Source organism: Petaurus breviceps, unplaced genomic scaffold, assembly GCF_028583685.1.
Source record: "Petaurus breviceps papuanus isolate PSGF00001 unplaced genomic scaffold, PetGlider_PUasm1.0 90731, whole genome shotgun sequence".
Lineage (NCBI taxonomy): Eukaryota > Metazoa > Chordata > Mammalia > Diprotodontia > Petauridae > Petaurus > Petaurus breviceps.
The window spans coordinates 11,477,405-11,549,493 of NW_027187325.1; the positions used below are offsets into that span (position 1 = coordinate 11,477,405).

General features: G+C 38.7%; 1 pseudogene; it reads right to left on the bottom strand.

The window, feature by feature from the left end:
- Positions 1 to 37,413: 37,413 nt before the first annotated feature.
- On the bottom strand, positions 37,414 to 38,740 carry LOC138145229 (glyceraldehyde-3-phosphate dehydrogenase-like; annotated as a pseudogene).
- Positions 38,741 to 72,089: the final 33,349 nt, after the last annotated feature.

Sequence of the window (72,089 nt, forward strand, 5' to 3'; positions counted from 1 at the left end):
CGCAGTTTCTGTTTCTGGGAAGACAAAGCTTAACAGAGCCAAAACAACATTCATCCACATTGCCGGCACCATCATCAATTGACTATCTGCCTGTGAAATCATCACAGACCCACAAACAAGGTCTGAGAACTCAACACAAATCATCTTTTATAGTTCCAGGACCTCTAAAACACTCCTCCAGAACTTCTGTAAAAGACAAGAAAATCCTCTTTCAGGGCTTCCAGTAAGGTCCCAGGGCTTCTGTGCAAAGTATCACAAACACAAATCAACACAGACAGAACAGACAAACAGGGTGCTGGCCACCACAAGTGTTCTCCTCAGTTCTGCTCTGTCCCAGTTTGTACTCCTGCTTTTATATGGTCAGTTCTTTCCTGTTGTGCCCCTTCCTGTTGCATCAGCAAATTCTTCCCACCTTCAAATCACAAGGGGCTCAAACAAGGTGCTAAATACTTAAGTAGATGAAACAAGGTGCTAAGTATTCATTTGTTTGCCAAGACAATGCCAGAATACAAATACAGAATAGAGAAAAGAAACAAAAACATATCATAAACTTAAATATTGGAACTTAAATATAAAGTTAGAAAAAAAAGCATGTCATGTGCATTGTAGAACATAAGACAGGATTCAAAATATGTAACAATAGATTTTTATTTCAAGAAAGTCTATATGATAAGTAATACTCATTGTGTTGAGAATTGTCCATCTTTTCTTTGCTTCCTTGTGAGTTTTGTTCTCTGTTGCACTTTTTTATTTTGTTCTTTTTTTCCCTTCTTCCAAATCCCCCAGAATGGTTTTATATATGTTTATATAGATATAAAATAAAGCTTATATATGTTTCTCTATAACTATAGGTATATACATACACATATACATACATAATAAATGTAGAGACATATACTTGCCCAAAACTACTCTATTCCTGACCTTTGTTTTTTATGTATGATTGTATCTCTTGTTTCCTATTGCTTCTGCTTCCTCTACTTTACTTCTAGCCACTACCATGCCCTTCTATGACTTGTCTACCCCTCTCCAAGAATCCCTTCCCTACCCTACCATTCTCATAAATCTAAACACCCTTCTATACCCCTATTTACCTATTCCTTCACTCTCCCCTCTAAAGATCCCTCCCTTGTCCTCTCCCTTCTCCCTATGCCCCTACCATTTTATTTCTTCTGAATTTAGAAGATAATATTTTGTAATATTAGATAAGATTAGATATTATATAATTAATATTAAGTTTGTATATAATATTAATATTAGAAAATGTTTTGTAAAACGCTTAGAACAGTGCCTGGTACATAAGTGCATAATAAATAAATGCTTGTTTCCTTCTTCCTTCCTTCCCATATGACTTCAGAGAAAATAGTCTGAAGCATTAAAAATGATGATCACCCAGAACAATGGAGAGGTGCATGGTGGGTATGAGCAAACTCAAACATATAACCAATCAGAAACTCCAGAGAAGTAGAGAGGGAAAAGATGTCATTAAGAAATTATGCAATAGGAAGAGAAGGTGGGCTGGCCACATGGCAAGAATGGGAAATGGCACATGTACGACCAGAGTTCTCTTACAGGACTCCCTTGAGATCATGTTATAAAGCACTTTTTACAATTATCTCATTTGCTTACTGTTCTCTTTTGATCAGTTCCCATTTATCCAAGCTCTCATGATTATCTCTGATGATCATGCTTGCTTAAATCATGAGATTATGGAGATCCATGCCTATCCATGCTTATAGTCTTAAATAAGCATTAGTCAAAGTATCATTTGGCATCTAAAAGTTATACTGGTCACTTAACCTTGAGGCCTTACCTAATTATATCTACCTCCATCTACTGCTAAAATTTCAGAGTTCTGTTTGCAGGGTTTTGTTTCTTTTTTTTTCCTAAGAAAATTAACTAATTCCCATAAAGAAAAAAAAATGGAAAAGTCAAATGTATTCAATTTGTCATTAATTCCACTGTCTGATTTTCATTAGGAACTAGTCAAATGTACTTGAGCATATTTTCATTGATAGGCAGATAGGTCTGAATCAGACTAATGGAGTTCTCATTCCAATTCCATTACTAATATTTTGTGTAACCTTGCACTTGGCCTGAAATCACCATGGACTTCAATTCTATGCCATGTTCAATTTTTCTACACATTCTTGAGTAAGAAAACAATGCCACTAACTCATCTTCAGTAGAGCATGTCTTTCAATTTGCTTTTGCACAAGTAGTGATAGATAGGCACTAATTTATCCATATATTTTCAAATAGTTGACCTTGAGTCAAGGAAATAACATTTGCAAATTGACTGACTGAAGTTAGAGAGGGTATATGCAGCCTGGAGCCAGTGGGTGTGCTGAGAAATATTTAAAAACTATTTGGGGGTGAAGGGGACAGGGGGAAATACTACTTTTGACTCTAATCCAAATTATTAATATTTTCTTAAATCTTAACCAACAAAAAAAATAAAATAAACCTTGAAATGTAGCATTTGCTTATTTCCTAGGTGGGAACGCTCATATTGAAAATATAATAATTCAAGTTAGATTCAACACAGTCTCTGCCTGGAGCCAAGAAATGGGGCAGAGGAAAGTGGCCTCATCAGAATCTGAGTCTATGACCTTTGACAATATAATTCACCAAGCATTCATTAAGTGCTCACTATTATCAAGGTGATGTACTAAGGCCCAGGGGTGGTAAACCTGCAGCCTGGAGGCTGGCTGCTTGAGGTTACTGTACTATATCTTTACTATACCATGTCTCAAAAGATATAATATCTTAACAAAAATATTTAAAACCCTTTCCCACCATTATTATAAAGCAGGTGCTATCAAAATGAAAACAAAAAGATAATTGGATGAATATTAAATTAATATTAATTTTAAAATTAAAGGAAATTATTAAAAGAAAAAAGGTTGTTTTCTGGGAGGAAAGTAAGGTGATTTGATTTAATTAAAATCAATTCAAATAGTTATTAAGCACCAACTAGGTATAAGGTTTTTGTGCAAGGGACGAGGGATAGAAATACAAAAGCCTTCAAGGATATTACAGTTCTAAGAAAAGGGACAAAATAAGTATATGGATGCATCTCAAACAAGGTAGAATGTGATTTATAGAAAGGAGAAGTCCAAACAAAGCAAAATGTGAAATTTCAGCAGTTCAGTTGTTTTTCAGTCATGTCAGACTCTTCTTGACCCCATTTGGGGTTTTCTTGGCAAAGGGACTGAGTGATTTGCCATTTCCTTCTCCAGTTCATTTTACAGATGAGGAAACTGAGGTGAACAGGGTTTAGTGACTTGCCCAGTGTCACACAGGTAGTAATGGTCTGAGGTCAGATCTGAATTCGTGAAGATAAGTCTTCCTGACCCCAGGCCCAGCACTCTACCCACTGTGTCCCCCTAGCTGTTCCAATAATTTCAGCACTAGGAGATAATTTTCATCTGAGGGGAAAGCAGGGAAAATTTCATAAAGGAAGAATATAAATAGACTCTAGAAGGAAAATTAAAATTTCAACAAATTGTTCTAGACCTCTACTCACTGTCACATCTAGTCCTTTAGGCCACCTTGTGATCACTAGGTAAAAGTCCCCAAGGTCTAATCCCATTATCAATTCCACACTACTTTTGTATTCTGAAGGTCAGGCCCTTCCTGCACACTACTCATAAGGGCATCACCAGAAACTCCAGAGATAGAAGGTTGGAGTTAGCAGCAGCTGTGGTGGTAAATCTACCAGGGGGTAGGGGGATAGCAAATACTATGGGAGAAAGATAATCCTAGCATAAACTTCCAGAATTCAGCATTAACCGTGACCAAAACCCCCTGAAGTAAAGGAATGGCATAGCTACAAGTTCTCCAAAAATTGTTAGAAATAAAAGAATTAAAAGAAAAAAAATAAGAAGTATAGAATAGAAGATTTAGAACAGAAGCTAGGAATTTTGGCAAAGTGGCTGATACTTTGAGAAAAAGAATAGAGGAAATAGAACTTAAAAATCAGTAATATGACAAATATAAAATACAGCTAAAGTCTAGGGAACTAGAATAACTAATGAGAAAACTCTGGAAAATAGGACAGAGATAAAATCTAAAACACTATATGCTGCCAGAAAGCATAATGAAAAAAAAAATCTCAAATAATATGTTTCAAAAAATCATTAAAGACAATTTCCAGGAATATTGGAAATAGAAAGCAAAATGTAAATAACTAAAATCTGCAGAACACCACTAACAAGAAGCCTCAGATTTAATGCACCCAGAAATGCTATTGCAAAACTCTGGGACACCCAGGTAAAGGAGAAAATATTGCAAACAGCCAAGGGAAAGATAAATTATGTACCAATAAACCTCAGTAAGAATTATGCAGGAATACTTATTAGCTATAAGAAAAGAAGGCAAATTTATGATGTTATAAACTAAAAATAAAAGAAAACATACAAGAATATCATACATTGTCAAATATATGGGGATAGTTTTGGGGATGAGGGAGAATGAAATTTTAACAGAATTTATGACTTCCAAGCATTTGTTTTGAGGAAATTATATCTGAACTGTCATCAAAAGGCTTTTAATTTGGGAAAAATAAACTTAAGGAAGATTAATGAGTTTTTATATTTCAAAAAAGCGAAGTGATTGTCAAGTGCCTTCATTGTGAAAAGCAGAGAAGAGACTGTTGCCCCTTCAGAGTCTCATCATATTTAGGGGTCATTGAGTGGAGGGGAAAGAGATGAACTAAAAGCTTAGGTGTCCAAAAAGGTAGAAGAGGAGAAAAAGATAAGTTCATGAGAAATAAAGAACTTGTGATATACTATCATTGGAGCATGAGTAGGATATTACCATACTTACAGATCTGGAGAACATCTTTGAGGTCATCTAGTCTAACATCTTCATTTTACAAATAAGAAACTGGGACTCAAAAAGATAAAGTGGCTTGTCCAAAGTTATAAAAGAAACAAGTAGCAGAAGCCAGATCCAAATCCAGTTCTTCTGACTCCAAATTCAGAGTGGGATCTACTGTATTTGCCTCCTGAGCTTATCGCATTGTAGAGGTAGACAGTAGAGGGAGTAGATAATTGTATAAAAGGCACTTTTATTTTGATTAGACAAGGAAAGTTTTTAAAAAATTAGCAATGGAAATAATTAAACATGAGGTTAGGCTGAGGTGGTTTAGAGTAGGGTTGAATCAAGGGAAGTATTGCTTCAAGCTAATTAGACTATAGCTGTAGAGCTCTAGTCACAAAAGGAAAAAAACGAAAAGAAAAAGTACAAGATGCGCCATTTTGGTTCTGGGCTGGAATAGAAGGAAAGAAAAAAATGGGATTGCTTCCAATAATATAACTCTAGATACCGAGCACTAATTTCATTCTTTTTATCCTTTCTTTTTTTTCTCACGGGGTGGGGGTGGGGGAGTTATTTTTTAAATTAATTTTTTCAATCAATGAAAATCTATTTTATTTTTATTTTCCTCCTACCTACCTCACTCCATGAGAAAGAAAAACAATATCCCTGTTACAAATTTTTTATAGTCATGCAAAATTAATTCTTCCATTACCCATGCCTAAAAATATGTGTATATGTATATGCAGATATATATACATATGTGTGTGCATGTGTATATATACATGTATACACAGAGAATGTACCTTTGTGTATGTATGTCTCAATATATATGTGTGTATATGCATTTTGAGCCTATCACCTGTCAAGAGTTAGGTAGCATGTTTTGTCATGAGTTTTCTGGAATCATAACTGGTCATTGTGCTGATCAGTAATCTAAAGTCTTCTAAAGTTATTTGTTCTTTATAATAATGTTGTTAGGATATAAATTGTTCTAGTCTTCTCACTTTACCCTACATCCGTTTATAAGTCTTTCCAGGTTTCTCTGAAACCATCCCCTTTGTCAGTTCTTATAGCACAATATGATTATATCATGTTCATATACTGTAACTTGCTCTGCTGCCCCCCACTTGGTGGGCATATCCTCAGTTTCCAATTCTTTTTTCTCCCCTCACCCCCACCAAAAAAAAAAAACTGCTGTGAATATTTTTATATTAATAGCACTAGGTGGTACAATGGATAGAGCACTGGGCCTGAAGTCAGGAAGATTAATCTTCATGAATTATGAATGAACTAGCTGTGTGACTGTGGGCGAGTCACTTAACTCTCTTTTCCTTAGTTTCCTCATCTGTAAAATGAGCTGGAGAAGGAAATGTTAAACTACTTCAATATCTTTGCCAAGAAAATCCCAAATAGGGTCATGAAGAGTCAGGCATCACTGAAATAGTTGTACAAATGAAAATTCTGGTACATCTAAATCCTTTTCTTTTTTCTTAAAAAAATTTTTGTTTGGTGAATCTAGACCTAGTAGTGGTATTGCTGGATGGAGTATGTACAGTTTAATAACTCTGTAGACATAGATCCAAAAATCTTTCCAAAATGACTGAACCAGTTCATAGTTTCACCAAAAACACATTAATATATTTGTTTTTCCACAGGGAGACCTATATTACAATAGGATTTGATACAGCAAAAAACAAAGATAACAATTATAATTCTGAATACAAATGAAATGAACTCACTCATAAAATAGAGGCATGTGATATAATGGTTTAGAAAACAAAAGCCAACAATTTTCCATATAAAAGCCCATTTAAACATAAACATTTATGTAAAATTAACATGGTATTTTGGAAGAAAATTTATTATGCCTTCAAATGAATAAAAAATATCAAGGATGGCATTCATTATCTCAGGCAAGGCAACAATAAAAACAGATACAGTTCAGAGAGATAAGCAAGGAGAATTCAATCCATATAAGCCCTTTTGAAAGAGTAGTTGAACTGGACAGAGGAGAGAAACAAGAAAATGGATGAAATCTAAATATCATGCTTTGAAATAGAAGTTTCCTAGATTTATTTGGTGTTTAATTTTACTTTTAAGACAATACTTTGTGACTGTTTGGGGGCTTTGCTGTGCATACCAAGATCACCTAAGATGGAGTCAACTTTGTGGGAGATGGAAGAATCTGCTTCTGGGAAAAGACATCCTGTAATCTCCTACCTCATGGGTGGGAAGAGTCTCTTTCCCTCTGCGGCAGAGCTAGAACAGGCTGTACTTATAAAAATGGGCTTTTCTAGACTGCTTTTTGGTAGCATCCAGGGAGTGAAGGTCTTTGACCACCTTTGTTACATCTTTGAAATCAATATCCTTTGCAAAAGCTAATCTAACTTTTAAGTGGTTAAATAGAACTGTAATTCAGAGGACTCCCTAAAATTAGGGGAAAACAATCAGTTTCCTCATCTGCAAAATGGACTGGAAAAGGAAATGGCAATCCATTCCAGTATCTTTGCCAAGAGGGTCACAAAGAGTCAGACACAGTTGAATAACAATTATGTAGCAGACACCGTGCTAAAGACTTTTACCAATATTATTTCATTCAACCGTCACAATAACCTTGGGAGGTAGGTCCTATTCTTATCTCCATTTGACAGTTGAGTAACTTTAAGCAATCAGTAGTTAATGACTTGCCCAGGATCACACAGTTAATAAATGTCTAAGATCAGATTTGAAATTATCTTCCTGATTCCAAGCCCAGTACTCCAACCAGCTGCCTCTTCTTCAGCGGAATCATAAAGAAAGTAAGAAATCCTGTGAAGCAAAGGTGAGGAGGGAGATTATTCTAGGAATGAAGAATGATGTGGAGTGCAAGATGTGGAGGCAAGAGATGGTTAGTAATGGATGGATGGCAATGTATAATGAGTCTGGAAAGGTAGATTGGGTCCAGATTGTACAGAACTTTTAAAATCCAAGGAGTTTGTAAATTATCCTAAAAGTGATAAGGAACCACTGATGTTTATTGAGTAGAAGAATGACATGGTCAAACCAATGTTTAAGGAAAATCATTTGGCAGCTGGGTGGAGGATGGATTGGAGTAGGGAGAGACTTGAGTCCAAAAGGAAGCTAGTTTGGAGGCCACTGAAATAGTCCAAGCTAGAGATGATGAGAACTTTGACAACAAAGGCAGCTGTGTAAATAAAGAAGAGATGGATACAAGAGGTGATGAAAAGATAGAAATGGCAAGATTTGTCAACTGACCTGACAAGTAAGAAAACTTAGAACAGAGAAAAGAACCCTGGATTTGAAATCAATATAGCTTGATTTAACCTTGGCTCTTGTTTCTTACTAGCTGTATGATTCTGGCCAAGTTATTTTACTTCTTTGGATCCCAATTTCCTCTCATCTTTAAAATGAGAAACTTAAACCAGATGACCTCTAAGCAAAGATATTATCCCCAGCAATTTTTGCACCTGGAACAAGTAGTATAAGTGACAGGTATGAGTTTATGCATGTGGTGATAGTATGATAGGGGTTTGGTAGGCTTACTAAAACAGGATACCATTGAGAAAAACAAGCGGTTTCTAAGCTATTGAGTGTAATGTTAATGGAACAGGAAGATCTTCTCCACCCATTAATAGGCCTCTGTGACCTCCTTGGGGCCCAGCTCACAGCTATGATACAGCCTGAGTAACTTGGGGTCCAGTGTGGGAGGAGCTGGCCCAAGGGAAAGAGTGAGAGCAAGGAAGAACAGAAGGAGGAGTTTGCCCAGGGGCACCTGTTTGTGGGGTGGCCTGACAGAAAGAATGCTTGAGGTGTCGGTGCTTCCTGGACTAGTGATGAGTACCTTACTGAATCTTACCTCCTGGCTTCCTAATAGTGATGCTCCAAATAAATAATTTGGTTTGGCCTTTGAGGAAGAGAGTTCATTATATTTTGCACATCTACACCGGAAATACATATGCATATTCATAGCGGTTGCTATGGATATCGCATTGGCATTACACTGAGGGAGGAAGAAAACTGTCCTGTTACTAACATGGCTGTTATTATAACCATCAAGGGAGCAAGGTAAGAAGAGGAGGAAGCATGTTCAAAGATGGTGCTATAGAGCCTGTCTAAATGGATCACCCAATTGATCATCTCAATGGATCACCCAATTGATCATCTCAATGGATCAAGTCCCTTTCACCTTATCCCAATTACTGCTCTCTTTCAAGGCCCTTCCCAGCTCTAACTTTACAATCCAATTATAACATGCAAAACCCAGTTCAATTTCCTTAATTACTTCCCTTTCTGGAGCCTCTTAATGTATCAGAGAAGCAAGAATAAGGTGACAGTGAAAAGCTGATGTTGAAGACTGCTCCTTCAGTCTCGTTTCTCTGCTTCCATCAAAGAAGACACAGCACTTCCATGGGAATGAGAGCAATTAAAGTTGACTTCTGAAATGTGCTTTTCTTCCTACCCAGGAAAATGGTCTCCCAATAAAGACAGCATGTGCCTCAAAGGCACAATTAGTTAGTTTTTATAGATAGAACTTAAGAAAAATGTCCCGGGAACATCCATTGGTCGTCTGTGTTTAGGCCTCCCATGTTTTCTTTTAAAAGTAAGGAAATAAAACCATGAATAAATTTCAAAACAGATCCAGTCTGGGAATGGAATGATCTTACATTTGATATACATATTAAAACTATCAAAATTAAGCATGTCGTAAAGTTAATGAGAATCTTTCCCTTCCCCACCCCAAGAAATTTCCTTGGGCTTAAAAAAATGGACTTTGGTAAACCATTCCCTAAACCTGGGCAGCTTCCTAACTGAAGTCTTAGAGTCAGCTTGATGCTATGGAAATGACTCAGGACTGGGAGATAAGACAAAGACCCTGGGTCTGAATCTCACCTCTGACTCTTCCTACTCTCTTATCATATCTGAATTTCTGTTTCTTATTCTGTAAAAATAGTGATAATGATACCTTATCGTACCTACCTGTAATGTTAATGGGATAACAAGATCTCCCCCCCCCATTAATAGGCTTCATGTGGAGCCCATTGGGGGAAAGACTTGTCTAAGGAGAAGCGTGCTTAGGGGGAGGCTTACTTGTAGGAAGGCTTCCACGCTTTTTGGTACTAAGTTGATTATGCCCTGAGTCACAAGGGTTGTGATGCCTTCTGGCTCTGAGAAGTGTATATACCCTCTGAGTTGGTATTTTGTTTGGGGCTCATTCATGAGAAGGAACTTTTGATCTCCAGGTCCAGACTCTGAGAAGTAGTATGTTCAAAGCCATCCTCCCACACACACTACTCAAATGTCATATGAGCTCCCTTGATCCAGTGATGTATGTAAAGTAAATAGCAATATTGCTTTACTCAGACAGTTGGAGCCCTGTCTGTTGGTCTTTGTGCTAATTTCTCTGCTTGTTTTTTTCTCTGTATTTATTCTGCTTGTATTTTCTCCATGTTCAGAGTGCTGACCTTTCCCCTGAACTAGTGAATATAATTAAAGTAAGATTACTGACACTTTTAATTAAGTTGCCTTTCCTTTAAGAAAAGCAGACCAAAGAACCTGTGCTAGTGTGCAGTCCTGGGTGTGCTAGGATGCTTGCTACCACAATATCTCAAAGAGGTTTTTTGAGTCCTAAGCAAGATAATGTCAGTAGTGCCTTTTGCAAAGTCAATAGAGCTGTTTGCCAACCTGAAAGCAGTGGTTCTTAATTTTTTTGGACTTAGGACTCCATTTACATTCTTAAAAATTATGGAGGATCTCAAAGAACTTTTGTTTATGTAGGTTAACTCAATATTTACCCTATTAGAAATTTAAACTGATGAAATATTAAATGAATTTAAAAATAAGCCCATATATATTGACACAAGTAACATATTTTATGAAAAATATTTATTTCAAAACAAAAAAATCAGTGATGAAGGTGGCATTTTTTTACATATTTTTTCAAATTTCTGTAATGTCCTGATTAATAGTAGACAGCTGTATTCCATATTGGTTTCTACATACAATCTGTTAAAAATATGTTGTTTTGGTTAGAGTACATGAAGAAAATCTGGCCTCACACAGATATGTAGTTGGAAAAAGGAGTATTTAATAGGTAGGTAACCTCTTAGTATTATTATGAAAAAAGTTTTGACCCTAAAGCCCTCTTGAAAGTGTCTCAGGGATTCAGGCGGCTACCTTGAAGCAGTTCATGTGTGTGTGTGTGTGTGCATGTGTGCATGCATGGGGTAGGGGAGCATAAACTGAATCTGTGATTTCATTGGCGTTAGGGAAATTCTAGTGAGGAATTTCCCCTACAAATTTAGATTGGCACCTTAAACATTTGCCTGAGCCACTAAGAGGTAAGGTCTTTGGTGCAGTGTATCTCTCTCTCTCTCTCTCTCTCTCTCTCTCTCTCTCTCTCTGTCACACACACACACACACACACACACACACGTAAACACAGTATGTGTCAGATATAGAAACTGATCTCAACCCTTCCTGACTCAGTTTATCTTTCTACCCTTATACATGGCTGCTTCTCTACTATGTAAATAGAAGCTATTATTTTTTCCCTATTAACAGACAAGTTAAGTAGCAAAATGTCTACGAATAACAAAGGCTATAATTCCTTTGATTCTCTTGGACAGAGGTAACAAATTCTGGCCTACAAGCAGCCTTGAAAACTTCCAAATGAGGCAAGAAGCAAATTAAGATGTAATCAAGAAAGTTTAACAAAATAAATAAAAATACAAGACAACAAAGATAATGTTCACTTGTGATGTTCTAAGTAAATACGCAGACATAGAGAGATCTATGTCCATTTGACTCTGACACAGCTGTGAGAACCATATCATTCCTGGAGTGCCTGAGAAGAAATGAGATCAGAGGCACTTCTCTGATATGGGCCAGAGCTTTAAGAGGTCTCAAGTCCTGGAGAACATACATTCCTAAGTTCACAGGAGTGCAAAGTTCAAAGGATGAAAAACTCAAAATATTCACTTTAGTAAAACTCCAGGACAGAGGCAGACCCTTCAGTGAATTAATAATCCCTAGATGACATCAGATGAGGCCTTTCAAAGACATTCTGCACTCCCATCCCCACCCCACCATGGATATAGACTTTATTCACTAAAAAAACAGAGTAAAGCCTCACATCATCATTCCTATTAAACCTTGGACTGCCTTCCTTGACAAGTACCCAAGACCCTTTCAGAGCATCAGAAGATCAATTTTTCACCAAGTATTTTTTCTTAACAAATCTTCATTATAAAAGGTGAACATCTTGATGCCTTAAATTCTGGCATAGCTCATGTTAAAGAAGTGTTCCTTGCATTTCTAATAAAGAAGAGAGAAAAGACACAAAACAACTCAGGAATGAATTTGTGCCTTCACTGGTTTGGTTTGGTTTTGGGGTTTTTTTGCTCAATCAAAAGAATTTCAAAAGAACAATCCAAAATTAACATAAATGGCTCTTTAAAAGTTTTTCTTTGCAGGAAAATCTAATATTGTCGTAGTGACTCATCCAAAGAAAAGTACAGAAACCATAGTTTGCAAAGCACTTTGCCTAAGCCTTAGGGTGGAGTGGGGAACAAGAGGCCTTCTAGGTTCTTGGGTGCAGGCTTTTGTTTTACAGAACAAATCCTTTTATTAAGGGGATTTGTTCTGTGAGCTTTGGATTCAGCCAAAGGGCTACACTTGAGGACCTAGAGGATCACATGTAGCCTTGAGGCTGCAGATTCCCCATCCCTGGAAGGTAACTAATTATTGTTGTAGTATGTCCTTTGTATTTGAAAAGTAACAATGATCTTGCAGAGTGACTTGACTTTCAAGTGAACTGGATTTAAGTGAGGCAAAATTGCATAGTAATCAGTCTCACTCTCTCTTCCAGAGTCATCAATGTTCAGTGACAAGACTATAGTCAGGATGACTGGTGGTGGCCCTCAATGCAATGGCTGACCTTGGCACCTTAGATCATCTAACCAAACTCTAAGTGTTCCATAGCACTGAGAGATTAAGTGAATTGCCTTGGGTCACACAGTATCCAGGTCTTCTCAGTTCTGAGATTGAGAATCTGAAATCCGGGACCTGCCGATTGAATTCAACTCAAGTTTTCTCTCAGCCAAAGAAAAGCAAAGTTTCTTAGAAGTTTACCATAGAGGGGCAGTCAAGATGGCAGAGTAGAAACAGGACTTCCACAGAGCTCTGGCTTCCACCTTCCCCAATTCATGTAAAAGGGGACCTCTGAACAAACTTTGGAGCTACAGAACCCACAAAATGACACAGAGAAGCTAACCTCCCACTGAGGACAGCCCAGCAGGCCAGCAGGAGTCAGCCAGCCCAGCGCTCTGGGAGTTGACTCCAGCCCCACAAGCTGGAGTTTTTAGCCCCAGGGTGGGCCTGACCAACCACCAGATGGAGGGACTTCAGATCACCAGCAGCTGTGGTGGTTTCCAGAATTATAAACACATAGATGCTAAGGACAAAGTGAGAGGTCAGTGCAGTGTGGATTTGGGATCTAGTAGTTGGGAGTGCCTGGGCTTTTGCCCTGGGGCAAGAAGCAGCTAAGACACCATGGCCCTGCAGCCACAGCCACACATGGCTGCTTCAGCTCCTGGTCTGCAGAGCATAGGGGGACCAAGCGCCAGTCTGAGGGATAATCGCTTTTGCTTTAACCTGCCTGGATCTGGATTGCAGTCTAGGGTGGAGGTCCTGGGGTTTTGTGTGACCAGCTTGCCAGAGTGTGTGGGGCCTCAGAGAGGGCACCCAACTAATAATTCAGCAGCTAAAAAAACCCTAGCATTTGGAACAAAGCTCCCCTGTCTGGTGTCAGAGTCCTATTGTGGCAAAAATCCCAAGGGTCAAGTGATTGAGTGGCAACATGAGCAGGCAAAGGAAACAAAACAAACAAAAGAATCCAACATTAGACTCCTGTTTTGCCGATAAAAAGGATCAAAGCATGGAACAGGAGGAAGACAGGGAAGTCAGAACTCCTGCACTAAAAGCTTCAAAGGAAAATACAAGCTGGTTACAGGCCATAGAGGACCTTAAGAAGCAGATAAGAGAAGTGGAGGAAAAATTGGAAAGAGAAATGAGAACAATGCAAGAAAATTATGAAAGGAGAGTCAACAGCCTGACTGAGGAAAATAAAACTTTAAAAAATAGACCCAAAAGAGGCTCAAAAAGGCATTGAGGAGAAGAATGCCTTAAAAAGCCCAATTTGCCAGGTGGAAGAAGAATCTCAAAAGCTCACTGAGGAGAATCATTGCTTCAGAATTAGATTGGAGAAAATGGAAGCTAGTGACTTTATGAGAAATCAAGATGCTGTTAAACAGATCCAAACAAATGAAAGAGTAGAAGGCAATGTGAAATATCTCATGGGAAAAACCACTGACCTGGAAAATAGATCCAGGAAAGATAATTTTAAAATTATTGGATGACCTGAAAGCCATGATCAAAGAAAGAACCTAGAAATCATCCTCCAAGAAATTCTCAAGGAAAACTGCCCTGATGTTTTAGAACCAGAGGGCAAAATAAAGGTTGAAAGAATCCACTGATCACCTCCTGAAAAAGATCCCAAAAAGAAAACTCCTAGGAATATTATAGCCAGGTTCCAAAATTTCCAGATCAAGGAGAGAATATTACAAGCAGCCAGGAAGAAATAATTTGAATATTGTGGAACAATAATGATAACACAGGATCTGGCAGCTTCTACACTAAGGGATCGAAGGGCTTGGAATATGATATTCTGGAGGGCAAAGGAGCTGGGATTAAAACCAAGAATCACCTACCCAGCAAAACTGAGTATCATGTCTCAGGGGAAAATATGGTAATTCAGTGGAATAGAGGATTTTCAAGCATTCTTGATGAAAAAAAACAGAGTTGAATAAAAAATTTAACATTCAGGTACAAGAAGCAAGAGAAGCATGAGAAGGTAAACAAGGAAAAGAAATCATAAGGAACTTATCAAAGTTGAACTATTTACATTCCTACATGGAAAAACTATTGTAAGTGATGAAACTTTTTTCAGTATGAAAATAGTTGAAGGGAATAGAAATATACATACATACATATATGTCTATATAGGAGGGTATATGGGCATATGAATACATATGTGAATGTGTGTATATGTGTTTACAGGTATACATAGATAGATGGCACAGGACCAATTTAATAGGAAGGGATGATACTTAAAAGGTGAAATTAAGAGGTGAGAGAGAAATATAATGAGAAGAGATGGGGAGAGACAGAATGGGATAAACTATCTCATATAGAAGAGGCAAGGGAAATGGTTACAATAGAGGGGAAGAACAGGAAGGTAAAAAGGCAAAACCTTATTCTCATTGAATACATACACACTAAATAGGGTATCTGACCCTATAGGAGAGTAGGGGGAAAGGGGATAAGAAGGGGGATGATGGAAGGGAGGGCAGGCTGGAGGGGAGGGAAGTTGGAAGCACCCACTTTTGAAAAGGCACAGGATCAAAGTAGAGAATAGAATGAGTGGGAGGTGGGATAGGAGGGAGGGAAATATAGTCAGTCTTTTACAATATATTTACTCTGGTAATGTTTTGCATAGCTACACATGTACAAAGTATACTGAATTGCTTATCTTCCCAGTAAGGGTGGGTGACAAGGGAGGAAAGGAATCAATCTGGAATTCAAAGTTTTAAAATCAAATGTTTAAAATTATATGTACATACATACTATTATTAATACTATTTTACATGTAATTGGGAAATAAGATATGCAGGCACTGGGGCACAGAGATCCCCCAAGCCCTACTGGAAAAGTCAAAGGGGTTATGGGAGAAGATATGGGGAGAGTAGATTGGAGGAGGGGATATCCTGTGGGACTGCTATTTTGGAGTGGTGGGTAGGGGAAAAAAGGGGAAAATTTTGTAACTCAAAATCTGGCGGAAATGAATGATGTAAACCAGAAGTTAATAAAGCATTTGGAAAAAAAAAAAGTTCATCATATTGGATAGACTCTTAAGGGCCCTCGGTATCTATGATGCTTGCATTGGGCAAGTAGGCCAGAATCATCTGACAAAGAGTAAATCTGTGCTAGAATTCATTCTCAGGCCTTCCCCCTCTCATGGAGGCCAGATGGGTCTGATATATAGAAAGGTTGAGGTAGGAATCTAGGGGTGGTCTAGAGGAGGAGTTTTGGGAGAGTCTTCAGGAGGAGTCAGATGAGGTCAGACTCCAGTAAATGAGTGATTAAGGGTGGGAAGCTACTGGACAAAGGAGGGCTAAAGATTTAGACAGAGCCAAGATGAAAGGCTTATGGCCTCAGGAAAATGTCTCAGTGGGAAGATTCAAGGAGACTTCAAGGGGGTTCCCATAGTCTGTACCTCATCATTACTAGAGGCATTCAAGAAAAATCTAGAAACCACTTTTCGTTATTTTTTAAGAGATTCTTGACCAGGTAAAGTTTGGATTAACTGGTCTCTGAGGTTGAGATTCTGTGCAGCTAAGGTCCAGAGTGACTTACCCAAAGGCATACAACAAATAAATGACTGAGGAGGCCTTCCCACCCAGGACTCAAGACTCAATCCAGCCACATTCCACCATACCCAGCTGCTCTCTGTCATAAACAGATGAGAATTCCACCTATTTCCAAATAACTCCATTGAAGGGGATTTCACAACATTCCTCAATAATCCAATAATAGAGAAACGGTGCCAACATGAGATATACTTTATCCCACAAACTATACCCTCATGGTGAGGGAAGCTCATTACATTCTGTCCTGTCCTCAGTAAAGAATATATCCCTTTTAAAAAAATCAAATAGCCAAATACATCCATTACTTAGACACTTTTTTTTCAGATTCAGTAATTTTTTTTTATTTAGTAAACAGTATTCTCAACAGCCTAAAAGCACCTTCATTTTTTTTCTCTAGGAAGTGTATGTGTTTACCAGAGAACAACCCAACTGAAAATGGTTCTTCTTTGAACACATTCTGATTGAGATGTAAATGAATACATTATATCTGATTTGAATATATATTCTTTATATGTGTGTGCCTGTGTATATATACATATATGTACCTATAAATGAATATATGTATGTATAGTGCGTATATATAGGGTGTGTATATGTGTGTGTGTGTGTATACGCATTAAAAAGTCATTCAGAGCTGACTGAACACTTGGCACATTTTCTCATCAATGCGAGCCTCCCTTGAATAACAGAGCAAAGTGGATCACTGATTGTTACCTACACCACTGAGCTTGTCACTTTCCTCAGAACTAAATAGCTCCTCAGCTTTCTTCTTGCTCAGAGCTTGCAAATCCTGAAATGGAAAATACCCAGCCATATGTTTCTCCTTTGAAATTGCTCTGTATTATAATATACAATCACATGTGATAAAAGCAAATGTAGGAAACATATGGTGTGAGGGTCCAGAGGTATTTGGATGATTGAACTAAGCATGGCTGTTAGCTGGTTCCATACAAGGACACTGGAAAAGCCTCCTGAAAAGACATTTTCAGGGTAATATTCACATGATTGTATTTGTAATCCATTCTTTTGATGTTGAAGCAGAAAGTGACAGTCTAGCAGACCTACCCATAAATCAACAGCTTGCTCTGGGGCTGTCTGGCACCCTCTTCTAGGCTGTTGATCCTTTGCACTAAGAATGCCCTGTCAATTTGCACATGTTGGGACAAGCCTATAAATCTGGTTATCTTTGAGGGAGGGTGATGGAAAGGACAATCAGGAAGAATGGGTAAGAGGGGAGAGTTGGGAGTAAATATAACATGGTGAATTAGGAAAACTCTAACATTCTGAGGAAGGTTCAAAAATCTTTGCTAAAACCACTGGTTTAACTCCACCGACATGGGCACCATCTTTCTCTTTGCCCTAGCCCTGCCCCATGCATGGAAGTATTCCCTCCTCACCTCTGCCTCATAGAATCCCACTCTTCGTTCAAAGTATAAACTTCAATATCACCCACCATACAAAGCCTTTTCTGATCTGCCCAACCAACAATATTCCCCTTCAACTAGCTTGTATTTAACTACTTGGTATGTATTTGTATTCATTCTCTTCCTGTTGGGTTCTGATTATTTTCTCCCCATTTAAAATGCAACATTCTTGCAAGTAGAGCTTGTTTCATTCATTTTCTTTGTATCTTTGGTGTTTGGCACAGGGACTGGCATACAGTAAATGCTTAATAAATGCTTACTGGTTGATTTTTAATTTGTTTGTTTCAGTCGTGTTCAACTCTTCTTGATCCCATTTGGGGGTTTCTTGGTAAAGACACTGGAGTGATTTGCCATTTCTTTCTCCAGTTCATTTTACAGATGAGGAAACTGAGGCAAACAGAGTTAAATGACTTGTCCAGAGTCTCAAAGTGTCAGAGGCCAGATTTGAACTCAGGTCTTCCTGACTCCAGGCCCAACACTACCCACTGCCGTCTAGCTGTCTAATCATTGACTGATTGATTGACCTATGTTTAAAAACTTAGTTCTAGGGCATGACTTGAGATTCTTGTAAGATCATAGAATTTGGGAGCAGAGAGACCTTAAAAGTCACTTAGTAGTCCCATGTAAACAATGATAGATAACTCCCTAAATCCAACAAATAAGTGAACTGAGGCCCAGAAGGATAAAGTGACTGGCCTGAGGGCATGCAAGTAGTAATACTTTCTGACATTTATATAATACCATATGCATTGAAAGAATAGCTGAGTCCATAGAATTTTAAGGTTTGCAAATTCCTCTATACATATTATCTCATTTGAACGTCAGAACAATTATTACAGGTATTATTATCATATAGCAAAACCAAGATTTGAATCCAGGTCCTCTCAGTACCATCCAGTGCTCTTTCTGTTTTATTACATGAAAACCAAAATCAGGCTTCCTGATTTCCAATCTAGCAGCTTTGAATGGAATCATCATCATCATCATTATTATCATCAATGAGGTTTACAAAGCTATCTGATTTGAGATTTACAACAATCCTGTGATGGAGGTAATATAATTATTATCAACCCCATTTTACAGATAAGAAAACTGAGGCTCAGAGTAGTCCAATTATATGGTCAATTAGCTAGTAAAGGATTAGAGGGAGGATTTGAACCCAGCTTTTCTTAATTCTGAGTCCAGTACTCTTTTCACACTATGATACCTTCCTATTGTAGAAATAGAATGGATAATTTCTTTTTGGAGGGAGGAAGGATCAGAACTATGATTTCGTATGAGGAACTTCTCACGAGGAAATTCCTTCTATCAATGCAAACTACATAACTCATAGTGTTAGATTAGACTGAGAGCTGAATAAAAGACCCCATATTTCAGTAAGACCTTCCTAGCTGCTCACTTCTGTTCTGCCCTTTTCCCCTAAAGAGATTCAAGTCAGTAGCTATCCCTTACCCTGATCCACCACCCCTAAGCAGTCTCCTCCCCAACCCGCAATGGATCCTTGTAACCCAACTCCAGGATACAAGCGACAGAGTTAATGGCTGCCTCCTCTTCCTCATATAAACACAGCATCAGCCCCCAAATGCTGGATCTAGGAACTCTTCTTGCCTAGTGCACAGCTGCAGGCCCACTTTGGTCCCTTCCAGAAGCCTCTGCTCAACACCCTCTTGGATAGATCTTGTCCACAATACCCACAGACCTCTCTCTCTCTCTCTCTGTAACCTAGGCTAGAAAAATATCTCACTGTGATTTTTCCTTGGTTACCTGATCAGGACTTGCTCTGGAGCTCTTCGTAGTAGGTCTTTTTTGGAGTAGTTGTGGAAGGGGAGAGCCAGGCTTCACTATTCCCTTCTCCTCTGCATTTTGCTTGTTGTCTCCAATATGTAGCCTTAGAGAGTTGGAGTAGGGGGTGATTCAGTGACTTATCCAGGGTATCATGGTCACAATATGCCAAAAGGGGCATTTAAATCTAATCTATAAGCACTCTGATGCCAGCTCTCTAGTCACTATTCCACATTTTGCCCTAAAAATGTATAAAATGACAAAGAAATGAATATCAAATTCAAGACTGACTGTTTTATATGACAGAAAGCATGATTTCTGTCAGACAATGAATTAGATGCCCCATTGAGCTGGCATTCTTGTTGTTGTTCAATCATTTCAGTCTGTCCAACTCTTCATGATCTTATTTGTGGTTTTCTTGGTAAAAATAGTGGAGTTAGGGGCAGCTAGGTGGCACAGTGAATAGAGCACCGGCCCCGGAGTCAGGAGGACCTGAGTTCACATGCAGCCTCAGACACTTAACACAAAAACTAGCCATGTGACCTTGAGAAAGTCCCTTAACCCCAATTGCCCTACCTTCCCCCCTCCACAAAGCAAAAAAAAAATTTTTTTAAATACTGGAGTTGTTTGCCATTTCCTTCTCCAGCTTATTTTCATAGATGAGGAAACTGAGGCAAACAAGGTTAAGTGACTTGCCCAGAGTCACACAGATAACAAGTGTCTGAGGCCAGTTTTAAAACTCAGGTCTTCCTGACTCTAGGCCCAGAACTCAATCCACCTCACCACTTAGCTGCTTCTGCTAGGAATTAGCCATTTAATTATTAGCTATTAGAAGTATGGCTAATTTTGTTCATCCAGTGAGGTTTCTCCTTTCTGACTCATCTGAGAAATCTGGCCATTCTTTGTAAAGAGATCATTGATATTAACACTTTGTTACCACATTAAAACCTCTGTGATCACCCTTTGACCCAGCAATACCACTTCTAGGGCTGTTCCCAAAGAGATCATAGAAGTGGGAGGAAGACCCATATGTACACAAATATTTATAACAGCTCTTTTTGTGGTGGCAAAGAATTGGAAATCAAGGGGATGCCCATCAATTGGGGAATGGCTGAACAAGTTGTGGTATATGAATGTAATGGAATACCATTGTGCTATAAGAAATGAGGGGCAGACAGACTTCATAATAACCTGGAGAGACTTATATAAACTGATGCTGAGTGAGAAGAGTAGAACCAGGAGAAATTGGTTCACAATTACAGACACAATGTACATGTGATGACCACCTTTGATAGACTGGGCTCCTCTCAGCAATATAAGGTTATAAGACAACTCCAAAAGACTCATGGTAGAGAGGGCTATCCACATCCAGAGAAAGAGCTACAGAGTCTGAATGTAGATTGAAGCAAACTACCTGCTCTCTTTCTTTTTCTTGCTTTGTTTTGATTCCTCTTTCCCATTGTTCATTCCATTGGCTACAATCCTTTACAACCTGACTAATGTTTAATGTAAGGTATTTGTAGATCCTATATTTGATTGCACATGGGGCGCGGGGTGAGCGGGGGAGAGGGAGGAGGAGAAAATTTGAAACTCAAGGGATTGTGGAACTGAATGTTGAAAAAAAATTAAATAAATTGATTCTTTTTTAAAGAAAAGCCTCTGTGATCACATTCTTTGACAACATGGACTGCGGATAGTGGGAAATCAAATTCCTCTCATAGAACAGAAAAGCACATGATCCAGTCAAAAAGTAAAAGTGAAGGGTAACAGATGGATAGTACGTGTATGAGGCAAGAAACAGCTACCTACCCCACTATGTGCCAGTGGAGACTAGAGGCTTCTTTCCCTTCACAACTTTTCTGACAGCCATACCGCTGCTTTCATTTAATTAGTTAGACTAAATGCTAATTTACCTAACCTTAATCATAAAATGGGTATTGTCTCAGACAAACTAAGAACTGCAAAAGACCTTATTTAAAAAGCCAATGTCTCCCTCTGCAACTGGGGCCATCTCCAGTTATCATGATGTATATCTTGCCAATGAACACAGATGGCTGTGGAGGAGAAAGTGAGGCTGGTAACTTTGCACGGTCCTGCCTCACTTAAATCCAATTCACTTGCAAGTCATGGCATCACTTTCCTGAAGTCATGGTCCTTTTCAAGAACAAAGGCCAAACAACAGTCATTAATATCAATCCTCCTGTTGAGACCCATAGATAGATGGACATAAAAACTACAGAAATGGCGACTATGACCAGCTGACCTTACTGGCTACCATTACCATAGAAGCCCCCAAATGCACTTTGTTCCTTCTCCTTTCTCTCCTTTCCCTCCAATATCACTTTAAAAACCAACTCTTAGTCTTGTTCTTAGAGTTCCTTAACAGCCTCAGGTCATTCTGAGCTATAACATTCCACACATTATTCTCTCAGAAATATGCCACATTTTTACATTCATACCCTGTTCCTTGCCATTGTTTCGAACTTTTGTACCCATCTTTTAAAAAAATCTAAGTTGGTTTTCACTAGTTGGTTCCCTGTACGTCCACAAGGGTCTCATTAAGTAACCTTCCCTTTTCTTTCTCACTGGAATTGTTCTCTTTGTGTCTTGAGAACTCCTTTCTTAAGCTTCCCATTCTTTCTGAGATGGATGAATAAAAATGATGAGAGTTTTGAACTGTAGAATAAGGGAAATCAGGAAGTTCACCAGGGATGCTCTTCATTTTCTCAGTGAAATAAAAGTAAGGCAAACTGCTGAAAGAGAGAGAGTGTTGCAGAGGTATCATTGGGAACCTGAGGAGAAAGACAAGAGATTCTTTGTTCCAAATATGCAAATTCTGCCCTTCTCACTCAACATCAGTTTATATTCTCTTCCATTCCATTTTTGTCCTTTCTACTCTCATATTCCTCTACCTTCCAACCTTTCGACAGGGGTCAGGATTCCCCTTTACTTCATGTAATCCCTTTTATTCTCTGTTTTCGGGACCTTCTTCTCCCCTTCTCAAAAAAAAAGGAATACTACCATCTCCTTGGTAACCTGAATGTGGATAACAAGTCATTTGGTACTAGCATACATACAACACCAACATCATTATAATTTATGAAAGCCATTGTAAATCCTTCTCTACTCTCTATTTTGCTGGAAATTAAATCCTTAGTCTCTTGTCATTTTTCAGATTAGCTCCATTGGAGAAATGCTTGTCAAACTGCTTGTAGGGGTCTTGAACTTGTCCCTCTCCTCACCTCTAAGTATCTTCTCATCCTGTTAATACTTCATCTTGTTAGAACTTTGACATACACAACTTTCTTTTCTTCATCTTACTAACCTCTGATTTTGTCTTACCAAGTTGTATTATTTATCTCATTTCACCAATTTTTCTCAATTATTCAATTATCGTCAAGTCCTTTTTCTATTTGAGGGTATCATGTTTGGGGTGTATGGAATGTTCAGGCAGATTGAGCACTTCTGGTGTGAAGACTTGCTGAGCCCTTTTCAGGATTGTTCATGCACCTTTGGTGTCCACCTGTCACCCAACTCTCACCTGTGACTCCAAGAAGCTGGAACATGCATAGCAGCCGCACCTCAGTGAAACTGTCTTGGCAGATGTGCTAAACCTGACTGAGGGTAACTTACAGGTGTCAAACCCATTGGCGAGTTGGGGAAATGTCTACCCCAAGCATGTGGAGACTTTCCCTGTGGAACAGGTGGATAGAACAACTTGCTCCAGTGGCCATGGAGGTGGTTAAAACAAACTATGGGGCATGCAGAGCTTGGTCAGACATGGAAGATGCTAAGGTTATCCAGTGCATCCTGGAAAACATACGACAAACAATGGCCATCCTTGATTCTCCCCTCCCCCTCATCCACTATATTCCATTAGTTGTCAGGTCTGCTTCCATTATTCTACTCACATCAGCCTCGTGCTGTCTATTCACTTGGCCACCACCTTAATTCAGGATCTTATCCCCTCTCATCTGGACTATGTAATAATGACCTACTTGGTCTTCCAGCTTCCAATTTCTCCTCTCTTCAAAATTCCATTTTCACCTGCTCCAAAACCTTCAGTCATTCCATAAGTGCCACTAGGAAACAATATAAATTCTTTTTGGGGGAGGGGTATCATCATCCATATCACACTCCCTAACTGTGGGTGCTCTTCATTTCTGTGTCCCAGGCCCCTTACTCTTATCTCTCTACCCTTCTCTCTCATCAACTTCCATGGGTTTAGTTATCATTTCTATGCCCATGACTCCCAGGTCTGAATATGCAGTCCCAGCTTCTCTCCTCATCTTCACTCCTCTATCACTAATTGTCTATTGGAGATTTCTAACTCAATATTGGTTTGGTTCCATCTCCCTTTGAAATAATTGATATTTGAGAAGGACAAGGTGCTGTGGGTCTCGTGTCCCCTCTCACCCAGTAATGCCTTGGAAGATGAGTGCATAGCCCTACTGTGTTTTCTTGTTATGGGTGAAAGAGATTGGAGAGGGCTGTAATCTTGTATTCTTTAAAAGGTCAGAGGAGCAAGCCAATAAGAGGTGGGATGGGGGAAGGGAAGGGGATAATACATCCCCAAATGTGGCAATAAACCCAAATGTCACCTTGTAGTTATAAAATAATATAAATTAAATATGCATATTGTTAAAAAAAATATTCAAAGTTATAATCACAAAGCTAACTTCCTTAAAAGGTCAAAACAGTAGGTGAGTATCCTCCTTCCCCCCCCCACTTCTGCAAAAAATATTTTAAAGGTCCTAAGTGATGATGAAAACATGAAAAAGTTGAAGAACAGCCATATCAATGGGGTAAACCACTAAAATGATGCTGAATGACTGACTGCAAGTTTGGGAATCAGATATTAAGCATGGAGATAGAAAGATCTTCTGATCCTAAGTCAGATGTTCCAGAGAGAGAAAGTATTCTTGGTAATCAGGGAGCTGAAGCTAAAATATAAAAAATTCTGAAAATATAACTTCGTAGGTTGCCTGTTGTATTCCAGAAGCCTTCATTGACCCTAAAGCATGAGATAAACCCCGTACATATACATGTTACATGTGTTCCTTACAAGTGTACAATCTTACCAATGATGTGTGTGTTTGTGTGAGAGCGTGCCTAAGATTTATGAGGGAAATGTTTTATTTCTACTTTTCTGATCATGCTATTTAATGAAGTACCTTTGATTGGAACTATTGTTTGACTAACTAGAAAAAAAGAAAATTACATCGTCAGGAGCATGTGACGTGGTTGAGGAGCTAAGAACCCACAGACTACCTTGAACTTGTCATGGGAACCTATATTAGATGTCTGGGGAAAGGAGACTGGAGGAGAGGCCCCTGATGTGCCACAGGAGACTAGTCCTATGCAAGGGCAGAGTAGACATCAATTTAGGTGGTGTGATTTTTTATTATATTCTTAGTTAGGACATTACAATGGGGTGTCCTTCCAAGGCAGGGGTTCCCTTTTAGAACTCTGGAGGAAGAGGGAGGATGGGGCAGGTATGAGTCAGGAATCAGTTAGAAATGGGAGACAAGGATACTGAAAAATGAAGTAAGACTGTGGAGATGACAAAAACAGCTTTTACACACTTCACAACATAGAGCAGGTCAGTTCAGTGCTACATGGGAATGTGCTATATACATGGTAGGCACAAAAAGTTTGACTGAAAAGGAAGATCTGTATGTGGACTCAGCATACCTGGGTTCAATTTCTAGTTGTGCCACCAACTGGATGACCAATGGGTTTCAATTTCCTCATCTGTGAAATGGAGGTGGAAGGCAGCGTGTCACAGTGGACAGAGCTCCAGCCTGAAATTCAGGAAGACTACATTCAAAGCCTACTTGTGTCACATAGCTTTCTAAGGCTGTAAGTTGCGGATGAGTTTGCTGATATATATCAGTTGAGGGGGTTTCCATATCACAAGTCTAGTGGACCAATAAACAAACAATGAGAATGTTAATATCTCCTCTATTTTGTAAAGCTGTTGCAAAGCAAGTCCAGCAAAAAATATAAAATACTATGTCAATATGTTAATGAAAGATTGGAATCTATGCACCCCAGTTAATATACTCAACAATTTATTTCTTTAAAAACTCACTAAATAAAAAGACAGCTAACACTTGATCTAGGTCGGGGGTGGAGAACCTGTAGCCTCAAGGCCACATGTGACCCTCTAGGTCCTCAAGTGTGGCCCTTTGAATCCAAACTTCACAGAATCAGTCAAAGGGTTTCACTTGAGCACCTAGAGGGCTACATGTGGCCTCGAGGCCACAGGTTCCCTACCCCTGGTCTAGGTCCCCAATTCTTTCCATCCTTTCTCCTTCATGTTGAAGGCCTTTTGGTCATTTTATTGACACCAAAAGAAGATACAAAATAAGTGAAATGCAAATAAGTCACTCCTGCCACTTAGCAGCTCTGACAGGAGTTTGATATAGAAAGATGTTGATAATTTCAGTCAAAATGAGAGACTCAAGGGAAAATATTTCCTGACTTTCCCCTTCTCCATTGCCAAAGATAATCAGACTTGGCTGTACAAATTCCAGTTGAGGTTGGAACACTGAGGGCTGACATCATAGACTAGGAAATCGTGCTTTGCTCAGATCATTAAACAGTGGACTTCTCTAACAATTGTGTTTAATTTACCCTGATGAAAAGAATGTCTGCCTCCCATAGGGGTGGTTGCTGAAAATAAGACCTAAAAAAATAGGTGCACATATCTCTGTCTTTGAATGTCAAATTGTAGACAGCAACTTGACATAAAATGATGCCTGAGGCCAGATGGACAGGAAAGAACCAGCATCCACACAATGGAAGACACTGCCATTAGGAGCAGATGTTTATAGAATATAAGCCTGTTAGAATGAAGAAGAGGGCATTGGCTGTGAGCTTGATGGGTTTAATCCTCTTCCCAGGAGAAATGTATGCAGGGTATCAGTAAGAGGAAAGGAATTACCATTCTTTTTCTTCCCCTTAAACAATAAAATTCTGGAAGGCATGAATTCCATATCCATGATGGCCCTTGGGTCTTTTCTTTTCCAGCCTTTCTAAAGTGTGAAAGTTCACTGTACTGTATTAGGAATGGAGGAGAGGGAAAATCCATGAATGGAAAAATGAACAGATGGCAATCATCAGTATTTTCCCTAGCCTTCAAAATGGAAAATATTTTAACACAGCTGACAGTAATGGAAAATTATAACTGCAGATTCAATCAGTGACTGATGTAGGAAGAACACTGTATAGAAACCTGAAGAGGCCAAGATCAAGGCAGCATCAAGAAAGACATGCCCACATGAGACAGAAAATCATGAAGACACAGCATTTGCAACTATCAAGTCAGTCTTGGTAGAGATAGGTCTATTTATTTCATGTCTCTTCCTTCTTTGACAATCTCCAGTGATTCCCTATTGCCTCAAGAATAAAACAGAAATTTCTCAGCCTAACATTTAATATCCTTGACAACCTCCTAATTCTCACATACTTTTCCAAATTTATTTCATATTACTCCCCTCATGATCTCTATTGTTCCAGCCAAACTGTCCTTATGAACTATTCCTTAAACTCAAGAAATTCCATTGCCTCTTTCCATGTCTTTGCACACAATTTCTCCCATGCCTCAAATGCACTCCCTCCTCACCTCCTCATTTTAGAACACTTGGCTTCTTTGAAGGGTCACCTTGGGTTCCACCTTCTCTAAGAATTTATTTCAGTTCAAACCTACTATGTGCCAGTAACTATGCTAAGAGTCAGGGAAACAAATAAAAAAGAGAGGGCTTTAGAGTCTAAGGGGGGAAGAAAACACACAAAAGGAGAGGGGGGAGGCGAGAGGGAGGAACCAGAGACTACCTGAAGGGAGCATCACATTCCTTGGAGTACAAATGAAGCAGAGCTTGGAAAGTGGAAGGTTAATAGTGAGTCCAGATTACAGTCAAAGAGAAACCTTTGAGAGAAATTTGGTGTTCCACCCTCTAGCCTTCCAATCAGAGGGGAGAGGAAGCTGGGGAAATTGAGAACGTACTGAATGTCCAAAGCCCAGTTAACCAATATGATGATCATTCTATTCTGGGTAGGGCATCATAGAGTTCAAACCAGCAGATCTTAATTCCCCCTTCTGATGGTTAAGAACTCTCTCTCTTACAATTACTTTTTATTTATATTTATGTACATGGTATAGTCTCCCAGTAGAAAGAAAGTACCTTAAAGATAAAAACAATTTCTTTTATATTTTTGTATCCCCAGTGCTTAACATCATGTGTTGTATATATTAGGTGTCTAATAAATGTTTGTTGAATTTAACAGAATTATTCTTAATTGCTGTTTTAGGAACAGATAGAAAGTCAGAAAAGAATAGCAACCTTATATGTTTTGTATTACTAAAGAACAGTCATAACTAAAAATTGTTCGCTCTACCGTACACAGCACTCGAGACAATCGCCATAAATTCTATATTCAGTGGATATGAAGGTAGAGACCCAAGACAAAGACCTCTTGATACTTAGGTGAAGCTACTTCAGAGGAGGCCAATTCACAGGGTGGAGGAATGTTGGGGGAGCAAGAGAGAATACGGGAAGAACTTACTCTACTCCACCATCTGGAAGCTCCCTATTTTAAGTAATCATGGTTTGTAACTAGGTACTAAGCTCTTTCGTTCCTGTGCTGCTGGACTGTTAGTTCTGCCAACACCCTATAAATTAAATAAGCAACCTTTAAATTTGGTATCCTGAGACAAAGTACCATTAACTCCCACCCTATTTACTTCTCTGCTATATACAGAATGTACTATAACAAGAACCTTAGGCAGGAAGGAAGAAAACTGGAAAAGTTTCTTAAATTATTTCAAAAGGAAAAAAAAGAAGCAGAAGCCTCAAACTAATATGTTTTCACTTCGAAATTTAAGATAAGCAGGAGGAACTCAAAGTTTGTCATCCCAAATGGTAGAGGCAACACATTAGATGCTAATAATCCAAAGATCACTTTCTCCCTCCTCTCCAAAAAAGGATCAAATCTTATAGAAATAGAGTCCAATCAGTAATTATGCTTTGACTAATAGCTTTTTATATACACTAAAACCATAATTACATAATCCGTCAGCTTTCACTTCTCAAGGTACAAAAATCCCGAATTCTTTGTCCTTCTCTCACGGATCTTATTTTCCCATATTTTAGTTATCTTTGCAATTTCTCATGCATACTTTTGCAAGTGTTTAATGTTCTTCCTAACGCAGTGCATGGTAGTCTTCAATATAAATTATTTCAATGTGTGTCATTTTCACAGATTGAATAAGACTTTCAAAAATAATACTTAATATCTAATACTGGAAAAATTAATTTGGAATAATATGTTTCAAACCCAAAGTAGAGGGGATGGGTGATTTCATAAGTTCTGTAGATGAGGCATCTATTTGTCCAGAAAATATAAATTTAAGTGAGATTTTTTAAACACCATTTTCATTTTTACTTTTAGGTTTTCTTTTAACAAAAACTGTCCTTCTTATGTCAACATGGATGAAGAAAAATAGTGCACTTACCCCAAATGAATAAGAATGTGTGAATTCTCTAAAAATGTTCATCCATTCATTCAAAATCCATTTGCTAAATAAGGATGCCTACTATGTGCAAAGTACTGTGCCAGATGAAAAATGATCCAATCCTTAAGTTTAGGGTCATCCTTTGCTGCATGCTCTTGCTTTAATATTTTCTTCATGATTCTCCAGCAAGCTCTTTGTAGGCATCTACATTGGTATCTTTAGGCAAATCCATCTTTTTCTCCTCCTTAGAAATGTTTCTATTTCTGTTTAGGGAGGTAATTGATATTTGACTGATTGATTTTCATGTCTACCCTCAGGTGAGGAAGTTAGAGAAAGCAGATGAGAGGTAATGATATATTCCTTTGTTAACAAGATATTAATATTGTCTAATCCCTTTCAAGGGCAGCTAGGTGGGCAGTTGATTGAGTGACCAACCAGAAGTCAGGAAGACCTAAGTTCAAATTTGTCCTCAGACATTTATTAGCTGTATCACCCTGGGCAAGTCATTTAACCCTGTTTGTCTCATTTCCTCATCTGCAAAATGAGCTGGAGGAGGAAATGGCAACCACTGCAGTATCCTTGCCAAGAAAACCCCAAAGAAGGTCAAGGAGATTTGGACACAACTGAAACAAGTCAACAATAGCAACAAATACTCCCCAAGATGTACTGGCACATCTGATCCTCCCTTTATGTGTGTCTATGCTCTAATGCTTCAAAGTCTATGGTGTTTGAAGTAGTAGTCAAGAAATCCAAATCTCATTCTCAAACACCACTTTATCAAACATTTCTCTGGGAATTGAAATTTGTACACGTTTGCATCATATTATAAAACTGATTAATCTTGTTCATTCTTATGAGTCCTGGTATGAAGAAAAGAAAATCAAGTCTTCATCAATATCAGTAGGGGATATTTATTGAAGAACCACAAAATGAATATTAATCACTTAGATATAATTATATATCAAATGCCCTTTGCCCATAGGGAGCTTTTATTCAAGCTATGAAGAGTGAAAGAGAAAAAGTCAAAGATGATTTTGAGTCTTCAAGTCTGATGAAATGGTGGTACCATTAAGGAAAAAAAAAATAACATGGAGGAGAAACTAGTTCAGGTAGAGGGAAGAGAAAGATGATGAGTTCAGTTTGAGAAATATTGAGGCAGAGGTAGAGGGTTGAGGTAGGTATGTGAAATTAGAGCTTGAGAAAAAATATCACAGTTGAAGATACACTTCCTGGAAATATTCTAATACAAATTAAAACCATGGGAGTCGATGAGAATCACAAAGGAAAGAGATGAGAGAAAACAAAAAAGGTCCAAAGTCAGAACTTTGAACTTTGGGGAGTATCTAGATTTGGGGGAGGGAGAAGGAAACAAAAAAAGAGTGATCAAAAATATAGCAGAGGAACAACGATACTCCATAATCACTACATCCAAAAGAAGAAAGATTTTTCAAGCAGTAGGGTAGTCAAAGACAACAAATCGTAGAGAAAGGTCAGCAAGGATGACCAAAAAAAGGTCATTCATTTTAGCAATTAGAAAAGGAATAGCAATACTCATGAGCAAGGGCTCTTAATTTGGGATCTTAGGGGTCTGTTGTAGATTTCATGGAGCCCAGGGACTTGAATGGGGGGAAAAATTAAATCTTTATTTTCAACATACTTGGTTTCCTTTGTAATCCTGTGTATTTTATTTTATGTATTTTAAAACATTATTCTGAGGAGGGGTCCATAGGCTTCACTAGAATGCCAAAGGGTCCCCGACACAAAAAAAGTCTAAAACCCCTGGTAAGTCAGATGAAAGAAGGTGAGGGAACCAGTGGATGATCAGGGAAGTGATCATGGGTTCCTAAAGGGTATTTATTCTAAGAGCACAGCCTCTAAAGTTCCCCCTAAGCTGGAAAGCCTTCAAATAGGGGCCTATCAATGGATGTTATGTCCATTGTTCAAAGACTAACCTAGCTAAAGTCAGAAAAGTTCATTTTCATGTTGGTCACAAGGCAATGAATTTTTTTTGCCACAGTCTTAAAAACTCATCGACTAAATTATAGAGGGTTGTGACCTGCCTTAATGGAGGAACTACCCAAACCAAAGAAATAATAGATTCTTGAAATAAGGAACAAGTTTGGGGTGGTATGGAAGTGGAGGCAGCAATTATAGGCTACTCTTTTTTACAATTTAGGGTCACATAATTATAGAGCCATAGAATTTGAGGTTTGATATGATCTCATCCACTTCCCTGGATGTAACTTGCTTGAGAAAAAAAATTCATTTTCTATTTCAGCTTTTATATGAAGCACAAATCATCTCTAAAATTTCCCTAACAAGTAGTTATACAGCCTTTGTTCAAAGACCTTTATTGACAGGATCTCACTATTTCACAAAGTAGGTCATTTCACTTATGGACATCTCTGACTGATAGGAAATTCTGCCCCAAATTGAGCTAAAACTTGCTTCCCAGTATTTTCTACCTATCAATTCTAGCTCTTCCCTCTTAGGTCAAGTACCATTGATCTAATCTTGTTTCCCACCCCCTAACCCCCCCCCCCCAAATGACAGCCTTTCAAATATTTAAAGGCATCTACTGTATTGCCCTTTCTCCACCCCACCCTAAACCAACTCTTTTCTTTTCCAGGTGGAACATTCCATCTTCTTTTAAGCAGTTATTTTATGGAATGGTCTTCAGCCCACTGACTGTGTTCTCTGACCTCTGAGAGTCATGTTAAGAAAGAATACAGAGGGTCCATAAGCTCCCTTATTCTGAACAGTATACATTTCTTTTTTTTTTTTTTAAGCAACCGGGTCTAAGTAACTTGCTCAAGGTTACACGGCCAGTTATTTCTGGGTATGGTGCTGAGTATCTGAGCCCAGATTTGATCCAGGTCATCCCAACACTGGAGACGGTGCTCTTACTCACTGAGCCACCTGGCCACCCCAACAGTATACATTTCTTAAAGCACTGTCAGGTAGCTTTAGCTTTTTTGACTTTCAGGTCACACTGTTGACTCATATTAATCTTTCATTCCACCCAAATGACCTAGCTAGGTTTCTTTTATTTTATTTGTGTGATATTTTTAACATTAAATTTTATCCTGATTAATTTGACATATCACTCCAGCCTATCAAGATATTTGTGGATCCTAATTCTGTTATCTAACACATGAGTGAATTAGCAGCATTTAAGGAAGAGGGTTGTTTTTTGTTGCTGTTGTTTTGTTGTGTTTTTTTTGGGGGGGTGCCTGTATTTTTGGTTCTTCACAGTTTGCTTTTTAAGCTCAAGAACATCTGAGAGTGTTTGTAGTCAGTAACAGAAGAAATAAGAAAATGCAAAAAAGAAAGAGCATGATTGATGAACCAAAGTCCCAGAAGAAGCAGAAGGGAATAAATCTAAGAGCGAAGGTGGAGGGGGTCGCCTTGGAAAAGAAGAGAGCTGCTCTTTCCCTTGAATGGGAGGAGTGGAGAACATAGGCAAAGATACAGACGAATTCAGAAATAGAGAGGAAGAAAATTAAAGGCATTTGTGTCATACAGCTTCAGTCTCAAATAAGTAGAAGTCCTCTTTTTAGAAGAAGAAAAAAATTGCCACCGGGGAAAAATAGGAAGGATTCTTAATTACATGTTCCTCCCCTTTCATCGTCAAAACACAAGGCATCTACAACCAGTCTTTAATGAAGAGCAGTGGGAATTTACAGTGTAAATCAGCTGAAGGCTAGTGCCCACCTCCTCCCTCACATGTCTTAGGCATGTATAATGGTAATATAAAAGGAATTAAGAAGCAATGTCTGTAGGAACTTAGAATTCATATTGTTGATTGCCAATATACAGATAAAAATTTTCTAAGTTTTGTTTGATGTCATTGGGTTGGAGTGTTAGTCCAGTTTCATATTAATGTTTTACTTGTAATCAGTAAAAATTTCCTTTGTTCAGTTTCCCTTTCTGTGAAATGAGAAGTTTGGATTATTGCTAAGTTACTCCCAACTCTGACATTCTATAATTCCAGAGGTTCAAGATATTCTTCTCACTAGAGGATAGATCCTAATGCAATAGTCTCATATTAGAGGGGACATCAAGTGATAGGATCATACACTTATAACTAGAAGGGTCTTTAGGGTTTATAAAATCCAAGATGTCATTTTACAGATAAAGAAATAGAGGCCCAAGCATTGTGTCCAAGGTCATACATTAAGTGGAAGAGATTAGATTTCAACCCAGGTCCCTTGACTTCAAATCCCATGCCCTTCCCATTCTACCATATATAATGTCAATGGGATTTAAGATCTCCCCCACCCCCACCCCATCCAAAGGCCTCATGTGGAATCCATTAAGGAAAGCTTACTTAGGACAGGCTTGCTTGTAGGAAAGCTTTAACGCCTTTTGCTAATTTCTAATTAGGTGCTGAGTCATGAGGGTTAAGATGTCTTCTGGCTCTGAGAAGTATATATACTCTGAGTTGGTATTTTGATTTGGGGGCTCCCTTATGAGAAGGACCTTGTGATTCTCTGGTTGAGACTCTGAGTGGCCATAGTTCCCTGACTACACAGATGTAAAGAGACTACTCTCAATCTAGGGATGTATGTAAAGGGTATAGTTGATTTAGGCAGTCAGAGCCCTGTCTGTTGGTCTTCATTTCTCTGCTTGTATTTTTTCTGGTTGTATTTTCTCTGAAGTTCAGGGTGCTGACTTTTCCCCTGAACTAGTGAATGTAATTACAAAAAAATTGTTGACCCATTAAACAGTTATCTTTCATAGCAAAGCAGATTTAAGAAGCTGTTCTAGCAGTCATCCTGAGTATGTGTATCAGCAAGCACCGTAGCATATCCAGGATAGCTGCTAGTACAGGCTCTTTGATCTGCTTTTGTAAAGGAAAACTCAAAAGGGGTTAACAATCTTACTTTAATCAAACATATAAATTCACTTAGTTCAGGAGAAAAAGTCAGCACCCTGAACTTCAGAAAATACAAACAGAAATTACAAGCAGACAAAAAATACAGAGAAAATAACACAATTCAACAGACCAACAGACAGGGCTTCTAGCTGTCTGACCATTACATATATATAGTTTTAGTTACCAGAGAGAGAAGCACCAACATTTGGGTTTTCAAAGCCAGGGGGCTCAACAGCTGCTGAGAATCTCATCTATCCAAATCACACAATTCTTCCCATGAATGAGCCCCAAAGCAAAATCTCACCTCTCACTTATAGACACTCAGAATATATATATATCCTTCTCCAGGGTCAGAGAACATTGCCCACTGCCTAATTACAAAGTAACAAAAGGTGCGCCTTCCTGAAAAACCAGCCTCCCCTAAGCAAGCTTCTCTTGTTGGGCTCCAAGTGAGTCCCATTAAGGTGCACAGGGTATATCTTCAAATTCCCTTACCATTTCAGTATACCAGTGTGGTCGCCACTACATCATACTGGGTATGTGAGTAGAGAGGTGACAAGGTTGCTGAAGACCCTCTCTAGGCAGTCTATGAAAGCTGGTTGCCAGTGATGATGAAATGTTATAAGATCAGACTCTATTTTGTTACAAGTTTCACAGATTTTTAACTCTTGATTTCAGTTTGGGAAGGAGGAAATGACTCTGAAAAGGACCCAAATGTGTGTTCTTCTCTCTTTCCAGGAAGGATAAATCTAATAGCAAAGGGCAATTTTAGTCTATCTTGAGAGGAAATAGTTGCCCCCAATATAGAAAAGATAAAGTGGGCAGTTCTCACATTTCATTATTTTAAGTGGATGCTTTTCCAGCAAGGATTGATAACTAGGACGAGATAACTAAAGTAGCAGAGAGCTTTGTTGCTGTTTTGTCCTTCATTTTCAAAGAGGATGATTGTGAGTAAATTGGATTTAAGTGAGGCAGAGTTGTACAAAGCTGTCAGCCTCACTCTCTCTTCTGGAGTCATTAAAGTCCAATGGCAGGACAAAAATCAAGGAAATAGCCCAGAATGGAAGAGATGATCTTAGCATCTTTGAAGCTTGACTAAGTACTCTACCTCATCTAGTTTACCCACCTTCCTGGCCGATGAAGCAATTGTTCTCATCTGGCACTCACCTGAATTAAGTAATTATCCCAAAGAGTCACGACATCACCAAACTCAAGATTTTCATGGCCATTAGCTACTTGGCTACATGTGTTAGGCCTAATCCAAGTTTCTACTGTTTCCTCATAAGGAGAGGACTGAGGATTATAGTGAAAGCAAACTGCTTACCTTTTCAGATATGGAAACAACTACATGCATTCTGCCCATAAAGTTGCCTTAATCCATCTTATTTTCCAATAATGCCACCAATACATTTTAACCAAATCCCAAACTATAGGCTATATTCATCCTAGAGATGGCATCAGATCACAGAAGACCTTAGAGTTCATCAGATATAACCATTTACAAGTCATCAGCTCAAATCCATTCACAGTTGAGAAAATTGAGCCCAAAGAAGAGAAATGACTTGTCACAAGCAGTAAGTTGCAGAACCAAAATTTGAACCCAAATCCTTTGAGCACTTGCCACTATAATATTCTTTGGTCAATCCCTAGAAGTCATACTAGCCCAACCCAGTCATCCAGTTTGAATCTTTGCTCTTTCTGCAAGCTTGCCCACTAATAAAGGGGGTATCTTTATTAGTAGTAGTGCCTTTACAACAAAGAGCTGTCAAGTTAATCGATCACCCCCTAACAGTGTTTGAAATACAAAGGAAGAGAAAAATAAAAGCGGGGGGGGGGGGGGGAACCTTACATTAACAAAAAGCATTCAATATTCACAAATATCTTAAATACCCACTCAGGGTGGAGGGCAAGGTCAAGATGGCAGATGAAAAGCAATTCAGCTGAACTCTCTCAATATTCCCCTCCAATTAACTTGAAAATAATGCTTCAAATCAAACACTGAAGCAGCAGTGCAGAGGGGAGGTCCAGGAGTCATTCACAAGGAAGCTGGGGGCCTGGTCTAAGTTCCAAGGCAAAGAGAGCTCTCATGCTTGTGGCTACAGGGAACCAAAGGCCTTTCTTGGGTAAAGACCAGAGCACAGACCAGGAGAGCAGTGACCATGCCACTGTCCAGATCACACCACTTCAAAAACACCAAAAACATGCAGACCCCCAGAACTAGCTCTGAAAACAGCAGCAGGAAATAGCCTGAAGCTTGTCACAATGCTTCCCCCACTTCCAGGTGAGAAGAATTCAACTTCAATATAAAATTCAAAGTCAAGAAATAGATTGGAAAAATGAGCAAACAAAAAAAATTGACCATAAAAAGCTGGTATGGTGGCAGGAAAATCCAAGACATAAAATCAGAAGAAAACAACCATTTGAAAATAGCCACAAAGCCTCAGAGCAAAATGTTAATTGAACCCAAGCCCAACAAGAATTCATAGAAGAGTTAAAGAAGGAGATAATAATGGTAGAGGAAAAATTGGGAAAAGAAATGAGTGATGCAAGAAAATTATGAAAAGAAAATTAATAACTTGGTAAAAGAAGCACAAAAAATACTGAAAAAAATAACACCTTACAAAACAGAATTGGCATAATGGTAAAAGAGGCACAAAAATTCACTGAGGCAAACAAAGAACTCCTTAAAAAGCAAAATAAGCCAAATGGAAAAAGGTACAAAACCTCACTGAAGAAAATAATTCCTAAAAAATTGGAATTAGGCAAGTGGGAGCTAATGACTCCATGAAACATCAAAAGAAAAGCAACAAACAAAGTCAAAAGAATTTTAAACATAGAAGAAAATGTGAGATTTTTCATAAGAAAAACAATTGATCTGAGAAATTAATAATAAGAGATAATTTAAGAATTATTGGACTACCTGAAAGCCATGATCAAAAAAAAAAAAAAAGCTTTGACAGCCTATTTCAAGAAATTATCAAGGAAAACTACCCTGATATCTTAGATCTAGAGGGCAAACTAGACATTGAAAGAATCCACTGATTATCTCCCCAAAGATATCCCAAAATTAAAACTCCCAGGAATATTGTAGCCAAATTCCAGGTCAAAGAAAAAATACTTCAAGCAACCAGAAAGAAACAATTCAAATATTATGGAGCCACAATCAGGATCACACAAGATTTAGCAGCTTCCACATTAAAAGAGCAGAAGGCTTAGAATATGATATTCTGGAAGGCAAAGGAATTAGGATTACAACCAAGAATAATCTTCCCAGCAAAATCGAGTACAATCCTTCGGGGCAAAAAATGGATATTTAATGAAATAGAGAACGTCCAAGCATTCCTGATGAGAAGAGCAGAGCTGAATAGAAAATTTGACATTTAAAGAAAAGACTCAAAAAGCATAAAAATATAAACATGAAAGAATAATCATAAGGGTATTTTTAAAATTTATTTTATTTTATTTTTTTGCACTGAATATGGTGATTTTATTGATGGTACACAATACAGGACTCTAGGCTTCTTCTCCCTGCTACAGGGGTGCTTTGGAACAAGGATGTGAATGGGGAATGGGATCCCCAGAATAGGAACATAGGTTAGGAATGTGGCTCCCCAGTGGTGGATCTCCTCTTTTTGGCTGGGGATGAAGATCCATGGCTTTCTACTTTACTCCTTGGAGGCCATGTAGACCACAAGGTCTACTACATGGTTGCTATAACCATACTCATTGTCATCCCAGGAAATGAGCTTGACAAAATGGTCATTGAGGGCAACACCAGTGCTAGCATCAAAGGTAGAAGAGTGAGTGTTGCTGTTGAAGTCACAGGATACAGCCTGGTTCTCTGTGTAGCCCAAGATGCCCTTCAAAGGTCCCTCTGAGGCTTGCTTCACCACTTTCTTTTCTTTTTTTTTCACTTTCTTGATATCACCATATTTGCAGGTTTCTCAAGGTGGCAGGTCAGATCCACAACAGATACATTGAGAGTAGGAACATGGAAGGCCATGCCTGTGAGCTTCCCATTCAGCTCAGGTAAAACCTTGCCTACAGCCTTAGCAGCACCAGTGGAAGCAGAGATGATGTTTTGGGCAGCACCACGCCCATCACACCACAGCTTGCCAGAGGGGCCATCTACTGTCTTCTGGGTAGCAGTAATGGCATGGACTATAGCCATGAGTCCTTCTACAATGCCAAAGTTGTCATGAATGACCTTGGCCAAGGGGGCCAAGCAGTTGGTGGTGCAGGAAGCATTACTGACAATCTTAAGGGAATTATCATATTTCTCATGGTTCACTCCCATCACAAACACTGGGGCATCAGCAGAAGGGGCAGAGATGATGACCCTCTTGGCTCCACCCTTCAAGTGAGCCCCAGATTTTTCCATGGTGGTAAAGACTCCAGTGCACTCTATAACATACTTGGGTCCAGCATCTCCCCACTTAATATTGGTGGGATCCCGTTCCTGGAAGATGGTAAGGGCTTTTCCATTGATCACTAGCTTCCCATTCTCGTCTTGACAGTGCCCTTGAATTTGCCATGAATGGAATCATATTGAAACATGTAAACCATGTAGTTGAGGTCAATGAAGGGGTCATTGATGGCCACAATGTCTACTCCACCTGAGGTGAATGCAGCCCTGGCTGGTCACCAGGCACCCAATATGGCCAAATCCGTTGACTGCAACTTTCACCATCTTGTTTCAGGGATGTGACTTAAGCAGCAGAACCTGGCACCAAGCTTGGAAGAAAAGCCGAAAGCCCATAAGGGTCTTAACAGAGTTAAACTGTTTACATTCCTATATGGGAAGATGATACATGTAACTCCTAAGAACTTTATCATTATTAGAGTAGTTAAAAGGAGTTTACATAGACAGAGAACATGGATGTGAATCAATTATGTTGTAATGATCTCAAAAAAAAATGAAGGGGTGAGAAAGAGGGATGTACTGGGAGAAGAAGAGGAGGTAGAATGGGGAAAATGTCCTCATGTAAAAGAGGCATGCAATGAAAAGCTTTACAGCAAAGAAGGAAATGGTTGGGGGCAGGGGGATGACAGGTAATTCTTGAATCTCACTCTAATCAGAATTTCAAATTCAAAGAAGAAAGAATATATATACATACTCAGTTGCGTATAGAAATGTAACTTACTCAATAGGGAAATAGGAAGGAAAGGGGACAAGGGAAAGTAGAGAAGGGATGATACAAAGGAGGAACCATTAAGGGAGGCAGTGGTTAGAAGTGAAACAGACTAGGGGTGGCTAGGTGGCACAGTGAATAGAGCACTGGCCCTGGAGTCAGGAGGACCTGAGTTCAAATTTGGCATCAGACACTTAACACAAAAATTCGCCGTGTGACCTTGGGCAAGTCACTTAACCCCAATTGCCCTCCAAAAAGAAGGAAGAAGAGAAACAGACTTTTGAGGAGGGACAGGATAAAAAAAGAGAGAAGAAATAGAAGAAAGTGGGATGGAGGGGAAACACAACTAGTAATCACAACTGTGAATACAAATGGAATGAGTTCACTCAAAAAACAGAAGTAGATAACAGAATGAATTTAGAAACTAGAATCCAACAATATGTTTACAAATGACACACTTGAAACAGAAAAAAAGATACACACAGTTAAAATAAAAGGCTAGAGCAGAATCAAATATGCTTTAGCTGAACTAAAAAAAAAAAAGGCAGAGGTAGCAATCATGATCTCAGACAAAAGGAAAGCATAAATAGACCTAATTAAAAGGGATTATCAGGATAACAACATTGTGCTAAAAAGGTACCATAGACAGTGATGTAATATTTTACAGCAAGTTTCTCTGATAAAGTCCTATAAACTGAACATAGAAGTGAGTCAATTATAAAAATATGTCATTCCCCAATTGATAAATGGTCAAAATCTATAAACATGTGGTTTTCAGAAGAAAAAAATTTACAGTTATCTATAGTCATATGAAAAAAATTCTCTAAGTCACAATTGATTAGAAAAATACAGATTTTTAAAAACTCTAAGGTACTACCTCAAACCTATCAGAAATGACAAATGCTGGAGGGAATGAGAAAAAATAGGTACCCTAATGAACTGTTGATGGAGTGAATAGTGAACTGGTCCAACCATTCTGGAAGAATAATTTGGAACTACACCCAAAGGCCTGTTTTTGATCCAGCAATACCTATAGTATACTGCTAGGTCTGTATCCAAAAGAGATCAAAGGAAAAGAACCCATAAGTACAAAAATATTTATAGCAGCTCTTTATGGTGGCAAAGAATTGGAAATTGAGGGGATGCTCATCAATTTGGGAAATCAAGTTGTGACATATGATCATGATGGAGTGGTGTATTGTACAAAACAAGGAGGGGGGTGTTTCAGAAAAACATGGCAAGAGCCATATGAACTGATGCAAAGCAAAGTGCAAAAAACTGCGAGATCTTTGTATATAATAACAGCAATGTTTTAACGATGATCGATCATGAAAGACTCTAGGCTTCTCTAATCAATACAATAATCCAAAACAATTGCAAAAGAGTCATGATGAAAAATGCTTTCCACCTCCAGAAAGAGGACTGATGAACTCTGAACACAAATAGAAGTATAATTTTCTCACTTTTTTTTTGCTTTTAAAAAATATGGCTAATATGGAAATATGTTTTGCATGATTTCATATGAATAATTGATTTCATATTGCTTGCCTTCTTAGTGGGCGGGAGCAAGGGAGAGAATTCGGAACTCAAAATTTAAAAATAAAATAATGTTTAAAATAAATAATTTTTAAAAAAAAGAAGTACCCATTCAAGTTTGCTTTTCATTCTTAAGCCAGCTGTCACACTCCTCACCTCATCCTCTGTATTCAAGGTAAACCTTCTATTCTTTATTGACAGATGACCAAATAAAAACTTCTGGGTTTCTTTTGTGCCTTGTAGTATCAAATCTCCAAACCTTAGATCTATTAGCACATCTAAACAGCCATATTATAACCAGTGCTTAGCACAATGTCTGGAACACAGTAGGCACTCAATATATATGTTGACTGATTGATGTTCTGCACAGTCTAGGAAAGTTCAAGTCTCATGATGCTCTGGTATGGCTCTCTATCTCTGTAGACACCAAATTGTGTCTGCCCAGGAAATAGCACCCATTCATGATATTGTTACCAAGGAAATAACTGCCCCTTACAATGTTGTTTCCCCTAAAGTTATGTTTTCATGGAACCAAAAGATGACAATAGTTGAGGTATGCCTGGGAACTCAATATAGTCTGAGAAAAAAAATGGTGATCCATTGGGAACTCATGTTCTATCTAAGAGAAAAGGAAAAAAAAAAACCAACTTCCCACTGGATCCTAAGCCACATTTTCCCCCCAAGTGAAATCTCAATCAAGTCAAGTGTATCACTTTTGTACATAATTAAAGTGATATACTTTCCAAAGTCAATGAATAAAACATACAAAGATGGACAAAAGTTGGTTCTGCCCAGAGGCAGATATGAAAACGCAGTCAGTCAGTTTCTTCTGGCAGTAATGACTTTCTCCAAATGTTTGTGGAATGCCTGAAAGGGAAAATAGATTACATTCAAGAACAGGCCTGGGCAAAAATGAGAGGCAACTTAAGTTTGCCTTAAAGTTTCTGCCCCTCCTACCTCTCCTTTCAGGAACTTTCCTCCCCTTTCTAACATCTCTCCCTATGCTGGATGGCATTACCATTGGACTTTTGTTTCTTCTATTTCAAACATTTGGGGGAGGGGGGGTTGGAAATGCAACTAATTGAAAAGATGTTAATCAAAACAGAAATAAAACCCAGAGAGGTTTTTTCATGTTAATGGGTAGTCTTCCATTGAGAGAGACAAATAAATAGTGAGCCTTAAGATAAGGAAAACAGGGGATCAATGTGTGATGAAGCTGAGAGCTCAATGTTTCCACCTAGATCAACATGAAATACGGACTGGTGCTGAATGCTGAAAAGAAAAAGGTGGGATGAAACACACAATTAGAAGGCCATGAAAAAGTTAGTAGTATAGACCACCTGTGTAATCAGGACAGTTTTTGGTAATTTTTGTTATTGTTTGTCCTTAGTTCTCTTGAAGTGGACCAATGACATCACAGGGGTGATGTCTTGACTTGCAAGTGAATTGGATTTAAGTGAGGCAGGGCTAGGCAAAGTCTCCTTTAGGATCTCTCAACTAGTATCTGTAACTAAGCAGAGATGAAGCATAGTCATGTTCTTTTTATGGCTTGAAGGTCTAAGAATTGAAGGTATCCTTCATACATTTAGGGAGATTGATCCTAGCCAAGAAGGGACATCAAAAAAGAGTGACCATGAACAGTACAGTACAGCTATTGTCTCAGAGCAGTCCAGTGGGAAACAAATTAGCAAAGACAGGGCCTGGTGGATCATATATTCCCAATGGAAGAATTCGGTAGAGCCTGGACATCTGAACCCAGAAATACCTGAACTTGAGCAGGGGGAAGGTCAAGTATCATGGACAGCATTGATAATAAGTGGGTCCAACATCTGATACCTTGATATGGAAGAGGGAGGGAACTGAATGGCACACAGACCCAGAAATTCTTTAGGAATGGTAAGAAGCCACTAGGAGAGAGTTTTAGGTTTTTCTTAACACCTTTCAGATGAATTCATTCAACAAATGATATTAAGCACCTACTATGTTATAGCACATAGCTAAGGCTTAAAAGGTAGAGATATTAGACTTCAAACTCCTTGAGATCAAAGACTGTTTTCACCTTTTTATTTGTATCCCTACCACTGTTTTTATCACAGTGGGAGACAACACGCAAAAAAATACGTACAAAAAAACTATATACAAGAAAATAGGGAATAATTAACAGACAGAAAGCGCTAGAATTAAGAGGAATGGGAAAGGCTTCCTTTAGAAGGCAGGATTCTAGCTGAGACTTAAAGGAAACTGGAGTAACCAGGAGGTGGAGATGGAAAAGGATAGCATTCCAGGAATGGAGAAAAGCCAGAGAAAATGCCCAGAGGAGAAACAAGAAATGTCTTGTTCAACAAGGAAGCTAGTATCATTGGATCAAAGACCACATGGGCCAGTTGTAAGGTATAAATAGGTGGTTCCATGGATCGAGTGCTGGGCCTGGAGTCAGGAAGACCCAAGTTCAAATCCAGCCTCCAACACTTACTAGCTGTATGACCCTGGGTAAAGTCTTAATCTCCCTTTGCCTTACTCTACTGGAGAAGGAAATGGCAAACCATTCTAGAATTTTTGCCAAGAAAACCCCATAAACAGCATTGGCATGCAAATGGTCCGCAGCTCCAGCAAGAGCTGGACATGAGTAAACAATAAAGTGTAAAAAGACTGGAAAGTTGTCCAGGTGGGCATATGTTCAAAGCTGCAAGCACAGTATGAACATGTATGTGGGGGTAGGAATAAGCAAAGTATGTCCAGAAGTCAGAAAACAGTTTAGTCTGTTTGAAAAGGGAATGCATTGAGGATCACACAGAAGTGAGGTTGGAAAGATGAGCTGGGGCCAAAGAATGGCAAGCTTTGGACATAAAGTTAAGGAGTTTGGAAGTTATTAAACAGACAACTGGGAACACTTAAAAACTTTGGACCAGTGGAGTAACTAAATGCAAGTGATATTAGAAAGATGGGTACAGAAACATTTGTTGAATGGATTGGACGCAAGACAGGTTAGAAACAGGGAAATGAGCTAAAGTCATACCATTTGGTCAGGGGTGGGGAACCTGTGGCCTCGAGGCCACATGTGGCCCTCTAGGTCCTAAAGTGCAGCCCTTTGATTGAATCCAAACTTTACAGAACAAATCCCCTTAATAAAAGGATCTGTTCTATAAAACTTGGACTCAGAGAAAAGGTCGCACCTAAGGACCTAGAAGCCCACGTGTGGCTTTGAGGCTGCAGGTTCCCCATACCTGATATAGGTGGTCTCTTGGGCAGCTAGGTGGTTCAGTGGATAGAGTGCCAGGCTCAAAGTCAGGAAGACTCATCTTCCTGAGTTCAAATCTGGCCTCAGATACTTCCTGTGTGACTGTGTACAAGTCACTTAACACTGTTTGCCTCAGTTTCCTCATCTGTAAAATGAGCTGATGAAGGAAATGGCAAACCACTACGGTATCTTTGCCAAGAAAACTCTAAATGGGGTCACAAGGAGTAAGACCCGACAGAAATGACTGAACAACATGGGTGGTCTCTTAATCCGTGTACTCATAAAGTTTCCTCTGAAAACATCAAATATAAAACTTCTATATAAAGCATTCTAATCTTGAGGCTCTGTTTTCTCCCACATAAAAATGATAGTTTTAAACTAGATAATCTATAAAGTTCCTTCTATCTCAAAATTATAGGATTTAAAATTTTTAAAATCTATGCCTCAGGTACCTTGGAAGGAATAAAAACTTTAAAAAGCCATAACAATATTAGATCCATGACCTACTGCAAGAGAATCCCTGGCCAGGAGTCAGGCAATCTATTCAGATCCTACCACTAACCTTGGGCAAGTGATTTAACATATCTAACCTGTTTCCTCATCTATAAATGAGCACATTGGACTAGCAGTATTGATCATTAAAATCTTTTCTGAGTCTCCCAATTCTATAAACACCTTTTGTTTGGAATCACATTTGCCAAACATAGGAAAGTAAACATCTCTACATCATTGTATGTAGAAAGATGGTCTCTTGTAATTATTATATTTGGTGGTATTTCACAGTGCTAAATTTACTCCCCATAAATAGAATATAATGTCAAGAAATAAAACCAGTCTTTTACGTTCAGGAATGAGTAAAGGTTTTTGTTTTTTTTTTAATATTTTGCTTTTCTCTAGGGCTAAGAAACCTATCAATGCTCAGCTGGCCTCTTAATCCATATGACAGTTTTATGACAATTAAAATATCACCCCAAGGAGGTCTTTTTTTTCTCCACTTGACAGATTTTACTGGGCTAGTATAAGTTAATGAAGCAGAACAAAACCATGCAGCTAATATTACATTTTAAATGTAATTTAAATTTCTATTGTAAGTTAAGTTCCAAATGGAGAACATCCTGGGCTTTGGAGTCATCCAAACAAAAATGAGACATACTAAGGTTTAAAATCTCACAATAAAATTTGCTCTAAAACCGAGTTTGCTGATTTCACTCAAGATTTCATCTCCCTAAGATCATGTAAGATCAAATGCAACTAAAAGTCACCCCGTATCTTTGTTTAGTCAAGTGAAGCAGTCCATAGGGCATTTCTAACTATAGTCAAAACAACTTCACATTTCTTTTTCTTACGGATCAATTTTTTTTGTCCCTTCTTTCATGATGCTCCACTGATTTTGTACCTCCCTCCCACACCCACCCCACCTAACCTTGGCTTTTCTCATATCTGTTCAATTGTCAGTTATAACTGACAAATGACCCGACAAGTCCACCCTAAGGAGCCACGGTTTACTTTGTCATAGTGTATATAAATCGAGTTTATAACCCATATTATAATTCCTAGGCTTGTTTTTGTCTTTTACTCAGAGATTATTCATGGTAGCATTCTTAAACTTTCCTTTTCAAAAAAGAAAACTAAGAAAATACAATAATGGTGTCGCAAATATTGAGGCAAAGGAATTGCTTGGGGTTTGTAACCCCCTGCCCATTATCATGTTTTACTCCCTGCTGGTATTTTCAAATGTAGTATAGACATGATAAATCAATATAAGCTAGGGAAATCAAATAGCAATATTTCTCCAATTCTCATCAAAATTGATCATACAAGCTTAGTTGTTAATGTCATTGACATCAGTTGGGTCCAGAATCTAATTCCATTCAATTATTTCCTTTTAGAGAAGAATTATTTTGTGGCTATTATTTTGTCAAAAATTGATCCCCGCTGGTTTTGTTTTTGTTTTTTCCAAACAGTCAGTGTCTTACAGATCTGTGCAGGAAGCCAGTCTACAAAGGGAATGACTGACTGCTTTTCACATTGCTTTCTAGGTGTTCACTGCAACAGTGCAGATCTCTGAGGTACATATATATATATATATATATATATATATATATATATATATATATATATATGTATATATATATAACCTGAATATCATCACATGTGACCAAAGATTCATGTTGGTTCAGTTGACCCTGTCAGTTATAGACATCCAGCTCTGTGATCAAGTAAAATGAGAATCAGATGCCAAATTATCCAATCAGCACCAGATTATCAAATAGGTACAACAGGCATGTGCATAGGGCCTCCCACCTCACCATCTTCCTGTTCACATATGGACAGGTCAGGACCAGATGAGCTGGACTTAAGCCTCAGTTTACCAGATTTAAGCAAACAAGCAAGGAGAATCTTACTATTCCACTTGTTGAAGCCAGCCAAGTTTGAAAACAAAGCCAGATGGAAGCTAAGGGAATCAATAGATCAATCAGGCTATAATGTAAGTATGGTCAAAATCCAAAAATGAAGAAGGGCGGGGGGAATTAAGGCTTTAAGTAGGAAAACATAGTATATACATACTATATACTTTTATACATACAAGAGTATATAAATTATGGGTCAGGATTATAGCATTTAGAGAAGGATAAGACCTTCAATGTCATCTAGTTCAATTTCTTCATTTTACCAATGGGGAAACTGAGGCTTGGAGAGACTAAGATGACTTGCCAAAGGTCACACAGGCAGTAAACCTAACAGCTGGGATTCAAACCAAATCTCCAAAGCCCAAACACAATGTTCTGTCCACTATAACACCATGGAATAAAAGTGAAAATGACAGATCACATTTCTTTACTTCGCTTTAGGGTTTACCAGGTAGTTTCCTCACAGTCCCATGAGTCAATTGTTAAATTTTCAATATAAGCATTTGTATCTTAGAAATCAGCAAAGATGAGCTCAAGAGATCGGGCAGCCTTAGTCTCCCTGGAAGCAGGGATGACAGGGGTATACGACCACAAAGGGGGCCTGAATGTTTTATAAAACATTCAATATATATTATCTCATTTGTTCTCCACAACAACCAGGTGAGAAGTACTACAGACAGGTATCTGCTTTTTTACAGATGAGGAAAATGAGCCTCAGAAAGGTTAAGTGATTTGCAGAGTTATACTTGCGGTGACAGATCATAGACTCACACCAGTGTTCTTGGACCACAATAAGCTTTCTACTCATTAATCAATCTGTACTTACAAATACAGCTTGGGACATCCTTGTCCTCAGCTAGGGAGCCCAAACATTCCCTACCTCTACTAGGCTATAAAGTCCTTGAGATCAGGGTCCTTAGTTCTCTTATTTCTCCACTCAACACTTTACACAATTCTTTACATATAGTAGTAACTAAATAAATGAAGGAAGGAAGAAGGGGAAAGAGGGAGGAAGGATGGAAGAGAGAATGGAAGTGAGGGAGGAAGGAAGGAAGGAAAGAGAGAAGCAGAGATAAAAGGAGACAGGAAGAGAAAGAAAAAGAGGAAAGAAGGAAGGGAAGAAAAAAGGAAGAAGGGAAGGAAGGAAGAAAAAGGATAGAAAAAAAAGGAAGGGAGGGAGGAAAGAAGAAAGGAGGAAAAGAAGGGAGGGGAAGAAGGGAGAGAACAAAGGAAGGAAAGGAAGAAGAGAAGGAAGGAAGGGAGGGAGCAGAAGAACCCAGATTTCCAATATGTTTGCCTCTATGCCTACTCTATAAAATGGCCCAGATGTCACAGTATATCAGAAGGCTAGTGTTAGTACTTCTTGCTTTGCAATGAAGTCTACTAAATAAGCATTGATCCCAAAGGACCATAATTCATAGTGGTATACAGAGACCCCAAAAGGCAGCATGGTATAAGGCAGAGGAAAAACCCATGACTCTCATGAAGCCCAAAACACTCCTGAGTGCAGCTAGAACCAGATTTAAATGTAGTGGGAAATATTTAACAAAATAAAAATATTGTAGAACATATATAATGTTAAAATGTGATTTTCTTGGTCCATATGCAGCAGCAAAATCCCTCTTTATGTTTTAGTGGTTCCAGTTTCTATCTGAGTTTGACACCATTGCAGTAGGGGATGATAGATTACTGGCCTTGGAAACAGGGAGACCTCTGGCTTACTACTGATGTAATTTCAGGCACTTAACCTTTTAGTGCCCTTTCTAAGACTTTAAATGGTGGGTGAGTTATCATTCTTCATCAGTGGAGGGAGTGTGCACAATGGGAATTCCCTGCATTAAGGAATCACAAGATCAAGATCACCACCTACAAAAACAAAATATTGTTTTTAATTAAAAGGCAGCAGTCTGGTGGAGAAGAAATCCTAAATGTTCCACACACTGTAGCATTACCTCTGGAAAGAGACTATACTTTTTAAAGTCTGAGTTTAAGGCATACTAGCTGGGAAAGAGGTATTTTATTATAGAATTTTATGCTTGTGCTTTGTCTTTTTGTCATCTCGTGTTAGGAATGTTTTAGGGACTTGAGTTTTGTTCTTTAGACAGAGAGTAGTTCCTTTGACACATATTGTAAAAATGCTGTGATATTTTGGGGAACATGGAGTTGCTGTTATCACATCTGTCTAAAACTGACAATTCACTCCCTAAAGTCAGACATCAGATAGAAAAGCAAGCTAGTTTCAAAATAAATAATTTAGATGAGACAATATGGATACAAGGTCATGAATTATTTTCATGTATGAAGATCTTGGCCTGGGGTGAGTGATAATCTGGGACTCAGATGGTCTGTGTTCTATAAAGAATAGGGAGTGTGGAGGAAGATATAACTTTTTAACAAATACTGTTCACCAAGACCAGCTTGGCAAGATTGAAACATCTTAGATTATTCTGTAAAGTTGGGTCAGGTTGTCCTCAATTTGTTATTAACAAAGAATGCGTTCAAGCTGTTTGGTATCACAGTGAATAAATTCCACACTTGTTCCTTAAAGGAAGTATAAGCCTTCTCAGCTATTGGGAAAAGGTATTAATATTTCTCTTCATGGCAACGATCGGAATGGGCAGAAGACATTCATTAGGCACTGTCAGAGGCCAACAGATGCTGACATATATAATGCAGCAGCTGTACATACCAGTAACTAGGTGTTATTTCCTAGAGGAAAAAATAATGGGTCATTTTTCCCCAGCAGGCACAAACCTATTACCTGGAATTTATGAATTGATCATTCTGTTTATGTTAAGTGAATAGTGATGCAATATATTCCCACCCAGAAAAAAAAGCATTTTTTTTCTTGTGGTTTCTAAGTATTTTCCATCCAGGTATGTTTCTGATTTAAGAGTCAATGTAAAAGGGTTGGTCTCCATATCTTTTTCACCTACACAAGTCTACCTCACTACATACAGTGCATGTATTCTTGAAATATGTATAAACGTAATTTCTGTAAATCAAATCACATTTTAAATGTATGAGAATTTGCTATTCAAAGGAAAATGGAGGTGAATCATTTATAAAGCAAAGAATATTTTGTGATGGATAGAAGCAATCTTAACACACTAATGTAGCTTTTTAATGTTTGGATTCCTTTTAACAGTAAATGCATTATCTGGTGTGTTGAGGGAGAAAGGAGGGGATTAGTTAAGCATTCAATACAATCATCACTTTAATCAATCAATCAAAAACCATTTAAGCACATACTCTGTATCAGGCATTATACTAGGTGCTAGGGGCACAAAGACAAAAATGAAATAGTCCCTGGCCTCAGGAAGCTTACATTCTACCATGAGAAATAAAAAATAAAAATATAATTATATTCAAAATATAAATAAGATAAATATAAAACAAATTTTTGGATGGGGGTACCACCACCCAGCATCAATACATAAATACTTCATGTTTTTGGTGGCATATGAACTAAGCATTGAAAGAAACTGGGAATTCTAAGAGGCAGAGGTGATGAGTGAGTCAGTCAGGCATTTAGACAAAACTGGGCAAAGGCCTGGAGATGGGAGGTGATGCTGTATGAGAGAAATAGTCAGTTTAATTGAACTATAGAGTGAATAAAAATTGAAGTGTACTGGTAGCAATATCTTAAGTATTCCCATGTAAGTTAGGAGAGTTTTTCTTTAAAAGGTATTGAAAATGTAGTTGAGATTTAATCAGCCACTGACATGGCTTCCTAGTCAGCCGGTATAAAATATCCAGCACCTAAGAGGCTGGTGCTCCTTCCTGAGGCTTAAGACTATAGACCAGCTGCATGAACAAAACCGGAAAGTCATGTCCATGGGAATGAATGCCCTCACATGAATCAGTGGGCTCATGTGAATCAATGCTTTATCCTGGATGAACATCCCTTCCCTGCTTGGGATAACCTTCCCCTGTTAAATCTAAGCAAATCTTTGGTTAACTCTCAGATGTCCCATTTCTTTTCAGTTTTGGATAGAAATTACCAGCAGACCAGCCTGAGTCAAGCACAACCAATTATAGAAGTAACGTTAGAAATGTATGGGGTAGCCGGGTTGGCTTTAAATGCCAAGAAGGGGTTGGCATTTGATAATAAAGTCATAGTCAGACACTAGAATTTACTGAGCAGAAGAGTGACAAGATCCAACCCAAGTTTTAGGAAAATCACTTTGACAGCTGTGTGGAAGATGGATTGGAGAGAGGAGAAGTTTGAGGTGGGGAGGGCAATTAGGAAGCTATGGCAGAGGGGATGTGGGGCCCAGCCTAAAGTTGGGAAGATTCATTTTTGTGCATTCAAATCCAGTCTCAGACATTTACTAGCTGTGTGATCCTGGACAAGTCATTTAACTCTGTTTGCCTTAGTTTCCTCATCTGTAAAATGAGCTGGAAAAGGAAATGGCAAACCACTCTAGTATCTTTGCTAAGAAAACTCTAAATGGGGTCATGAAGAGTTGGACCCAACTGAAAAACAATGAAACAACAAGAAGCAATAATCCAAAGGACAGGTAAGGAAGGCCTGAACCAGGGTAGTGGCCACTCAGATAAAGAAAAGGGGCAGAAGGGTAAAAGATAGTATAGCTATATAACCAATAATATTTGACAATTTTTTACATATGTGGATTATTAGAGAGTGAGGAGTCAAAAATGTCTCCAGATTTGGGAGTTGGGTGGCTAGAAGAATAGCAGCACTTTCAGAAGAAATAGGGAAATTCAGAAGAGGAGTGAATTTGTGAGGGGAAAATGAGTTCTGTTTGGAACATGTCACATTTGTTGTTGTTCAGTCATTTTTCAGTTGTGTCCAAATCTTTGTGACCCCGTTTGTGGTTTTCTTGGCAAAGATCCTAGAGTGGTTTGCTGAGGTAAGCAGGGTAAAATGACTTGCCCAAGGTCATACAGGTAGTAAGAGTCTGAGGTCTGATTTGAACTCAGGTCTTCCTGACTCCGGGACCAGTGCTCTGTCCACTGCTCCACCTAACTGCCCCCAAAGCCATTTGGTAATGGTTAAAAAAAAATAGAGAGTTAGATCAATGGAATAGAAAAGGGAGAATCAGAAATAATGAAACTCAATAAAACTGTTCAATAAACCAGAAAACATACTTAGGAAAAAAGTATCTATTTGAAAAAAAACTGCTGGAAAAATTGGAAAGGAGCCTGGCTAAAATTAGTCTTAGACCAACATCTTAAACCATATGCCACTATACATTCAAAATGAATATGTGACCTTAATATTAAATCCTATTATATATATATATATATGTATGTATATATATATATATATATACTAAATATATCCTATAAAAAAGATTAGGAGAGAAGAAGATCATATACCTTTCATAATTATGGTTGGAAGATGAATTCTTAGCCAAAAGACACAGGCAATAAAGAATGATAAAGTAGATAACACTGATTACATGAAACTGGAAAGCTTCTGCACAAATAAAATTAGTGTACTTGGGATAAGAAAGGAATCAGTGGACTGAGGAAAACATCTTTATATCACATATGTCTGATAGTGATTTGGTATTTGAAATATATTAACTACTAATAGAAGTGAGTTGTTTTATATACATATATGTTTTATTTTATTTATGTTATTTATAATAAATATGTTTATATACAAACACATAATAAAGTATTTATTTATATATTTTATGTATATTTTAATATATTATTAAATAAAAGACATTTCCCAATAGAGAAGTGATTAAAGGATGTAAATATTTCTTCAAATAAAGAATTAAAACTATTAATATATTAAAAATGCACCGAATCACTAATAAGAAAAATGCAAATCAAAAGAATCCTGAGATTTCACCTCCCATTCTCGGAATTAGCAATGTTGGAGGGGTTTGTGCGAAGATGGGTACACTAGGGCATTGCTGGGGACACTATGAATCAGCACAACCACTTGGAAAAGCAATATGGAGCCATGTAAATAATAACAAAGTGGCTATATCCTTTGACTGAAAGATTCCATTTCTAAGTTTATGTCCCAAGGAGATCGTTAATAAGAATAAAATCCCCAAACACGCCAAAACATTCATAGGAACACTTTTAGTGTTAGCAAATACTTTAGTGTCAGAAACAAAGTGGCTGCCTGTCAACTGGGGGACACCTAAATGAATTGTGGCATGTTTATGTAGAGGAATATATAACTGTGCTCTAGGAAATGGCATGCATGAGAAACAGAAACATGGAAAGATGTAAAGAAACCAATACATAGTACGGTAAGGAAGGCCAAGAAAACAACGCACACAATGGCCACAAAAATGTGAATGGAAAGAACAACCGCCCAAAAATGTAATCCAAAGTAATAAACAACACGCATGGATCAAGATAAGAGGTGTAGGAAAACATCCTGACCCCTTTGCAGAGGAGGGAGGGATATAGCACATATTTTTTCCATGTATTGATCAGTTGTACTGGTTTTTTCCTCTTTTTCTTTTTTGTCTTTAAATAAATACTAATTTTTTTATGTGATGTATCTTTTGAAGGGTGAGGAATGCTAGGAAAAATTAATACACTGAGAAATCAATAAAGCCATTTAAAAATGTCTTCAACTATCAAATAAAATAAACAGCAGTCTCCCAGTGATACAAAGAATCAAAATTTAAAATGAAGCAAGGTCAATAAAGAGAGAGTGGTTCTGAGTAAACTGCAACCCAGAGTCAGGACACTTTAGAGTTTCTCACGTCCAATCCCCTCATTTTATAGAGGAAGAAACCGTAGCCCAGAGAAATTAAGGGGCTTGCTCAGGATCAGATAGCAAGTGAGGGTCTCAGGGTGCATTAAAATTTCAATGTTCCTGAATCTAAGATTAGTGATTTACCTACTATCCCCACACTAACTCTTCACACAAGAAGAGTGCAAACAAATGGGCAGCTAGGTGGTTCAGTGAATAGAGCACCAGCCCTTGAGTCAGGAGGACCTGAGTTCAAATCCAGTCTCAGACACTTAACACTTAATTAGCCATGTGACCCTGGGCAAGTCACTTAACCCCAATTACCCTGCCTTCCCCCCTCCAAAAAGCTAAAAATAAAAAGTATGCTATCCTGTGCTAACAGGAAGTATCGTAAGAGGAGGTGTATAACTTGAAAAGGAGGTGAGATCATTATATATCAAGAGTGAGAAATAACAACTGTTCTAGTATTGCCCTAGATTACACAAAAATGTTCAAAGTTCAGAGTAAGTGTTTTTTTCTGTGTCATGGACAGTCTAGGGAACCCTTCACAGAATAATGTCTTTATTTTTTTAAGCACTTGATATGCCTCTGCCGTTATTTTTTAAGTTTATTTTATTTTCTGGAATAGAACAAGCATTTCCATAACATAGTATAATTTTTTAAAAGATGCTTGCACACGAAACTACAATTGTATTATGTACATTGCTATTCCTTTTAAATATACAACAAATTTATCAGGCAAATTTTTTTTCTTCCCCACCCTAGAGATGGTTACCATTAGACACAGATAGATATATAGATAGATATAGATATCTATATATAGGTAATATATAATATATATTATAATAATACATATATAATATATAATAAAATATATATAGGTAAAAGTATTCTAGCCATACTTCTATTTATCTCTTCTTTCTCCAGATGTAGATAGTATCATTCTTTATATGTCCTTTATAATTTATTTGAGTTTTATCATAGTCAAAATAAGTTATTCATTCAAAGTCTTTCTTAAAACAAGATTGCTGTTACTGTAAACAACATTCTCCTGGTTTATCAATATTTTTAAAACTGTAATCATTATGAAGGAAGTTTGAAAGAAAGGTTGGGACAGAATAACGTCTTTAAAAGCATAAAATAAAATACATAGCTTTACAAAGGAAACCAATGATACAGAAATATAATTATCAACATTTTAATAATTTCTGATAATTTCTTACTCCCATGGTACATCCTTCATAGTTAAAAACCTTACTCTAGAGGACAGTCTTGTCTATATGGTCATTGCATACACTATCAATGGCAAAATTATGGAAAAATACAATAAAAAATCACATGGATTGGTTACAACCTAAATCAACAGAGGGAGTGTTCACTTTAATGAAATCATAGATCTATCAAAGTATCTCTTATCAAAGTAAAGCTTCTGAGGAGACAAAATATATGATTCTAGTTCCAAGAAAATAAATTGTAGCTTCCAAGTTATATAGGGCTTCCAAGAAGTCATCCAAATGTTTCCTGGTTCTCTCCCATTCCCAGAGGAACTTTCATAATACTGAGCTCTACGTTGACTTTACCCAGGTAAGCCCCTCCTCCCTAAATTCAGTTTGTAGCTGGATACAGGATTCCCTCATTCCATCTTGCCAAGGCAAAAAACACTTCCCCCTCTGCCCATCTCAGTTCACCAACCTAAAAATTATGCATAATAATAACTGCCCTGAATTTGACTTTCAGGGATCATGGTAGAAGAGTCTATGGCGCCTGCTGGTACCTTCCTCGGAGGAAAGTGTTACACAAAGCTGACACTACTCATGCTCTCATAAAATTTCAGGATTAAGAGTTCAGAAGGATTTGGTTCCACTTGCCTGTTGCCTTGAAGCTAGGACAAAGGGCATGCATGAGGTTTTCCTCAGCCTCAAATGAATGAGGATTTGTTTAGGTTTGTTTGCCTGCCAGATTCAAAAGCATCTATTTCAACTCATGCACAACCTCTTTATATGGCAAGGTTTGGAATTTATGCCTTTGCATTGGCCGGACCCCATAAGTTCACGTCCTGCCTTCATAAACTAGAAATTTATGTTAAAATTGCAAAGTCATTGATGTTCGGGTCTGCCCTAGCACACCCTCCTCCCAAGCTATTTCCAATCCAGTTGGCAGGGGAGCTCCACATTTATGACAACACTCTTTACTTATTCACTGGGGCTATTCATTTGCATCTTTACTATTTTGGTATAGCTTGGATTTCCAGCTTTTAGCAAGCTAATGCCTGCCCCAAACCAACTAAGGATGTGCCTTTTCTTTATGAGCCAAAAGACATTTGATATCTTGGAGGGCAGAGAGTATCAAATGTACTTGGTCACACCTCAGCTTCTGGGTAAAAAAAACAAATAGCCCACTGGAAGAAGGGTTCTCTGCTCTCTAGCCTCCCGGGGTGTGAGACCACGAGGCAAACCTAATTAAAACTAGGGGTTATTGGGGGGGGAAGAAATATAAGGGTTTGATTTGGGGGAGGATAACCGAATAACCTACCTCTGTATCTCAGAATCCCTGGGGATTGGGCATGGAGACAAGTTCAGAAAACCAAATGATGCGGGAGAATAAATGAGATTTTGAGAGTAGCAGGAATTGAAAGAGGAGAGGGTAAGATTTAGAGATGTAAACTTCTTTAAGACAAGAACTATATTGAACAGAAGACCTAGTTCACTGGGTTCCTTTAAAAAGGAATAAGCAACTGATCAATCAGTATTAAAGTGCCTATTGTGTGCTGGGCTCTTTGATAAGTCCAAAGAAACAAAGATAAAATTGAAACAGTCCCTGCCCTCAAGGAGCTTGCTTGTGACCTACTGAGGGCAACAATGCATACATATATATATATATATATATATATATATATATATATAAAATGAATTATCCTGAGGCATTTCAAGGTCTGGATTAGGCAGGTACTGTTTTAACATAGTGCCTGTCACATAGTGGGTGCTTAATAAATATTCAGTGATTGATAGTCTTGGAAAGAACATTTTCAGAAACAAGAGTGCTAATTTTCCATTTATTGAGAATCAACAAAAGTTAGAGAACTCAAGTACACATGACCCAAAATCAGAACCGGTGATGGTTTGCAATCAAGCCTTGTGCCTCTTTCTGAACACCACAGCAGCTCTCTTCCCAGATCTAGTAACAGCACTAGGGGAAGGCATCCCAAGGTCAGAAGAGCATGGGCCATCCTCCCTTCCCTATAAGGTGCTGAGTCAGCCCATCGGTCACTCTGACAATTTTCAGAATAAAGTCCAAGTGGCTCAAGGTTTCATGTCAGAACCAACATGTTTAACTTTTTTTTGTCATGTATCCCTTTGATAATCTGATAAAGTGTTACTTGCCAGAATTATTCATTTATTTATTTAGGAGAGGGGAAGGCAAGGCAATTGGGGTTAAGTGACTTGCCCAAGGTCACACAGCTACTAAGTGTGACGAGAGTCTGAGGCTGGATTTGAACTCAGGTCCTCCTGACTCCAGGATCAGTGCTCTATTCACTGTGCCACCTAGTTGACCCAGAATAATGTTTTTAAATTTATAAAATACATAGGATGCAAAGGAAACCAATTCTATTGGAAATAGTTATCCAATTTTTTTTCAAAAGTTATAGGCCCCAGATTAAGAACCCCTCCAGATTATACAACCATCTTTTTTTCCTGGTCTTTTCCCACTCCTCTAGTTTATAAATCTTTTCCTTCCATTTTTTTTTCCTTCTTTCACCATTATTTTCCTGCCCCCACTTAGTTAAATTCCTATGCTTACTGCCACTGGGTTAGAACACTTAGATCTTGCTAAGGAGGGAGGAAGCTGTGCTTGCAGCAGGGTCTAAGCAAAACCCACTACATAAAAACACAGTGTCGTCGAAAACACTAAGATGTTTGTACACTTGTGCTGTTTGGGGCATCCTACATTTGTAAAATATGAGCAAAAACAATGGTACTGTCCTATCCTAAGGATCCAGAAAAAACAAGAGCATTCTGAATCTGGAAAAGATAATTTCATTTCCCTCGCCTCAAATCCAATATTTAGTATCGGAGATAAAATTATTAAACTATGTGTAGAGCATCCCAAAATCTAAGAGCAATGTTAAACTTTAATTGCTTTAAGCTACACTACGACTTATGGAACGTCCTTTATAAATCTTGACACTTCTTACTTGGGAGTATAATAACATCACACTTCACAGAATCACAAAGATCTTCAGAGCTAGAAGAGACCTCTGAGGCCATGAGTTGTTTGTTGTTGCTATTGTTTTCGGTTGTGTCTGATTCTTTGTGACCCCATTAGGGGTTTTCTTGGCAAAGATATTAGAGTGGCTTGCCGTTTCCTTCTCCAGCTCATTTTGGTGATAGGCTTTTAAATTTTTTTTTATGTTATTAAGCACACATCCATAGGCATTTGATGGGGCAGCTAGGTGGTGCAGTGAGTAGAGAAATGGCCCCGGAGTCAGGAGGACCCGAGTTTGGTTCTGGCCTCAGACACTTAACACCCACACAAAAAAACTAGCCATGTGACCTTGGGCAAGTTACTTAACCCCAATTGCCCTCCAAAAGGCAAAAAAAACAAAAACAAAACAAAAACATAGGCATTTGAGAAATAGTCATTCCTATGTTTGAAATACATTATTTACAAAGTACAGAAGATATGCTTGTTTACTTACTGATACTTGGACAGATTCATGAAACCTTGCAAATAATCCTATCATTGGCAAATTAGCATTTCATCCTGTGGTTGTCTGGTCCATTGGTCAGAAACAATCATTCTCATCAGTAGGGGAAAGGCTGAATAATTTGTGGTATAAGAACATAATGGAATACTATTGTTCCATAAGAAATGATGAGCAGGCGGATTTCAGAAAAACATGGAAAGAATTATGTGAACTGATGCTGAGTAAAGTGAGCCGAATCAGGGGAAGACTGTTCACAGTAACAGCAACGTTATGCAACAAGCAACTTTGCTAGATGTCGGTCCTCTCAGCTATGCAATGAACTAAGGCAATTCCAAAAGACTAATGATGGAAACTGCTATCCAGATCCCAAGAAAGAACTGTGGAGTCTGAATGCAAATCGAAGCATTCTATTTTCTTTTTTTGTTTGTTTGCCTTTTCTTTCTCATGGTTTTTCCCCTTTGTTCTGGTTCTTCTTTCACAACATGACTAATGTGGAAATATGTTTAATATGATTGCACATGCATAGCCTATATCAGATTGCTTGCCATCTTGGGGATGGGGAAGGAGAAGAGAGGGAAAAGTTTAGAACTCAAAATTTTATAAAAGTGAATGTTGAAAACTAAAAACTAATTACTTTTTTTTTTAAACCCAACAACTGTTCTAGACACTTAAGCTAGTTTTTTCTGCTCGAGGGAAAGAAGCCTTGATTGGTTGGGTCATTGGGCCATATTATTTTTCTTATTTTCTAGGAGACCAATGAAATACAATGATAAAATAACTACATAAAAGCATTTTGATGACACTAAAAAAGCCCTTCACATTGGAAGCCCTTTACAACCCACTTCTAGCCTATCTTTCTGGATCCATTATCATCTTCTTTATGTACTCTATACTCCAGCCGAACTATCTTCCTTGCTATTTTATCTTCATGGGTTGTCCCCTTACCTTCTCCAGCTCACTTGACAGATGAGGAAACTGAGGCAGGCAGTATTAAGTGACTTGCCCAGGATCACACAGCTAATAAGTGTCTGGGTCTGGATTTGAACTTAGATGTTCCTCATTCCAGGTCAGGCACTCTATTCACTCTATTCACCTAGCTGTCCTTTGACATACTCAATAAATAACAATCAATCCTTTACTTAAATACATCCAGGGACAGGCAGGTCTATTACCTCCTACTATGTCCCATTGTACTTTGGACAGCTCTCGTTGCCCTTATATCAAGCTGAAATCTTTCTCCCTAACTTGCACCCACTAACCAAAATTATACGCACTAGGGCAAAGCAAAACAAATAGCATCCCTCTTCTACATGGCTCTTTAAACAGTCAAAGTCTTTTGCCCAAAGACCCATACTCAAGTCTTTTCTTCTGTAGGCTAAACATCCTCAGTTCATTCAACAGTGGGAGAGTGTCAGATTTGGATTGAGGAAGATGAGTTCAAATCCTACCTCGGAGGCTTACTTTTGGCTGTGATCCTTACTAACCTCCTTCTGCCTCATGTTTCTCATCTGTAAAATGGGGACAATGCATCTATCTCACAGGACTGTGGTGAGGATAAAATGAGATGATACATGTATGCAAAACACTTTATAAACCATAAAGTGTCCTATGAATACTCGCTATCTCAAGGACCTCCACTATCCTGGCCATTCTCCTCTGAATGCTTTCCAGATTATTTACATCCTAAAATATGGTTCCTGGGACTTAACCATTACTGGAAACCAGGCTAATGGTAGGATATTTAAATTCAACTGAACTCAAATTCCTATAACATCCTAAGATATATAAAGCACTTCCTTCCCAACAACTGGTGAGGCAGGCAGAGAACATGTTAACACAGATGGAATACAAATGGGAAATGCAGATGGAAATACTACAGTTGGGAAAAATGGGGTCCAGAACAGAGTACTGGTTTGCCAAGTTTTATACAACTAGTCAGTGTCAGAGCTGGGATTTGAACCCAGATTTCATGTTCTTCCCATTATACCACATAGCTTCTCAGAGCGGTTGTCTTTGTTCTGTCATGTCTTATCTACCCTGATCAAGTAATTATGATAATTAATAAATCCTTAATTCATCTGGTGATGTACAGAAGTCATAAGAGTAGATATAAACTTGAGCAAAGGTGGTGCAGTGGACAGAGTTACAGGGCTAGAGTCAGAAAGACTTATCTTCCTGAGTTCAAATCTGGCCTCAGACACTTAATAGCTGTGTGACCTTGGGCAAGTCATGTAACCCTGTTTGCCTCAGTTTCCTGTGAAATGAACTGGAAAAGGAAACGGCAAACCACTCCAGTGTCCTTGCCAAGAAAACCCCAAATGGGGTCACAAAGAGTCGGACACCATCAAAATGATTCAGCACCACCAACAACAAAAATTTGAACAAATCTTCAAGTCACTATCTACCTAGTCTAAGATTCAGGACAAGTCAACATGCCTAAACATATTCAAAAGTTGTCTGTTACAAATGATCTAATGGCTTAAAGATTTCCTCACCTGACTATGGAAAAATCCCCTGAAACGTTTTGTTTCTATTATCATTCTCTCAAAAGAGGCCTGTCAGTTTTCAAGTACTTATCCCACTAATATGTAGACACTCGATAAATATCTGCTAACTGTACAAATGAGTGATATACTGACCAATTTGAGGACCTACCTATTGACTTTGAGGTTCTGAGTATCAGACCCATCTGAAAATTTTCCCAAATTTTTGGTCCTGCTTGAAAATCTGAAAGTATTTGTGGTGGTCAGTTGTTTCAATCAAGTCCAACCCTTTTATGACCCCATTTTGGGGTTTTCTTGGCAAAGATACTGGAGTTATTTGCCATTTCCTTCTCCAGCTCATTTTCCAGATGTGGAAATTGAGGCAAACAGGGTTAAGTGACTTGCCCCGAGTCACACAGCTAGAAAGTGTGAGCCCAGATTTGAACTCACAAAGATGAGTCTTCTTGAAACCATATCCTGTACTCTATCCACTGTGTCACCTCACTGCCCATTAAGTATTTGTGCAAAGGCAGATAAATAGCATATTGGCGAATTACAGTAGGGTTACCTCCAAAGACACTGGAATATTAGTCTAATGGAATGTTTGATTTCCCCCAACTCTGCCCATGATTTCTCATGGGCACCTACACACTTTTACATTCCCAATTTTCTCTTATTTTAATTTCACATCTTTAATATGGTCCTTTCTCATCACTAGATCATATAGTTAGAACTAGAAAGGGACAGAGGGGACCTCCAAGGTCATCTAGTCCAATCCCTTTGAGGGGAAAATATTCTATTAACATTGTTTGAACTTAGCTTTACGTAACTAGAAAAAGTCTAATCCAAAGCTTATTAAAGAGGTCAGGCTGGCTTCAGAGATGCTCCAGGAAAGTCATAGACCTCTTAGAGGAATGGTTGGGTCCACCACTCACCTAGGTCTTGTTTTAGGCCCACCCAAAGCTTTTGTTTGGGGTTCACTCCAATTTTATTGAATATTTATACTTACTTGCTGATATATCTTTCAAGGGCTGCAGTTCTTATACTAGCCAATGAGCTGCTTGTCCTTATGCCTTTGTTTGAACTTTATACCATGTAGACTTCACAGAGGAGGGAGCCACAGCTTTTTCTGGCTCTCTCCCTTGCCAAACAAACAATAAAATTCTTTCCAAAGGGGCAGCTAGGTGTCGCAATGAATAGAGCACTGGTCCTGGAGTCAGGAGGACCCGAGTTCAAATCCCACCTCAGGTACTTAACACACACACACACACAAACTAGCCATGTGACCTTGGGCAAGTCACTTAATCCCAATTGCCCTACCTTCCCCCCTCCAAAAAGAAAAAAAAGATCTTTCCAAAAACCTTTTTAGGCTTTGGGTTGGTCTCTCAACCCTCACCTCACAATAAGGAAACTAAGGCCCAGAAAAATAAAGTGACTTGTCTAAGGTCAGACTGGTTGTAAGTGAAAGAGCCAGAATTTTAATCCAAATTCTCTGACTCCAAATCCAGTGTTCTTTCCACTTCATCAAAAAGCCTTCTCAAGGCATCTTCCAGGCCCCTCGCTTTGCCTGTCTTCATTATCGTGTACCTGCCTTGTGTCCTTTCCCCTGACTGTGGCCATTGATAGCACAGGTAACTCTGAGGCCATGCAACTAGATAGAGAAAGTAGAAGTAAAAGAAGCCATCTACACTTAGCGTGATCAGAAGATATTGTGCCATTCCTTCAGGGCCAGGCAAAACTGGGAAGTCTGCAGTTTGTTCTTGGCACCTCCAACCAGACTCACCCCCTGGGTATGATGAATCACAGTAACCCGGCCCCCAAATCTGGGGGATCTTGCAAGGGCAGGCAGTGACTCATGTAGACACCTGGTGGGGGAGAAGGAAGTGGTTCCCACTCTGGGGTCATAAAAGATCTGAAGTTTGAATAAATCCAATCCCACCTTTATAGTCCCCAAATCAAGAGAAAGGAGGTTGGGGGAATAGGGAGAAAAGGTACCTTTCATTATCCTATGAAAACTACCTCCTATGTATACACACACACACACACACACACACACACACACACACACACACACCTCTTAGGCTTCACTTTTGTGACTTATGTTGCCATTTAGTCTGCCCCTGACTTTCACTTTAAGCCATTTTTTTAAAGTGATTAGAGACAAGGAAAGTGATTTGTCTCAATGCCCAATGATCCTATCTACTGGTCCATATTTTTATGGTGCTTTCTTCTCTCCTATAATAATCTGCTTTAAAAAAAAAAAGAAACATCTGATCAACTTTTTCACACTGAAATTTGGTAAGATTTCATACTTTGCTTTTCCATTCATTCTTTCATTCAAATGAAATTACTTTGTACAGACCACCCTGTTAGTTCTTAGGGACATACAACATTTAGATGAGACAAGTCCTCTGACCTTAGGGATCTTTACAAATTAGTAGGGTCATAACAAATACTTATGAGTGTGATTTAAAATAGGAAATAAATTCACTAAGGAGGCACAAAATAAAATGTTAGGTGATGTCAGGAATGAGGAGGAGAAGGTCATTTCCAAATGAGGGGATTGGGAAAGGCTTCATACTTCCAAGTGGTGGCATTTGAATTAGGTTTGAAAGGATAAGTGGTTATTCAAGAGGGAAAAGAGAATCTAAAATACATTCCTGGGTGGGGGTGGGGAAGGGAATAATATGGTAAATGAGAGAGCATGGCATTCTCAGGGAAGAAAGTAGCACAATTCAACTGAAGCATAGAATATAAGGAGAAGAAGGGCAGCGAGGTGGCACAGTGAGTAAAGCCCTGGCCCTGGAGCCAGGAGGACCTGAGTTCAGATCCAGCCTCAGACACTTAACACACACATAAAAAAATAGCCATGTGACCAATTGCCTTCCAAAAAACAAAAACAAAATAAAATAAAATAAAAACAATATAAGGAGAAGAGTAACATAAGGCTGGAAAGGCTGGGTGACACCAGATTATGGAGACCTGGAATTGCAAGCAAATGAGTTCAAACTTTACTTCAGAGGTAACAGGGAATCACTGAAGATTTCTGAGCAAGAGAAGTGACATAAACAGCTTTACAAGAAAGACTATTCTGGCAGCAAAAGAAAGATCACATTGGAGGAAGGAGAAAGAAAGTCAACATGATGCAGTGGAGAGGGCACTGGACTTCAGAGTCAGGAAGACATGAATTCAAATCCTGCCTCAGATTGTCCTAGCTGTGTGACCCTGGATAAGTCACCTAACCTTTCTGTGCCTCAGTTTCCTCAGATGTAAAATGTCAACGTGGCTTCTAAGGTCCCTTCTAGTTCTATATGCAGGAAGGCGATTGCAGTAGGCACTTACTAATAAGGTCCTGTATTAAGGTGGTGGCATTGGAAACAGAGGTCACCTAGGTGGTCCTGTGGGGGCTAGAGTGTGGGGTCTGGAGTCAGGAAGACTCATCTTCCTGAGTTCAAATCTAGAAGAACTGAGGTCCAAGACAGGGAGCTAGTTTGCCAAAGTTTTCGCAACTAATTTAGTATCAAAGCTGGGATCTGACCCATACTCTTTCCATTATACTAGACTGCTTTCTCAGATTGGTTGCCTTTGTTTTCTCATTGTCTGTTTTTACCTGCCTACCCTAATCAAATAATCATTTGATTATTTCATGTCATTTTTCCTGATCATAATGATCATTAACAAATCTTCCATTCATTTATCGAATAGACATAAACTTAAGCAAAGGGGATGCAGTGGATATGGTGACAGGCCTGGAATTAGGAAGATTCATCTTTGTAAGTTCAAATCTGACCTCAGATACTTAATGTGTGACCCTGGGCAAGTCACTTAACCCTACTTGCCTCAATTTCCTCACCTGTCAAACGAGCTGGAGAAGGAAATAGTAAACCACTCAATTATTCTTTCCAAGAAAACCCCAAATGGGGTCATTAAGAGTTGAACACGACTGAACAACTACAAGAATGGGAACAGAAAGGAGAGGATGGACATGAGAAATGCTATAGAAACTTAACGGACAGGACTGGGTAACTGATTGGATATGAGAGAGAGGGAAGAATAGAAAAATAATGCCATAGAGATAGGAGACAGGCATGATAGCCGATGGCAAAAATAATATTGGCATGAGGCTAAGTTCATTTTGAGACAGGTTGAGTTTGAGGTGCTAGTGGCTGTTATGGGAATGGGAATCTTAAGATCTTCCCTGCTCCTTGGCCCTTTGATAGGCATAAGTGACTCTGAGAACCTTCCCAGATTTGAAAATAGAGTCTTCCCCCTAATAGCTGAATGTGGTCACATGGAGCTTGTAGAGGGAGGCTTGTTTCTCAGGAAAGCCCACACCTTGTTGCTTTGTGATTGGGCAGTGGGTCAAGAGGGTTGTGATATTCTCTGAGCCAGGAGAAGGCTATATATACCCTGATGTGAGATTTTACTTTGGGGCTCATTTTGAAAAGAGTTGTGTGATTTGACCAGACGAGATTCTGGGCAGCTGTTGAGCCCCCCGGCTTTGAAAACCCAGATGTTGGTGCTTCCCTCTCTGGTAACTGACTAGTTATGGATGTAATGGTCAGACAGCTGGAAGCCTGTCTGCTGATCTGTTTGTCTGTCTGCTTGTAACTTGTTTGTATCCTCTGAAGTTCAGGGTGCCGACTTTTTTCCCCTGAACTAGGTAAATGACATATGTTTGAATAAAGTAAGCTTGTTAACCCATTCCAAGTTGCTTTCCTTTAGAAAAGCAGATCTAAGAACCTGTGTTGGCAGCCACCCTGGGTATGCTGGGGTGTTTGCTGCTACAGTGACCCATCTGAGTAGGGGGCTTCTGTAGGAAGCTGGATATCTGGCTCATGTCAAGTCTGGGGGTAAAGACTCTAAAATCATCTGTTTGGAGGTGGTAGTTGGAACCATGGGTGTGAATAAAGTTGCCAAGGGGAAAACTATATTAAAAAAAAAAAGACTGAAGACAAGCACCCTGACAAGAACCCACCCATACCCATCTGTCTGGAAGAGGTTACAAAAACAAAGAAAGAGAAGGACCAATTAGGAGAAAAGAAAATAGCCAAGAGAGTACTATGTTTTAAAAACAAAGAAAGGAGAAAATACAATTATCCCTTTTACATTGCAGCTTTCCCCATCACTGTTTCCATATATTGTAGGTCAGCATAAGAAATTAAATGGGAATTTAGGGGGAGTTTTGTGGAAGTTGCAGACAACATGTGAAGACCAGCAGAGGACACAGAAAAAGCTTAGAAACTCAGAAAAGTAGGGGCAGCTAGGTGGTGCAATGAATAGAACACCAGCCCTGGAGTCAGGAGGCGCTGAGTTCAAATCCAGCCTCAGACACTTAACACTTACTAGCTGTGTGACCTTGAGCAAGTCACTTAACACCGCCCCCTCCAAAAAGACAAAAAAAACTCAGAAAAGCATAAAATATATGTATTGTATAAAACCAACATATTTTATCTTTTAATACCATAGTAATTCAGACTTCTTCTCTGGTGCTAAGGAAGGGCCTAAAAATTTTACATGGGTGGCTGAAGTGGAGGAGAAAAGCAGGCTGGGCACCACATCGCCAAAACCCTTGATGTAGAAGGTATAACCATATCCAATAGAATGGAGCTGAAAACACTGTCAAAATAACCTGAGATGTCAAGGCCTGGAAAAAGGGGGAACATTGGAAGCTTCCTATTCATCTAAGTATCCTTGCTAAGGACTAAGCTTTGTTGTTTCTCTGCTGGTGAAAAATGGTAAGCGCCCTCTAATTAAATGTCCTAGAGTAATCCATATTCATGCAACCAACAAGCATTTATTATGAGAGTCTATGTGCCAGGCTCTGTACTAGGTTCTGGAAATAAATCATAAAAGTGAGATAGTTCCTGCCCTCAAGAAGCTTTATATTACTGGTATCCAACATGTTCAAATACAAAGTTATGTGCGGGGTTGGAGTTCTAACAAGAGAGATACTCAGAAAAAACTTCTTGAAGAAGGTGGCATTGGAGCTTACCTTACCCTTGGATGATGATAAAAATTCATTCTAAGGTTCACAAAGTACTTTACAAATATTACCTTCGATCCTCACAACCACCCTTGGAAGTAGGTTATTATTGTCTAGGCTATTTTTATCTCCATTTTACAGATGAGAAAACTGAGGTTCAGAGACAGTTTCAGTGGTTTGCCCAGAGCCTCACAATGTTTTATTAAGCACTGGAGGCAGGGGATCGACTCCCAGGGTCTCCGAACTGCACATCCATCTTTCATTCTGAGACAAAAGGAGCAGAGTAAGGTTGTGAGGTTTTGGACTTTTAGACTACATAGCCTGAAAGCCAAGGTCTTTTTGTTACCAGCAGATATATATAATAAAGGCCCCATTGTGGACCCAGAGGATGGAAGGTAATGACCTTGCCTTCTTCCCTCAGTTTTTGTTCTCTATGAACCACATTTGCATGTCTATCAAAGAGGATTTAGGGAGCAAAGGGGGCATGGTCTATTTCCCCTCTCTGCCCCCACACCCCTTTCACAAAGCCCCCATAGAGTATTTTGTTGTTGTTGGCAAAGGCCAGAACTTGGGCTTGAGGAGCAAAGGATTCCCCATGAGGGATTAAATAGGAACTATAATAAATTTCTTCTTGAACAAGAGTTGTGATTTCATTGATAATAGGGAACTCCCAGTAATGAAATTCTCTCTGTCAATGTATCCACTCTGCACATGAGAGACCTAGGGGATTGTCTAGAGACCACAAAGCCAGGAAAGGTCAGCCTGAGGACTTGAACCTGTCCTCCTGATTTCAAGGACACCTCTCTCTGGACTCTGCCATTCTGTTGCCTCTCACTCCAAAGAATTTCTACCCCCTTAGATATCTGGCATCATAGGCTTCTTTTTTAATTGATATATTTTTTTTACTCATCACCACTATGTTTGAGTATGTCCTTCCCTTATCTGATCACCAGTGTGTGTGTGTGGGGGGGGGGGGGAAGTAATGCGATTTCTCAGAGACTATCTGCTAAAGTATGTGAAGCCTTAGGCCCCAGTTAGGTGACCTTGAGGAAAAGAAACGGAATAATGGAAATCTCCTTGTCACCCCACCTGCCAAATAAGGGAATGTTAACAAAACAGCCAATCAATTTAAAAGATTACATGAGGAAGGGGAGGGTTGTGGTTTTCCCGCGGGGGTTTTTTTGGCTATATAACCCAGCTTTGGCTTCTGTAGGCGGCTTCCTTTCCCCGGTTTTATTTTCCAGTGACTGGACCGCCCGCTTCTGGCGAGATTCTAATAAAACTTTCTACCTTCACTTTGAGAGGTCTCTGAGTAGTCAATTTTGGTTAGGGTCTCTGTACCCCACACACCAGTGTGCCATAGTTTGGAACAAAGAATTTTTTTTTTATAAAAAGCAGTTCAGTTAAACCAACATAACCAGAGTCTGACAATATATGTAGTGTGGTGTACCCACAATCCCACACCTCTATTAGAAGAGGGTGAAGACTACTTTCTGTTTTCTTCTCTTAGAAATACGGACTTTTCGAACTACTCGCTCTCTGTCTCTCACTTTTTTGTTTTGTTTCATTCCTTCTTTGCCATTGTTCACTCCATTGGTTTATACCTTCTTTTCACACTGACTAATGTTTAATGTGAATGTATTTGTAGGACCTCTACTGGATTGCATGCTGCCATGGGGAGGAGGGGGAAGGAGGGGGAAGGAGGGGGAAGGAGAGGGAAGGGGAGAGAAGGGGAGAAAATTTGGAACCCAAGGGATTGTGGAACTGGATGTTGTAAACTAAAAGTAAATAAATTAATTAATTTTAAAAATGTTTAAAAGAAATACGGACTTTTAATCAGTACCCGAAAAATAAAAATTATTTTTAAGAGTTCATCCTAGTCTGGCATAGTGGTTAGCTTTGGTGGCTCATAGTGTCTCTGCCAAGAGCTGTTGGCCTGCCCTTGTTAGGATGTTTTTTAAATCCTTGTACCTTAGTAAATGTACATAGTAAATATGGGTAGCTAGGTGGTACAGTGAATAAAGTGCCAGGTCTGGAATCAGGAAGACTCATCTTCCTGAGTTCAAATCCAGCCTCAGATACTTACTAGTTGTGTGACCTTGGGCAAGTCACTTAACCTTGTTTGCCTCAGTTTTCTCATCTGAAAAATAAGCTGGAGAAGGAAATGGAAAACCATTCCAGTATTTCCACCAAGTGAAACCCAAATAGGGTCACAACGAGTCAAACATTACTAAAAACAGCGGAATGACAACGGACCCTTAGTAAATGAGAGCAGAAAATCAGTAGAGGACCCAAATGAGCTGAAGCCCAGTAAACAGTAGCAGTCCATATAGTTCAATGATAAAAGATTCCCAGAAAATAACATGTGATTGGCTAATAAGAAAATAAGTTTTGCATGACCTCACATACATAATGGATATCAAATTGCTTGCCTTCTCAAAAAGGAGGAAGAGACAGGTGGAAGAGAATTCAGAACTCAAAAATTTTTTTAAATGAGTGCTAAAATGTTTATATGTAATTGGTAAATATTTAACAAAATAAAAATATATTGGAAAAAGTGCATATATGCTCACATAAAAAAAGAACTTGTAATGTTCAATTACTTAAGCCTAGTAAAGAGCTGTGTGATACCAACCACTCATGTACCTAACTAGGGACCCTCCATATGTGTGCCCTGAACATGTGTTTTCCTCACATATTTATCTTTACATATATTCACTGACCATATATTTCCCTATGTGTACACCATCTTTGTGTGGTCTCTGAAGTCAGTCAATAAACATTTATTAAGAACCTACTACATGCCAGACACTGTGTTAAATGCTGGGGATAAGGTAAAAGACAATCTTTCTCTCAAGACTCTTATAGTCTAATGCTGGGGGTAAGGTGGGGGAAGGGAATGGAAAAAACTACATACAAACAAGTTTTATATACATATATACACACACAAGATATATTGGATATCAGTTCATGGAAAGCACTGTAACTAAGGGACATCAGGAAAGGCTTCCTATAGAAGTTGGGAACTTGAGAAAAGCCAGGGAATGCACTTTTGGAGAAGGGAATGTGTTTATGGGAGGAGGGCGCCATCTTTTCCTATAATTTTATTTGTTATGTTGTTTGAGTAAATGTATTTTGTTTTGAATTAATGTAATTACTGGCTAAATCACAAAAGTAAGCATAATAGAGGTTCATGACTTAAGGTTTTGAGTATTCACTGACCCTCAGAGTGCCTGGAACATGAGGTCACTTTTTTTAGGGACTGTGCATGGAAAGGGGAGGGGAGTTGTCCCAGTAGGTTTATAGAAGGAATCTCTACTCAAACACAAGATATATTTTTTTTTAGCATTTCTAGTCTGTCTCATATTGTTGTTTATAGGCAACCTACTTGTAAGTCTAGCCTTGGATGTGATGGAGAAGTTAAACCAATTAGAAACCTTCAATATTGCTTCTTTGTAATGTCAAGGTTTTCTCAGAGGATTTTCCCCTGTAAATATCAATCACACTGCTAAGCTATTCTTATCTGAGTCAATAACAGTGTGTGAAGTCTACCTTGAAGGTCTAAATGCCAATTTCCTTTCTTTTTTTAATAGACCCAGAAGGGCCTCATTTGTAATCCTGAGGCTTTTCCCTTCCTCCATATAAACAGCTTCAGGGTTGTTGATGACTGCAGATTCCTTATCCAGCGGTGAATTGGAGTTTAAAAGTATTTACTTTAAAAAAAAAAAAAACCTTTGCACAGCTCAGGACACTGTGCAACAGACTTTAAAATCACATTCAAAAGAAATAAAGTTGTTTTGCAAATAGGTAGGAAAAGAAAATCCCACTCAAAGACAACCCAGCTAACAGAACAGCAGTTATCCTCTTGGTGAATGCGCTGCTAAAATGGGTAGGAGACAGAAAGGCCAGCTGCAGGAGAAGGAGGTGATGGGAAGAAGTTTTGGAGAAGGGACGGATGAGAGGGCACTTTGCAACATAAAAGAGAGGAGTGGCTGACAGGGTTCAGTAGCTGCTGTGGGGCAAGATCATTTTCTGCGGTTGTGTCCAAGGAGACATGGGCCATTTTTGGCTAACCAACATATCCATATTTCAGATGCCAAACTGTTGGCACTTGGTGAAATTTTGTGCATAATGATATTTGAAACTTCAAATGTTAGTGTTCTCCACCCTTGGGCTTTCCTTTTCTACACCCTAACTGGTTCTAATCTTTTCCCTCTAGGATAGCAATATATATAGACAAAGGTAAGACAGATTCTTTAGTCAACATTTCTAAAATGTTATTGTTTGGAAAATTGAAAATATATGTAAAGATAATGAACAAAATTGATTTCTGGCTTTGACATTTTATCCGGATTATAAACTCCTTTTGTCTATAGCTCAAGGAAGAAAGGAAGACAGACCTTGGAATGCTGAAAGCTTTCCGCTTCATCAGCCTGGGTATCTCTCTGACCTGACACTTCGAAATGACAAAAGAAATGCTTCAGAGGGGCTACACTATTGATGAAAATAAATTAAAGTATAGAAAAATCTTTCAGGAAAGAGGGGACGGATCATTTCCCCCTTCTTTATTCGCCACATTTTCATGAATGGAATGGACAGTTCAGGAAGCTGAAGCAGGTTAGCCAGAAAATCCAAAACCCTACAGGACTTTCAGACAAGCCTGGGGGTGATTAGCAGAGAACTGATGGGTAAAACTATGTCCTTAAAACTGTAACAGAAGCCTCTTTTGCAAATGAAAACCACGTTGACTCATTTAACTTCTCCACCATTCTAATATCATGCCCTACTTTATTGAGTATTTGAATGCCACCTACTGGGCACAAAAAGCTTCCTCTGAATTGGAACAATAAAGTTAATTCATGCCCAGCAAACTGGCACCGATTGTCAATATCCTCCTGGCCTCCAAGCATTCTTTGGAGCCCCGTGCACTTTATGGAGTGCTGAGTGATGGACGGATAATGAAAGGCATTCTTTGTCATTGTCAAATCCCCTATTCATGTTTGAGTTATGCCCACTCATCCAAAAGGAACAGATCCTAGGGTATTATAACTGCTACCTGATAGTTAATCAAGCAGGATTTCAGGTTAATGTTCTTGAAGCATTGGACAATTGGAAAACGCCACTAAACTTCTTATTGAAATGCAGATCATAGCCACCAATGTTATTTCTCTGCTGATTTGACTGTCTCCCTAAACAACCACTCAGCACAAGTCGGACCTCTTTTTATTGTACACGAAACATTGAGAGGCAATGTGGCAGAGTGTGGAGTGGGGGGAGGGTGTCCCTGGGAGTCAGAAAACCTGAGTTCAGGGAGAGGTTCTGCCACTTATTGTGTGACCATGGTCAAATTATTTAAATTCTGAGCCTCAGATCCCTCCTCTATAAAAATAGAAATAATAATGTAGTGGCACTATAGGCAACACAGATTTATAGAAAGATTTAGGATTTAAAACCTTGGTTTGATTCCTAGCTCTGTGATCTACTACCTGCATGACCTTGGGAATGTCACTTAACCTCTGTGGCTTCACTTTCCTCAAGTACAAAATGAAGAATTTACATGGGCTGGTCTTCAAGGTCACTTCAAGCTCTAAATCCTATGATCCCTAACCTAACTCAGGACAGCTAGAGGGTGCGGTGGATAGAGCACTGAAGTTGAAGTTAGGAAGATCTGAGTTCAAATCCAGCCTCAGACACTTGCTAGTTGTGTGACCCTGGGCAAGTCACTGAAGCCAGTTTGCCTCAGTTCTCTCATCTGTGAAATGAGCTGGAGAAGGAAATGACAAACCACTCCAGCATCTTTGCCAAGAAAACCTCAGATGTGGTCACGAAGAATCAGACATGACTGATAAATGCCTGAACAACAAAAATAACCATCATCGATTCATGACTGATATGAATGAACAACATGAAACGACCCAACTCAGGGACTTTCATAAATATTAAATGATACTTATCCTACCTCCTAGCCAAACTGGTTGGTTCT